The sequence below is a fragment of the Zingiber officinale genome, chromosome 8A, assembly GCF_018446385.1.
Source record: "Zingiber officinale cultivar Zhangliang chromosome 8A, Zo_v1.1, whole genome shotgun sequence".
In the NCBI taxonomy this organism is placed as follows: domain Eukaryota; kingdom Viridiplantae; phylum Streptophyta; class Magnoliopsida; order Zingiberales; family Zingiberaceae; genus Zingiber; species Zingiber officinale.
Window position 1 is genome coordinate 37,538,759 of NC_056000.1, and position 72,089 is coordinate 37,610,847.

At 39.7% G+C, this 72,089-nt stretch overlaps 2 protein-coding genes and 1 pseudogene across 5 annotated transcripts; 1 reads left to right on the forward strand and 2 right to left on the reverse strand.

Moving 5' to 3' along the window:
* Positions 1-28,569: 28,569 nt before the first annotated feature.
* LOC122008513 (cytochrome b6-f complex iron-sulfur subunit, chloroplastic-like) lies at positions 28,570-31,314 on the forward strand. Of its 3 annotated transcripts, none has more exons than XM_042564266.1 (5): positions 28,570-28,733; positions 28,825-29,066; positions 29,146-29,263; positions 30,376-30,558; positions 31,059-31,314. In XM_042564266.1, the coding sequence occupies exons 1-5, from the start codon at positions 28,692-28,694 to the stop codon at positions 31,158-31,160; spliced, it is 687 nt and encodes a 228-aa protein (XP_042420200.1). In that variant the 5' UTR covers positions 28,570-28,691; the 3' UTR covers positions 31,161-31,314. The 3 variants fall into 3 exon arrangements, with proteins under 3 accessions (XP_042420200.1, XP_042420198.1, XP_042420199.1); XM_042564264.1 differs by having other exon boundaries at positions 28,573-28,733; positions 28,828-29,066; XM_042564265.1 differs by having other exon boundaries at positions 28,579-28,733; positions 28,867-29,066.
* Positions 31,315-31,689: 375 nt separating this feature from the next.
* On the reverse strand, positions 31,690-34,314 carry LOC122011694 (annotated as a pseudogene).
* A 14,259-nt stretch (positions 34,315-48,573) lies between these two features.
* Positions 48,574-53,870, reverse strand: LOC122008515 (equilibrative nucleotide transporter 3-like). 2 transcript variants are annotated; one of them, XM_042564267.1, is made up of 10 exons: positions 53,722-53,870; positions 52,111-52,185; positions 51,906-52,010; positions 50,861-51,016; positions 50,641-50,784; positions 50,458-50,563; positions 49,584-49,759; positions 49,342-49,499; positions 48,955-49,213; positions 48,574-48,888 (listed from the first exon to the last, which is right to left on the reverse strand). In XM_042564267.1, exons 2-10 carry the CDS (start codon positions 52,147-52,149, stop codon positions 48,781-48,783), a joined length of 1,251 nt encoding a protein of 416 aa, XP_042420201.1. In that variant the 5' UTR covers positions 52,150-52,185; positions 53,722-53,870; the 3' UTR covers positions 48,574-48,780. The 2 variants fall into 2 exon arrangements, with proteins under 2 accessions (XP_042420201.1, XP_042420202.1); XM_042564268.1 differs by having other exon boundaries at positions 52,111-52,201; positions 53,722-53,846.
* Between the last annotated feature and the right edge of the window lie 18,219 nt (positions 53,871-72,089).

The window sequence follows — 72,089 nt, forward strand, 5'->3', positions numbered from 1 at the left end:
TTCCCAACTTATCGGGCTTATTGATTCATCGAACTAAATCTCACCCATTGACAAATTAAAGAAATAAATATCAAATATATGTGCTTGTTATTATATTAGGATTAAGAGCACACACTTCCATAATAACTGAGGTCTTTGTTTCTTTATAAAGTCAGTATAAAAGAAATGACCTCTAATGGTCCTACTCAATACACTCTAAGTGTACTAGTGTAATTATATAGTTAAGATAAACTAATACCTAATTACACTACTACCTTCAAATGGTTTGTTCCTTTCCATCTTGGTCGTGAGCTACTGTTTATAATTTATAAGGTACTGATAACATGATCCTCTGTGTGTGACACCACACACCATGTTATCTACAATATAAATTAATTGAACAACTACATTTATCACAAATGTAGACATTTGACCAATGTGATTCTTATTTCTAGATAAATGTTTATACCAAAAGCTAGGCTTTTAGTATACACTCTTACAATAAAGGCATTTGTTTGGTTATTATACTTACTTGTATTGGTGCCAAATAAACTAAGTATAATAACGTCCTTGAGTAGAAGGTTCTTACCTATATCAATCGATTGGTTGAATCGATAGTGAGATGATATAGGGAACACTACTCTTAATCATTCCTAGTCGAGTATTAACATTCAGGGACAATGTTAATACAATAAGACTAGCATGTAGGTCAACTCGATGACTCGATCTCACAAGTCATGGATATAGAGATATCAAGTTAACATATGGGTATGCATTAGAGAATGTATACTGAATGCCCCGCCATGAGAAAGTATCATGGATCGTTATATGAGTATCATATACTTTCTCATGTGGCTATTAGTATGACTACTAGTCCTTAGACCTGAAGTCACCATGGATCCCTACATAAGGAGTTATGTACTTTGGTTTCGTCAAACGTCACCCATAACTGGGTGGACTATAAAGGCGATTACTGGGTATATAATGAATTATGCAGAGGGATGTGAGTGATGTAGATGGGATCTATCCCTCCCATATGACGGGAGCAACATTGGTATTCTTGATAGAGTTAGACCACGAAGTGCATGGCCATGCCCAAATGAGTCGACATGAGATGTTGAGCTCATTTGATCGAGTGAGTCTACTTGGAGTTCAAGATTTAGATTGATTAGAGGATGACACGGTCTATGCCTCACATTGATCAATCTAGATGTCTAGGATAGAAGGACAAAGTCACATATTGTGAGGAGTCACAATTAGTAGTCACAAGGTGATGTTGGATCTCAACATTCTTGTAACTTGGGTAGCAATGATGTATTGCTAGAAGCCGCTCATTGCTTATGTTTCTAAAGGAGTTTAGAAACATTGCCAACGTTACAAGAACCTATTGGGTCACACACAAAGAACAAGTGAATGGAGATTAGGTTCATATGATGGACCAAGAGGATTAGATTCATTTGATGAATCAAATTGGATTAAGAGTAATCCTAATTGGGCTAATTGAGTTGGACTCAAGTTGATTCATGTGTTCAATGAGTCTAATTTAGATTATGACTCATTGAATCAATTTAATTAAATGAATTAGATTCATTATATTAAATTGGCTTGAATTAAATGGTTGGATTAGATCAACCATGAGAGAGATTGAGTCAAGTTTGACTTGACTTGAGAGGAAGAGGAAAAGTCAAGTTTGACTTGACTATATGCCACATCATTTGTGATTTGGCAAGATGTGGACCAATGATGATGTTCCACATCATCATGGTGTGCCACCTCATGGAGGTTACAAGCCTCCATTCCATTTAATGTGGTCGACCACATTAAATGAGTGGGAGTTACTCATGTGGCCGGCCACTCAAGAGGTGGAAAGGGAATGAATTTTTTGATTAATGTGCATTCATTCCATCTTCCTCCTTGGCTCTCTTCTAGCTCTCTCTTCTTCCTTCTTCTCTAAGGTTGCCGTGGGCTTCATGCAAGTGAGAAAAAGGTGAGTGAGCTCCAAGAAAATAGGGTGAAGTGAAGGTCACAAAGGAGGGTACCTAGAGGAGTATATGAGATTCCTTTTTACTATCTCTCCTTTCTCCCTTTTAAATCCTACCCGAGAGCCCTAGAAAGTGTTAGCACACTTGTGGTGCTCTCTTCTCCATCCTTGAGTGTTAGGGAACACTTCTTGTTCGTGTGGATATCACTAGAGAGTTGTCTACGTTGACAACTTCGAGATCCAGCGTACCTTGGACTTGCGGGATTGCGAAGGGCACGCATCAAAGGTATAACCCTTTTTCATGTAGATCTAGGAGTAGATCTCGATAGAAACTCATATTCGTAGTTTTAGAAATTTTTCTTTGCACGGATCCATTGGTTTTGGGGATTTCAGGGTTTCCGCGATGCGAAAACGCAGTTTTCGCGGCCCGAAAAACCCAACAGTGGTATCAGAGCCACGTACGAAGTGAGTACGAGTTTAGATTCATATTTTTATGAAAAATATAGATCTGTAAACTTTCTATAAATTCATGTTTTTATAGTTTTAATGGGTATTTTTCTCGTAGAAGCGAAGCACAAGTGTTTAGACACTTATAGGCTTCGACTACCGAGAAGAATTTTTCGAAACGGCAATGTTTCGTCCCAAAATTTTTTGGGACAGCGGGCTTAGGCGCTGTTAGATCGTAAAGGAACCCTCGCGATGGTTAGATCGCGGGTAGGGGGGCTGCCCCTGGCCTCGCAAGGGGATTCGTTCCGTGATTGCGCCCGAAAACGCTAAACGGGACCGCCGGAAAAAAGTTACTCATAAAATTGTACAAAATTATGAAAATTACAGAAAATTATGAAAAAATATATAACTTAGAATTATATATTAATTTTGTGATAGTCATGGCCCAAAAGACCCAATGTGATTGGATTTGTGTTGTAATTAATAATACGGCCTGCGTGCCGTTATGTGATGTGCGTGCTGTATTTTTTTTATTTTATTCACGACCTGCGCGTCGTGCCTTTCTCTTATATTCTGGTTGTAAATTAGATTTAGACTCGAATGTAACTCGAGTTTCAAAATTGTAATGAAATTTTGAAGCGGTGGAAGGTCCACACGAGACGGAGTTACGAGGAGGGTGCGAGCAACACAAGGTGGTCAAAGGAAGAAGCTTGAGAAGCTGTTGACCTTTAGGTTGACCATCCGATCTTCTCATTGGCTTGAGAAGATCGTAGTAGGGCCATGACACAATCACAAAATAATTTAATTAATTGCTTATATGTATGTGATGCATGTTTAATTAAGTAGTTAATTAGTGCCTAGCGATTAGATTAGATCTAAATCGTGCACATGATGCACGCCACGATTAGATTAGATCTAAATCAAGTATTTGATACGCATCATCGTTTAGATTAGATCTAAATCAAGTATTTGATACACATCATCGTTTAGATTAGATCTAAATCGCGTCAACTCGTAATGCCTACCATGCCGTGATACCTACCACTACCTCGATCGCATGTTGTTGTTGAATCTGCCAAAGCAGAGCAACACATACTATCTTGGTAGGGTACGGAGGGACAATCTTGGTCCCGTCTATCAACGCATGGGTGAGTACAACTCAATTAGATTGAGTAACTAGTTAACTCAATTGGATCAAGTTTAAACTATAGGCATTATCCAATGGTTGGTAGATAGGTCAAAATCACGTTTATATTAACTCTCGGGCGTATTAGCCAAAGCTAAATCGAGTTTTAATATAAATGCGGATCTTGATCCTATAAACAAGAATTGCATAGAGATGTAATTGGTAATCATTACCTACCGATCATACTAAATCTTGGGTGTATTAGCCAAAGCTAACTCAAGGGTTAGTATGATGTGGATCTTGTCCCACATGAATTATAGAATTCAGTGGGAGCATCATTTAGTTAAAGGCCTAATTAAATGATTAAGAAGAATATGATATTTATTTATGCATTTATTTCTGTTGTAGATTACCATGACGTCGAATACGAACACCTTCTCTCTGCGATCTGTCCTTAAGAAGGACAAGCTCAACGGAGCAAATTTCCTGAACTGGTACAGGAACCTGAGAATAGTTCTCACCCAAGAACGTAAACTGTATGTTCTGGAGCAGCCCATTCCGGAGGCTCCTCCTGCCACTGCCACGCGAGCAGACCGAGATGCTTACAGGAAGCATCAAGATGACGCATTAGATGTGTCATGTCTTATGCTCGCGACCATGAACTCTGAGCTTCAGAAGCAACATGAGTTGATGGGCGCTTACGATATGGATGAACATCTTTGTCACCTATATCAAGGAACTCCAAAGAATACCTGGAAGATCTTAAGAAAAAGAGAAATAAGATTTCTACTTCAGGTATACATGTTATAGAAGTCAACCTCTCTATTTCTTCATCGTGGGTATTAGATACCGGATGTGCTTCGCACATTTGTACTAATGTACAAGCATTGAGAAATAGCAGGGCATTGACGAAGGGTGAGGTAGACCTACGAGTAGGCAATGGAGCACGGGTTACTGCTATTGCTGTAGGAACTTACTATCTATCTCTGCCCTCTGGGCTTGTACTAGAATTAGATGATTGTTGTTATGTGTCTGCCTTGACTAAGAACATAATTTCAGTTTCTTGTTTGGACAAGAAAGGATTTTCGTTTACAATAAAGAACAAATGTTGTTCCGTCTATTTAAACGATATGTTCTATTGTAGTGCACCTCTGATAAACGGACTCTATATTCTAGACCTTGAGAGCCCTATCTATAACATAAATACCAAGAGGTTCAAGTCAAATGACATGAACCAAACCTACCTCTGGCACTGTCGCTTAGGTCATATAAATGACAAGCGCTTATCCCAGCTCCATATAGATGGTTTGTTGGACTCATTTGATTTTGAATCATATGAGATATGCGAGTCATGCCTACGAGGCAAGATGACCAAGACTCCCTTTAGTGGGCATAGCAAGAGAGCAACTGATTTGTTAGGACTCATACATAGTGATGTATGTGACCATTTCAATGTCGCTGCTAGAGGCGGTTATAGATACTTCATCATATTTACTGATGACTTCAGTAGATATAGTTATGTGTACTTGATGACACATAAGTCTGAATCCTTTGAAAAGTTCAAAGAATTCAAGAATGAAGTACAGAACCAGCTTGGCAAGAGTATTAAGATACTTCGATCAGATCGAGGTGGAGAATACCTTAGCCATGAGTTTTGTGACTACCTAGCTGAGTGTGGGATTCTATCCCAACTCACTCCTCCTGGAACACCACAGTGGAATGATGTATCCGAAAGGAGGAATCGTACCCTATTAGATATGGTGCGATCTATGATGAGTCACACAGATCTTCCGACATACCTTTGGGATTATGCTCTAGACACGGTAGACACGGTAGCTTTTATACTCAATCGAGTTCCATCCAAGGCCGTGATAAAGACACCATATAGGATATGGACTAGGAGAGATGCCCAGGTGTCTTTCATGAGGATTTGAGGTTGTGAGGATTACGTTAGACGTCAAGTCTCAGACAAATTAGGACCCAAATCTGACAAGTGCTACTTTATTGGATATCCCAAGGAAACTAAGGGATATTACTTCTACATTCCCAGTCAGCACAAGGTAGTTGTGGCAAAGACTGGGGTCTTTCTAGAAAGGGACTTTGTTTCTAGAAAGACTAGTGGGAGCGCGTTCGATCTTGAAGAAGTTCAAGATACGAACAATAGCACTGATGCCTCGATGGAAATTAAACTGGAACCACAAAGTGTTGTGGATGATGATGTTCCACAAAGAGTTGAGGAACAACAACCATTTCAAGTAGACATACCTCTTCGCAGGTCTGATAGGGTACGTCGTCAACCTGAGAGATACTCATTTCTCTTGTCTGACCATGATGACGTTATGCTCATAGAGGATGAGCCTACCACCTATCAAGAAGCTGTGATGAGACTAGATTCCGAGAAATGGCTAGAGACCATGAGATCTGAAATGGAATCCATGTACACCAACCAAGTATGGACTTTGGTTGATCCACCTGAAGGGGTAAAACCCATTGGGTGTAAGTGGGTCTTTAAGAGAAAGACTGACATGGATGGACTTATCTATAAGGGTCGCTTGGTAGCTAAAGGTTTCAAGCAGATTCATGGTATTGACTATGATGAAACATTTTCTCCAGTAGCGATGTTTAAGTCCATTCGGATCATGCTTGCTATTGCAGCATACCATGACTATGAGATATGGCAGATGGATGTCAAAACCGCGTTTCTGAATGGAAACCTACTCGAGGATGTGTACATGACACAACCTGAGGGTTTTGTAGATCCACAGCATACTAGCAGAGTATGCAAGCTGCATAGGTCCATTTATGGACTAAAGCAAGCTTCTCGGAGCTGGAATCTTCGATTCGATGATGCAATCAAACAGTTTGGTTTCATCAAGAACGAAGATGAGCCTTGTGTCTACAAGAAGGTTGTAGGGGACATAGTTGTCTTCCTCATATTGTATGTGGATGACATACTACTCATTGAGAAGGACATCCCTTTGCTTCAGTCTGTCAAGACCTGGCTAGGGAGTTGCTTCTCAATGAAGGACTTAGGTAAGGCATCCCGCATTCTAGGGATACAGATCTATAGAGATAGATCTAAGCGATTGCTTGGCCTAAGTCAGAGTACATACATTGACAAGGTACTCCTTCGGTTTGCCATGCAGAACTCCAAGAAGGGATTTCTGCCGATGTCACATGGCGTGAGTCTTTCGAATACTCAAGGTCCCTCTTCTAGAGAGGAGAGAGACCGCATGGATCAAATTCCTTATGTCTCAGCCATAGGATCGATCATGTACGCCATGCTATGTACTCGACCTGATGTCTCGTATGCTTTGAGCATGACGAGCAGATACCAGTCAGATCCAGGTGAAAGTCATTGGATAGCGGTCAAGAATATTCTTAAGTACTTAAGAAGGACTAAAGAATATTTCTTGATATATGGAGGCAATGATGAGCTAGCTGTAAAGGGTTACAGTGATGCTAGCTTCTAGACCGACCAAGATGACTATAGATCATAGTCGGGGTTCGTATTTTGCATTAATGGTGGTGATGTCAGCTGGAAGAGTTCGAAGCAGGACACAGTAGCTGATTCTACAATAGAAGCCGAGTACATTGTTGCATCAGAGGCAGCAAAGGAGGCAGTTTGGATCTGCAAGTTCATCACTGAACTTGGGGTGGGGTGGTTCCTAGCATTGCTGACCCCATTGAGCTCTATTGTGACAACAATAGAGCTATAGCACAGCCGAAGGAACCTCGCTCACACCAGCGGACCAAACACATACTACGGCGCTTCCATCTCATTCGAGAGATCATCAAGAGAGGATATGTGAAGATTTGCAGAGTACCTACAGAGGCTAACATCGCAGATCCCTTGACCAAGGCTTTGGCACAGAGGAAGCATGATGGTCACACTAGGTCATTGGGGCTTAGAGCCTACACTGATTGGCACTAGTGCTAGTGGGAGATTGTTAGCTAGAGCCCTAGAGTCAATCATTTGATGATTGTATTATGGACTTATTGTATCATATTCTTATATTAATAAAGGCATTTGTTTGGTTATTATACTTACTTGTATTGGTGCCAAATAAACTAAGTATAATAATGTCCTTGAGTAGAAGGTTCTTACCTATATCAATCGATTGGTTGAATCGATAGTGAGATGATATAGGGAACACTACTCTTAATTATTCCTAGTTGAGTATTAACATTCAGGGACAATGTTAATGCAATAAGACTAGCATGTAGTTCAACTCGATGACTTGATCTCACAAGTCATGGATATAGAGATATCAAGTTGACACATGGGTATGCATTAGAGAATGTATACTGAATGACCCGCCATGAGAAAGTATCATGGATCATTATATGAGTGTCATATACTTTCTCATGTGGCTATTAGTATGACTACTAATCCTTAGAACTTAAGTCACCATGGATCCCTACATAAGGAGTTATGTACTTTAGTTTCGTCAAACGTCACCCGTAACTGGGTGGACTATAAAGGCAATTACTGGGTATATAACGAATTATGCAGAAGGATGTGAGTGATGTAGATGAGATATATCCCTCCCATATGACGGGAGCGACATCGGTATTCTTGATAGAGTTAGACCACGAAGTGCATGGCCATGCCCAAATGAGTCAATATGAGATGTTGAGCTCATTTGATCGAGTGAGTCTACTTGGAGTTCAAGATTTAGATTGATTAGAGGATGACACGGTCTATGCCTCACATTGATCAATCTAGATGTCTAGGATAGAAGGACAAAGTCACATATTGTGAGGAGTCACAATTAGTAGTCATAAGGTGATGTTGGATCTCAACATTCTTATAACTTGGATAGCAATGATGTATTGCTAGATGCCGCTCATTGTTTATGTTTCTAAAGGAGTTTAGAAACATTGCCAACGTTACAAGAACCTATTGGGTCACACACAAAGAACAAGTGAATGGAGATTAGGTTCATATGATGAACTAAGAGGATTAGATTCATTTGATGAATCAAATTGGATTAAGAGTAATCCTAATTGGGCTAATTGAGTTGGACTCAAGTTGATTCATGTGTTCAATGAGTCTAATTTAGATTATGACTCATTGAATCAATTTAATTAAATGAATTAGATTCATTATATTAAATTGACTTGAATTAAATGGTTGGATTAGATCAACCATGAGAGAGATTGAGTCAAGTTTGACTTGACTTGAGAGGAAGAGGAAAAGTCAAGTTTGACTTGACTATATGCCACATCATTTGTGATTTGGCAAGATGTGGACCAATGATGATGTTCCACATCATCATGGTGTGCCACCTCATGGAGGTTACAAGCCTCCATTCCATTTAATGTGGCCGTCCACATTAAATGAGTGGGAGTTACTCATGTGGCCGACCACTCAAGAGGTGGAAAGGGAATGAATTTTTGATTAATGTGCATTCATTCCATCTTCCTCCTTGGCTCTCTTCTAGCTCTCTCTTCTTCCTTCTTCTCTAAGGTTGCCGTGGGCTTCATGCAAGTGAGAAAAAGGTGAGTGAGCTCCAAGAAAATAGGGTGAAGTGAAGGTCACAAAGGAGGGTACCTAGAAGAGTATATGAGATTCCTTTTTACTATCTCTCCTTTCTCCCTTTTAAATCCTACCCGAGAGCCCTAGAAAGTGCTAGCACACTTGTGGTGCTCTCTTCTCCATCCTTGAGTGTTAGTGAACACTTCTTGTTCGTGTGGATATCACTAAAGAGTTGTCTACATTGACAACTTCGAGATCCGGCGTACCTTGGACTTGCGGGATTGCGAAGGGCACGCATCAAAGGTATAACCCTTTTTCATGTAGATCTAGGAGTAGATCTCGATAGAAACTCATATTCGTAGTTTTAGAAATTTTTCTTTGCACGGATCCGTTGGCTTTGGGGATTTCGGGGTTTCCGCGATGCGAAAACGCGGTTTTTGCGGCCCGAAAAACCCAACACGTCCGAGATTAGAAGAGGAATACGGTAGAAGATCAAGAGGTTATTTGATTACAAAGAAAGGTATAACTAGTAATTGTTTTACGCATCATACTAGTTTTCTTTGTATAGTTATTTTTGGAAATACCAAACACAGGAGGCATATGATTCTAGAGTTTTTGGATTTGTTTCAAATTTGTGTTTCTTTTGTTTTATTTTTCAAATTTGTGATTCGATTGTTCTTTTTGGTTAAACCTAGAGTTATATAAAGAAATTAAATACTAGCTTTCCTTAAAAGGCTTTGTCTAGGCAGTGGTGGATGCTCTCATACCTAAGAAGGTCATGTGCCTCGCCATGCAGTCTTGGAAGTCAATTTTGGAAATTAATATTTAATTAAATTTATAACATAGGTGGATTTGGATCAATAGTGTTAAGTTCCGCTTGCGATCCAAGTCTAAACCATTAAGAACAGATAAGTTAAATTTGGAATCAATAATGTTAAGTTCTATTTGCGATTCCTAATTTAACTTCTAAAGAACACAATAGGTTGTTTAGGAAAGGTTCGACATTTGTACAAAATTTTTGTACAGTGGAACCGGTACGATCTTCTTAGGACTAACCAACAGCTTATTGTTCCCTTAAATGGGGAACACGTCCTCACCAAGTCATTCCCTCTAGCGAGTTACCTTAACTTACCATTTTGCTAGACATCCGATCAGTCTGTCGACCTATTTGGACTTTGTGCCAGCTATCCGGTCGGTCCGTTGACCTAGCTGGACTTTGTACCAGCTATCCGGTCAACCCGTCAACCTAGTTAGACTTTGTGACAGATATCCGGTCAGCTCGTTGATCTATCTGGACTTCGTACCAGCTATTCGGTCAGCCCGTCGACTTAGCTGGATTTCTTGCCAGATATCCGATCAGTTCGTCGACCTATCTGGACTTCTTCTGCACACTTAGTTATATCGTTAGATCATAACAAACCTAACTTAACTTACTTTGTCATTCATCAAAACCCGAGTACGACCATTAGTGCAACTTGCACCAACAATCTCCCCCTTTTTGATGCAATGACAACCTGGATTAAGTTAGGAAAAAAATAATATGAAAAATGATATGATTTTTAAGTTAGTTTTGTTTTAATGTTATATCTTTGGTATTTTGCTAACTTAAACCACCTAACCCTCCCCCTTTGACATTCATAAAAAAAAAATTAGAAATAGACAAGTCATGAAAAATTTGCTAAGTAAAGTTAGTAAAAAAAATTGATAATAGAAAAATTTTCAGGATTACTTGGGGAGTTTAACTTAGAAAATAAGTCAATTAACTTTAAGAGAATATTTAAAGACATCTTAGAACATGATTTTCAAGAGTAAAAATCTTTATGTCAGGATTTCCAATAATGTGAATTTGAAATTATTTTTAAAATCTACATAGTTTTCAAAATATAAGATTTCCAAGAGATACAAGAATTTGATAAGTCTAAATTTGTAAAAGTAACTTAAAAGATTTGAAAAAATTTTTCTCAAAAACTACTAATTTTTCATAAGGGGTGCAACAGAAAAGTTTTTGTAAAAAGAATTTTAAGGTTAGAAAATTCAAAATTAATTTTCAAGAAAAATTATTTTGAAAATAGCTAGGTTTTTAAGAAAACTTTTTCAAGAGATGGAATTTTGAAGAAGATATAAGAGATAAATAAAATGGTAAAACTGAGGTAAGCTTGTGAAACTCTTTGAAAACTGGGCCAAGTTGGTTTCAAAAATATTTTTTAATTACTTGGACAGTTGTCAAGTTGTTTCCAAAAAAAATCTTTTAAAGATTAAATAGTTGTTAAACTGATTTTTGAAGGTTATCTTTTTAAAACACTTTTGGAATTTGTAAGGCCAAAAGTTTGAAAACTCTTTAAAAATATTTAAAGTTATTAATCCTCCCCCTGAACCTGACATTCCTTCAAAATAAATAACTAAAAATTGTCCTTAACTGTCTAACCATTAGTTACTTACTAACTATTAGAAGATAGCAGTTTTCACTTTGTTAGTCAAGTTAGGTTAATTTATCTAGTTAGTATTTGATTAAGCTGAAAACTTAACCTGATTACTGTAAGTTTGAATTTTAAGGCCCAGACTTGTATTGATACACTGATATCAGCATCTTAAGTCTGTTGGTGCGGAAAATATCCGACAGTCGAACCTGTGTTTTAATTATATCAAAGGGTTCAAAGTTAGGTTGTCTTGTTATCTAACAAGTTTGATGAGATTGCAGGAAAGTCCTAAGTATACTTAGGTAAAAGTCCTAGCTGCGATTAAGCATGTGGAAAACCCTAGGGGGTGGTAACCCTAGGTCTTAGGGGGTGGTAACCCTAGGTGAGGAAAAGTCCCAGCTGTGGTTAGGCAAAGGAAAAACCCTAGGGGGAGGTAACCCTAGGTCCTACGGGATGGTAACCCTAGGCGAAAAGTCTTAGCAGGTCGAGGGCTTCGGACAAAAGTCCTAGAGTCAGGGACTCTAGGTGGAAAGTCCTAGTGTCGCGAACTAGGTGGAAGACTAGACGGGTCGTGAAGCGGACGCCCAGCAAAAAGTCCTGGAACCTCGGGCACTGAGCAAAAGTCCAGTCGGTCTGGAGGACCGGTCTAGCAATTGGTATATTTGTTGGTTGGTCCTAGGAAGATCGTAACGGCTCCACTGTACAAAAATTTTGTACAAGTGTCGAACCTTTCCTAAACAACCTATCGTGTTCTTTAGAAATTAAATTAGGAATCGCAAACGGAACTTAACATTATTGATTGCAAATTTAACTTATCTGTTCTTAATGGTTTAGATTTGGATCGCAAATAATGCTTAACATTATTGATACAAATCTACCTATGTTATAAATTAAATTAAATATTAATTTCTAAAATTAGCTTCCAGGACTGCGTGGCGAGGCACTAGTCCTTCTTGGGTATGAGATCATCCACCGCCGCCTAGACAAAGCCTTCTAAGGAAAGCTAATATTTAATTTTCTTATATAACTCTAGGTTTAACCAAAAAGAACATTCGAATCACAAATTCGAAAAACAAAAAAAAAACACAAATTCAAAACTCTAGAATCATATGTCTCTTGTGTTTGGAATTCATACAAAGAAAAATTAGTATGATGCGGAAAACAATTACTAGTTATATCTTTTCTTTGTATGCTAATAACGTCGAGATCTTCTGCTGTATTCCTCGCCTCCTCTTGGACGTCGTGTGGGCGACGATCCTCCAAGATGAACACCACTCAAAAGCTTCTTCCTCCTTCTCTAAAATCCGACCACCGCCACCACAAAGAAATAAAAGAGAGCAAGGGGAAAGGAAAGGGGAGAGGGTCGGCCACAAGAGGGAGCACAAGCAAGAGAATAAGAATTGATATATCATGAGGCCTCTCCTCCCCTTCTTTTATAATACTTGTCCAAGGCAAACAAGGAAAGATTTTACAAAAAATTAAAATCTTCCTCTTGTTTTTCCTTTCCTCCTTTTTATTTCCTTTTTCTTCCTCTTGATTGATTTAATTGGATTGGCCGACCCCTTGCTTGGGCACCAAGCAAGGGTGGCCGACCCTAAGAGGAAAGAAAAGAAACAAAAAAAAACTTTGTAAAAATTTTCTAAGCAAAGAAGGAAATCTCTTATAAAATTTTACAAGCTCTCTTTTAATTTCCTAATGTGGATGTTTAAAAAAGGAAAGTTTTCTTTACTTTAAAACAAGTTTTAAAATTTAAAACTTCTCATTTAAAATTTTCTTTTTTAACATGGTTACAAAAAGGGAAAGTTTTAAATTTAAAACTCCCTTTTAAAAAACCATGAGGATGGTTAAAAAAGGAAAGTTTTAAAACTTTTAAACGTTCTTTTAAACTATGTGACCTAATTCAAATAAGGAAAGTTTTATAATTTAAAATCCCTCTTTTAAAACTTGTAGATATCTACAAAGAGAAGATTTTAAAAATTCAAAACACCCCTCATACTTTGAATTATGTGGCCGACCCCCTTCAAACTTCTTATGGCCGACCCCCTTTGAGAAAATAGTGGTCGGCCCTTGGCTTGGTCACCAAGCCTTGGGTCGGCCCCCTCTTGGACACCAAGATGAGCTTTTCATGGGTGGATATGAGGCATTAATGAGGCTACAACAGGGACCTAGAGGAGAAATTGGTTTTGGCCTCCCGACGAGCTTGAGTATCCCGTATTCGCCCTGAACACACAACTCAAGTTCATCAATAATAACTCATTCCACTAGAGAGTTATTATTGCACTACCGCACCAATCCCAAATTACATTATGGGCTCCTTCTTATCATAAGTGTGTTAATCTCCCCGTGTTTAAGATATCGGATGTCCACTAATTAATTGAGTTACTGACAACTCATTCTAATTAATATCTTAGTCCAAGAGTAGTACCACTCAACCTTATCGTCGTGTCGGACTAAGTCCACATGCAGGATTTAACATGACAATCCTTATGAGCTCCTCTTGGGGACATTATCAACTTAGATTACTAGGACACAGATTCCTTCTATAATCAACAACACACACTATAAATAATATCATTTCCCAACTTATCGGGCTTATTGATTTATCGAGCTAAATCACACCCTTTGATAAATCAAAGAAATAAATATTAAGTATACGTGCTTATTATTATATTAGGATTAAGAGCACACACTTCCATAATAACAGAGGTATTGTTCTTTTATTTAGTCAGTATAAAATGAAACTACCTCAAATGGTCCTGCTCAATGCACTCAGAGTGTACTAGTGTAATTTTATAGTCAAGATAAACTAATACCAATTACACTACGACTATTCCAATGGTTTGTTTCTTTCCATCTCAGTCATGAGCTACTATTTATAATTTATAAAGAATTGATAACATTATCTTCTGTGTGTGACACCACACACCATGTTATCTACAATATAAATTAATTGAACAACTACACTTAGCATATAAATATAGACATTTTTGACCAATATGATTATTTATTTTAAAATAAATATTTACAAAAGCTAGGCTTTTAGTATACACTCTAATAATATTCTTCTGAGTGGAGTAGGTGAGGACGTGTTCCCCTATGAGAGAATAGTAGGTGTCGATTCGACCTAGGATTTCCGATTGGAAATCCGAAGTCAGAACCAGACAGTTCGATGACTGTCAGATATTTATCTTAACCTTATTGTTTTATGCCTAACTCTATTTTACAGGATATATTTTATATTTTGACCTAACACATCTTGTAGGAAGCAAAAAAGATGTAAAGCTTCAGATGAACAGTACCTGAGGCGCCCTCCATGGAGCTTGGAGGCGCCTCGGGTGCACTAGCCGAACACCTCTGTGTAGTAGGGCAGAGGGAGCCTGGACGCTGAGTAGATGGCACCCTCTATCGAGCTAAGGGCGCCCTGGACGTTGGTGGAGGGTGCCCTCCATGCGGTTAGAGGCGCCCTCAGGCGGATTAGCGACGAAGAAATTAAGGCTTATCCACACTGTGGAATCTGTGGGGTTGAGGGCGCCCTCCATGATGTTGGAGGCGCCGTCCACAGGCTTTATAAGTAGGTTCCAAGCAACAGCTTGAGGACAACAAGAACTCACAACCATTCTTCTGTGTGCTGCTCAAAGGACGACCCGTTAAAGCTGTAACAAGACACCGACGAGAAGAAGCTTCAAATTCTTTATTCTTAAATTGCCAATATAAGTTTTCTATACTGTTTTTATATTGTACTTCCAAGTGTAATTTTCTAGACTTATAGTGATTACCCACCGAAAGCGATCAACGATCGCGGGCCTTGGAGTAGGAGTCGCCATAGGCTCCAAATTAAGTAAAAGAAACTTGTTAGCGATTGTGTTGGTTTCTTGACTTTATTCTGCTGTATTATTTTGAGTTTTTCAAAACGAACGAAATAGCCACGAGCGCTATTCACCCCCCTCTAGCGCTTTCGATCCAAAAAAAGTCTAGGCAATCTGCCTATGCATCTCACCCCTTTCTAGGTTTAGCAATACATAAATAAGGTAGTCCTAGTGTGTTGGTGAGATACTCAAGTTCTAGACCTATAGGAGCATGCTTTCTAAGGGTTTGATTTAGACTAAGGCTAAAAGTAATTTTGAAAATTTTAAAAATAAGGAAAGTTTTGAGAAAAATAAATAAGGAATTTTATCCTAGAATTTAAAAAAAAATTGAAATCAATTTTGAAAGTAAGAGTCCTAATCTATTAAGTACATTCCTAATTATCGATGCAAGTTACTAAGTTCACTTTCAGGGAGGGGTTTAGTGAATATGTTGGCTAGGTTTGACTTAGACTCAATGTATTTGAGTTCAATGTCGCCTTTAGTGACATGATCCCTGATAAAGTGATGTTAATTTTGATGTGTTTAGTTCTTGAATGATGCACAAGATTTTTAGTTAAATTAATTGAACTGACATTATCAATTAGTATTTTTGTATTTGTAAAATTTAAATTGAAGAGTGAGAACTAGGGAAGAGGTCCCTGGCGCAGACCCTCCGATGCTCAAGTCATAAAGAGCCTGAGTGGAAAAAGTATGAAAAAAAGTATAGTTATAGTACATGAGTGTGTATGAGTGAGCACATGTACCTGACCAACGGAGAGGACCTCTCATTTTATACTGCCTTTTGTAAACTCTGCAATCATCAGACATCAAAAATGTTGAGTATCAGGGTATGTTGGGTAATAGAAGATGTACGATGAACTCCCATTGAGTGGAGGAAGGGTCCACTTCATGTTGAAAAATAATAGCTAAGAGGAAAGAAATAACATAAAACTTTTTGATCATCTTATTACTAAAGCCAATAGGTACAAGTTATCCAAAACAATAATGGAAAGATTAAATAAGGCATACAATCGTAATAATTATAAACATAGTAATATAATAGACTTGGAAATATTATTTTTCCTATTTGATTCATGTCGATCTTGATTGTGATGCCAAATATAATAAATCTCAATTGATTGAAATCAATTAGAGATTATTTCCATTATTGTCATTACCCCCCGACAAACTCAACGGGAGTGCCTGAACGTTGAGTTTGAGTGCTAACTTTGTGAAATGTTGTCTAGATAATGACTTAGTAAATATATCAGCAATTTGATCTTCCGTAGAAATGTAAGAAACTAAAAGTTGTCGAGTCACTAAATGCTCGCGAAAAAAATGAAAATCAATCTCTACATGCTTCGTACGAGCATGAAAAATAAGATTTGTTGTAAGATAAGTTGCTCCAATATTATTACACTAGATTTTAGGCGTAGCAGTTGGGAAAAAGTGAAATTCTGAAAGAAGAGATTGTAGCCAAATAATTTTTGACGTTGCGTTAGTGATATCTTTATATTCAGCTTCAGTACCTGAGCAAGAGACTGTACGTTGCTTCTTAGAAAGCCAGGAAATAAGATTTCGCCCAAGAAATATAGCATATCTGCTAGTAGAATGTCTATCTTCGGGAGATCCAGCTCAATTTGCATCACTGTAGGCAATCAACTCTCATGAAAACTGATGATATAAAAAAAGATCATATAGAATAGTGTCTTTGAGATATCGAAGAATTCTCTTAACACCTTCCCAATGATGTTTAGTAGGAGCATGCATAAATTGACAAGCATGATTCACAGTGAAAGCAATATCGGGTCGTGTAATTGTGACATATTGTAGGGCATCAACAATGTTACGGTAGATCTGGCGGTCAAAAATTGAAGAAGAGGATAAAGGTGTAGTGAAACCACCCTCGATGATTGATGTGGAGATAGGACGTGCACCATCCATTTTAGCTCGTTGTAGGAGTCCAGTAATGTATTTGCTATGAGAGAGAAGACAACCTTCAGAATGTGAGAGAAACTTTATGCCAAGAAAAAAATGAGCATTGCCAAGATCCAAATAGGAAACTCTTGACGGAGAAGATGTAGTAAAGTAGTAATGTCGTTTTGATCACTACCAGTTATAAATATATCATCCACATAAATCAGAATAAATATTAAAAATTCTGCATTACATTTGTAGAATAGGGAAGAGTCTATTTTTGAGCCAGAAAATCCATGAGTATGAGTCAGGTAGATAGATGATGAAACCATGCACGAGGTGCTTGTCGAAGACCATATATATATATAGACTTCTGAAGTTGACAGATATGTGTTGAAAGTTGCGGAGTGGATGAATCCAGGAGATTGTTCCATATACACAGTTTCTTCAAGGTGTCCATAAAGGAAAGCATTGAAAACATCTAATTGGTGTATTAGCCAATTGGAGCTAACAACTATAGATAGTAGCAATCTGATAGTTGTAATTTGACAACTAGACTAAAAGTATCATTGAAGTCAATACCTGGCTGTTAATTAAAGTCTTTAGCAACAAGGTGAGTTTTGTAACGTTCAATAGAACCATCTACACTATACTTAATTCGGTAAACCCGTTTAGATCCCACAATATTCATGGATGGGGTACGAGTGACTAAGCTCCAAGTTGCATTACGAAGAAGAGCATCAAATTTTGTAGCCATAGCAGCATGCCAATTTAGATCTTTGACTGCCTGTGTAAAACTAGAATGTTCAACAAAATTTGAAGAAGCAATGAGAGCACATGGAAGAGGATAACGAGTGGAAACTGGTTGACATCATGCATTAATATCACTTAGAGGAAGCATTTGCTGAGGAATATCATCATCAACCCACCTATACTAATGCTTTTGTTGGAAAATGCACTGATAAATTCTCTTGACACGCACGTCTTGGTCATTCGTCTTGATCCGGTGGTAAGGACGGGGGACCCTCATGGGCGGAGGGTCAAAGACACGTGGAGGCCAACCCCAAGTTCGCGCCGAACGGAAGGATACCGGGCCGAACGGAAGGATACTGGGCCGAACGGAAGGATGCCGGGCCGAATGGAAGCATGCCGCGCTGAACGGAAGCATGCGGGGCTGAACGGAAGGATGTCGGGCCGAATGGAAGCATGCCGCGCTGAACGGAAGCATGCCGGGCCGAACGGAAGGATGCTGGGCCGAACGGAAGCATGCCGGGCCGAACAGAAGCATGCCGCACCGAACGGAAGGATGCGGCGCCGAGCGGAAGGATGCCGGGCCGACCTGACATTCGGCCAGGAGCTTCCCAGGCCGGACAGAAGACAACCCGACCATGGGCGGGTTTCCGACGCTTATAGTGGAAAGGGTCACCTGGCCGAGCGGATAGCCCGCTCAGCCGAAGCATAAAGCATCGTTGCTGTGGAACACTCTCAGCCGAGCACCCGGTCGGACCGATACCTACGCCCGGTCGGACCTATGCCTGCCGAGCGGCTGGCCGCTCGACGCGGGAGTAAAAGGAGAAAAGGACAAGGGAACATCTTCTGACAGCGGGTATGTTCGACGATCAGGCCATACGCAGGATCTTATGACAGGGTTCCGCTGTCCCATCAGAGGTGTACTCGGCCTGTAGCAGTATGATGTCAGGTAAGCTTTTCTGACAAGCCCATACTGAGGTTTGGGCTGAGGACACGTATTCGCCTCAGTATGCGTGCATGAACCCCTTCATAGCTTTATTTAAGGAGCCTCACACTTTGTCGGAGGTACGCGTTCTTGGATATTCGGAGCCATCTTTTGCTGTCCACTTGCCTGACTTGAGCGTCGAAGGGTCGTCGCCGGGAACCCCTTCCCGGCCCGACTTCCTTGCAGGTTCGCCGGAGGTTTGTACGACCGGTCAGAGATCTACGTCAACGACTCGGAGAGCGCAACGTGCCCAGCGTCCGTTGATTCAGCTTTCGGACAGGATCAATTTGGCGCCGTCTGTGGGAACGCACATGCATCCGAGCGGAAGCAATGGACGAAGCTGGAAGACCGCACACGGTGATGCTCTCCACGGAGGAGCTCGACGCTCTAATCAAGGCAAGAGCAGCTAAGCTCGTGGAGCAACAGAGAGAGAATGCGCAAGCCAAGCGGCTAGAGCAACAAACAACGTCAGCATCAGGTGGCCGAGCGGACGCCTCCCCCGGGACAAAGATCCAACCGGCATTCAAGGGGGAGCACCGCCGAGCGGATAAAGATGGATTGGGACTTGGATCAACCATGAAGCACAAATTGTCTCCAGCCTTTCCGGGGCAGGGTGAAAGGTGCGCCAATGTAATGTATGCTGTATATTTTCTGTTTGGCTATATATTTGAAATGCAGGAAGCAAAATGTTAAAAAACACAATTGGCATTATACGCCGAGCGGCCTATCATCATGGTGTATAAGATCCGAGCCACCAACTCGAAGGCGAAGACCCCGTGCCGATCGGCCGGGCGTATAATTACATGAGTCAAAAGCTCGATGGCGAAGAACCCGTGCCGTTCGGGCGGGCATAAAAATGATCCGAGCCAAGTGATTGAAGACGAAGACCCCTCGCCGCTCGGCAAGGTGTATATCGGCCGTGTTAAAATTAGCCTTAAAGGCCGTCGAACTCCGACGTTAAAAATCGAGAGACGAACCGGCGTCTATAAACTCCCCGGCCGGAAGACCGTCGAGCTCCGACGTTAAAACTCAAGAGACGAGCCGGCGTCTATAAATCATCCGAGCGGAAGACCGTCGAGCTCTGACGTTAAAAATCGAGAGACGAGCCGGTGTCTATAAACCCTCCGAGCGAAAGACCGTCGAGCTCCGACGTTAAAAATCGAGAGACGAGCCGGCGTCTATAAACCCCCCGACCGGAAGATCGTCGAGCTCCGACGTTAAAAATCGAGTCGTGCCAGCGACTATAAACCCTCCGAGTGGAAGATCGTTGAGCTCCAACGTTAAAAATCGAGAGACGAGCCGGCGTCTATAAATCATCCGAGCGGAAGACCGTCGAGCTCCGACGTTAAAAATCAAGAGACAAACCGGCGTCTATAAACCCCCTGGCCGGAAGACCGTCGAGCTCCGACGTTAAAAATCAAGAGACGAGCCGGCGTCTATAAATCATCCGAGTGGAAGACTGTCAAGCTCCGACGTTAAAAATCGAGAGACGAGCCGGCGTCTATAAACCCTCCTAGCGGAAGACCGTCGAGCTCCGACGTTAAAAATCGAGAGACGAGCCAGCGTCTATAAACCCCCCCGGCCGGAAGACCGTCGAGCTCCGACGTTAAAAATCGAGAGACGAGCCGGCGTCTCTAAACCCTCCGAGCGGAAGACCGTCGTGCTCTGACGTTAAAAATCGAGAGACGAGCCGGCGTCTATAAATTTTCCGAGTGGAAGACCGTCGAGCTCCGACGTTAAAAATCGAGAGACGAGCCGGCGTCTATAAATCATCCGAGCGGAAGACCGTCGAGCTCCGACGTTAAAAATCGAGAGACGAGCTGGCGTCTATAAACCCTCCGAGCGGAAGACTGTCGAGCTCCGACGTTAAAAATCGAGAGACGAGTCGGCGTCTATAAATCTTCCGAGCGGAAGACCGTCGAGCTCCAACGTTAAAAATCGAGAGACAAGCCGGCGTCTATAAATCTTCCGAGCGGAAGACCGTCGAGATCCGACGTTAAAAATCGAGAGACGAGCCGGCGTCTATAAACCCCCCGACCGAAAGACAGTCAAGCTCCGACGTTAAAAATCGAGAGATGAGCCGGCGTTTATAAACCCTCCGAGCGAAAGATCGTCGAGCTCCGACGTTAAAAATTGAGAGACGAGTCGGCGTCTATAAATCTTCCGAGTGGAAGACCGTCGAGCTCCGACGTTAAAAATTGAGAGACGAGCCGGCGTTTATAAATCATCCGAGCGGAAGACCGTCGAGCTCCGACGTTAAAAATCGAGAGACGAGCCGGCGTCTATAAATCTTCCGAGCGGAAGACCGTCGAGCTCCGACGTTAAAAATCGAGAGACGAGCTGGCGTCTATAAATCTTCCGAGCGGAAGACCGTCGAGCTCCGACATTAAAAATCGAGAGAAGAGCCGGCGTCTATAAATCTTCCGAGCGGAAGACCGTCGAGCTCCGACGTTAAAAATCGAGAGATGAGCCGACGTCTATAAACCCTCCGAGCGGAAGACCGTCGAGCTCCGACGTTAAAAATCGAGAGACAAGCCGACGTCTATAAACCCTCTGAGCGGAAGACCGTCGAGCTCCGACGTTAAAAATCGAAAGACGAGCCGGCGTCTATAAATCATCCGAGCGGAAGATCGTCGAGCTCCGACGTTAAAAATCGAGAGACAATCCTGCGTCTATAAACCCTCCGAGCGAAAGACCGTCGAGCTCCGACGTTAAAAATCAAGTCGTGCCGGCGACTATAAACCCTCCGAGCGAAAGACCGTCGAGCTCCGACGTTAAAAATTGAGAGACGAGCCGGCGTCTATAAATCATCCGAGCGGAAGACCGTCGAGCTCCGACGTTAAAAATCGAAAGACGAACCGGCATCTATAAACCCCCTGGCCGGAAGACCGTCGAGCTCCGACGTTAAAAATCGAGAGACGAGCCGGCGCCTATTAATCATCCGAGCGGAAGACCGTCGAGCTCCGACGTTAAAAATCGAGAGACGAGCCGGCGTCTATAAACCCTCCGAGCGGAAGACCGTCGAGCTCTGACGTTAAAAATCGAGAGACGAGCCGGCGTCTATAAATTTTCCGAGCGGAAGACCGTCGAGCTCCGACGTTAAAAATCAAGAGATGAGCCGGCGTCTATAAACCCTCCGAGCGGAAGACCGTCGAGCTCCGACGTTAAAAATCGAGAGACGAGCCGGCGAAACCCTCCGAGCGGAAGACCGTCGAGCTCCGACGTTAAAAATCGAGAGACGAGCCGGCATCTATAAATCTTTCGAGCGGAAGATCGTCGAGCTCCGACGTTAAAAACCGAGAGACGAGCCGGCGTCTATAAATCTTCTGAGCGGAAGACCGTCGAGCTCCAACGTTAAATATCGAGAGACGAGCCGGCGTCTATAAATCATCCGAGTGGAAGACCGTCGAGCTCTGACGTTAAAAATCGAGAGACGAACCGACGTCTATAAATCATCCAAGCGGAAGACCGTCGAGCTCCGACGTTAAAAATCGAGAGACGAGCTGGCGTCTATAAACCCCCCGAGTGGAAGACCGTCGAGCTCCGACGTTAAAAATCGAGAGATGAGCCAGCGTCTATAAATCATCCGAGCGGAAGACCGTCGAGCTCCGACGTTAAAAATCGAGAGACGAGCCGGCGACTATAAATCATCCGAGAGTACCCCGTAAACATCTTACGAAAATCCCATTTGCGAAACGAGATATATTCAGCCGAGCGGACTAGCTATACAAAATACTTCGTGAGAAATCCTTTGCAAAACGCAAGAGAGGTGGGATGAGAGGCGATTAACGAGGAGAAGCGGAGGATGGTTTCTTGGATGCGCCGCTCGGCATTACGGACGTTCAGTCAGTCGGACTATGCGCCTCATTCGACTAGACTTGAAGGGGAGGCATGTGATCTGGTGGTAAGGACGGGGGACCCTCATGGGCGGAGGGTCAAAGACACGTGGAGGTCAACCCCAAGTTCGCGCCGAACGGAAGGATACCGGGCCGAACGGAAGGATGCCGGGCCGAACGGAAGCATGCCGCGCCGAACGGAAGGATGCGGGGCTGAACGGAAGGATGCCGGGCCGAACGAAAGCATGCCGGGCCGAACGGAAGGATGCCGGGCTGAACGGAAGGATGCCGGCCGAACGGAAGGATGCCGGGCCGAACGGAAGCATGTCACGCCGAACGGAAGGATGCGGCGCCGAGCGGAAGGATGCCAGGCCGAACGGAAGGATGCTGGGCCGACCTGACATTCGGCCAGGAGCTTCTCGGACCGGACAGAAGACAACCCGACCATGGGCGGGTTTCCGACGCTCATAGTGAAAAGGGTCACCTGGCCGAGCGGATAGCCCGCTCAGCCGAAGCATAAAGCATCGTTGCTGTGGAACACTCTCAACCGAGCACCCGGTCGGACTGATACCTACGCCCGGTCGGACCTATGCCTGCCGAGCGGCTGGTCGCTCGGCGCGGGAACAAAAGGAGAAAAGGATAAGGGAACATCTTCTGACAGCGGGTATGTTCGACGATCAGGCCATAGACAGGATCTTATGACAGGGTTCCGCTGTCCCATCAGAGGTGTGCTCGGACTGTAGCAGTATGGTGTCAGGTAAGCTTTTCTGACAAGCCCATACCAAGGTATGGGCTGAGGATACGTATTCGCCTCGGTATGCGTGCATGAGCCCCTTCACAGCTCTATATAAGGAGCCTCACACTTCGCCGGAGGTACGCGTTCTTGGATATTCGGAGCCATCTTTTGCTGTCCACTTGCCTGACTTGAGCGTCGGAGGGTCGTCGCCGGGAACCCCTTCCCGGCCCGACTTCCTTGCAGGTTCGCCGGAGGTTCGTACGACCGGTCGGAGATCTACGTCAACGACTCGGAGAGCGCCACGTGCCCAGCATCCGTTGATTCAGCTTTCAAACAGGATCACGTCTCTACGTGTTGTTCAAAATATTATTAACCATTATGGTTTACCAATTTCTTTAGCCTCCTCTTCTCATTTATGTGAAGCTTACGTGAAAGCAAAATCTCGTAAATTACCTTTTGCGTCTTCTTCTTGCACTTCTAGTTTTCCTTTAGAAATTATTTACTCTTATGTGTGGGGTCCTGCTCTATCTCCACAAGTTCCTGTAGACTCAGCAGGTAGTGGTGATCCACTCTCTAGTTCTAATTCTCGTCCGTCTGACCACTCATCTCCGAGTAGCTCTGATACCATGTTGAAAAACAATTGATAGAGGAAAAAAATAATATAAAGCTTTTTGATCATCTTATTACTAAAACCAATAGGCTTATTAACAATAGATTGAAATCAATTAAGATTTATTATATTTGACATCACAATCAAGATCGACATGAATCATATAGGAAAAATAATATTTTCAAGTTTATTATATTACTATGTTTATAATTATTATGATTGTGTGCCTTATTTAATCTTTCCATTATTATTTTGGACAACTTGTATAAATAAGCCTATTGGCTTTAGTAATAAGATGATCAAAAAGCTTTATGTTATTTCTTTCCTCTATCTATTATTTTTCAACATGATATCAGAGTCCTGATTCTCCACCAATCCACTCTTTTTTTTCTACCATTCTCTTATTCTTTGTTTTCTTAATTAATTTCTCTTAATTATTCTCTTTTTTTTAAACTGTTACTTTCTCTTTTCTTTCTCTCCTTTCTCACGAATAGTACTAGTTTTATTTTTCTCTCATTTCTCTGCCTTTTCTCCTAGTATTACTCTCCTATTAATTAGTCTTGTTATTCTCTATTGTTGTTCATCTCCATCGTAGCAAGTGCTTCTATTCACCACCGTTAGCTACCTAAGCCAACACAGAAAAGCCCTCTGCTTTCTTATCACCGTCGAAAAGTTACTCTGTCACCCACAACAAGTGGTTGCCACCGTCCACTAAGTTTTTGATTTGCCACTTCTGCTGAATAGTAAGGTTTCAATGCCAAGTATTATTTCCAGCCATCGAAAATTCTTCCAGCAAGGTCTATTGGACAAGTTATTTATTTTCGATGTCAGATACTCAAGCACATCAAGGTGGCCAAAAGCAAAGTTTAGACCGATGTCAAATTTATCACATCATTGGTCATACTGGTATTCATTTCTCTAGAAGATTTGAGTGGTCTTATAGTCAGAGAAGATGTCAAATTTGTCTCAGAGTTGGACATATTGATATTCAATGTCCTAAAAGATTTGACTCAAATTTTGCTTATGATCCTGCAACATTGGGACAACCAACTATTTCACAAGGAGAGATGCATCTTCAAATCAACCACCACATTCTTGGCATTTTACAGTCCAGTCATCTCATTCTGGAGCATTCTCACATTCTATCTTTCCTAATATAGTTTCATTGACTTTTGAGAACCCAGGATGACATCTGGATTCTGGAATAACTCATCATGTTACACCGGAGTATAATATTCTCACAAAAGTTTCGCCTTGTGATGGACCCGAGATGATACAAATAGGTAATGGCTCAGGTTTGCAAATTACTCACATTGGAAACACATTTTTTTACTCATGTGGTCAAACTTTTCGTATGTGCAACACTCTTCATGTTCCTTCTATCACCAAAAATTTACTTTCCATGCGTCAATTTGCTCTTGATAATAATGTGTTCTTTGAATTTCATCCTCATCATTGTCTTGTTAAGGATCCTACAACAGGAAATATTCTACTCCAAGGAAGCATTAAAGACGACCTTTATCATCTTCAACTCACCTATACTAATACTTTTGTTGGAGAATGCACTGATAAATTCTCTTAACACGCACGTCTTGGTCATCTATCTCTACATGTTGTTCAGAATATCATTAACTATTATGGTTTACCAATTTCTTTAGCCTCCTCTTCTCATTTATGTGAAGCTTGCATGAAAGTAAAATCTCATAAATTATCTTTTGTGTCTTCTTCTCGTACTTCTAGTTTTCCTTTAGAAATTATTCACTCTAATGTGTGGGGTCCTGCCCCATCTCCACAAGTTCTTGTAGACTCAGTGGCTAATGGTGATCCATTCTCTAGTTCTGATTCTCGTCCGTCTAACCACTCAATAGAGCTTCAGAATATTCCTTGACGAACAACCGTTACTCTTTCACAAGTGGTTATGATTCCCTGGTAACATTGTCTCCTAGCAATAATCCATCTGGCATTGTTTCAGTCAGGTGTAGACTGGGAGCTATGCAAAGTAGAATAGAGTCCACCCAGCAGGGAGCCGAGTGGGCATAAATTGGGAGTTATGCCCAGGAGAAGTAGGGTTCGATCGACATGGAGTTGACTGGGCATAGACTGAGAGCTATGCCCAAGAGAAGTAGGGTCCGATTGACATGGAGCTCACCAGGCGTGGACTGGGAGCAATGCCCAGGAGAAGTAGGGTCCAATTGGCATGGAGCCGGTCGGGCGTAGACTTGGAGCTATGCCCAGGAGAAGTAGGGTTCGATCAGCATGGAACCAGGCAAGCGTAGACTCGGAGCTATGCCTAGGAGAAGTAGGATCCGATCGGCATGGGGCCGATTGGGCATAGAGTGGGAGATATGCCTAGGAGAAGTAGGGTCTGATCGACATGGAGGTGGTCAGATGTATGGGGGTGCCCTGTTTGAACACGTAGTCCTTGACCTTGACCGTCACCTTTTCCTGATTTTTGACTGCCACGTCATCTCAACGGTCGTCTATGTCTTATCCCCACCCACTATTCCCCGAATTAGATACCATGGAGACTAATAGACATTGAGAGAACACCTTAACTTTTAAGGCACTAGTTGTCAGGTTATGTCTATTAATTTTGGGGGAAATTGGTCTAGCTCTACGGAAATTTCTCACAAGCCATCAGGATCGAAAAGCGCTCACACTGGGCGATCCACTGACATAACATTCTTAGGTCAACATTCCATTGAGAAAAATATATCCGTTAATGCGTCGATGAGGAACCGCTTGCAATGGATGGTCTATCAACCCAATATTCTTAGGTTAATATTCCATTAAGAAAAATAATCAGTCAATATGCGAAGCTAGAACTACAATATCACATTGTAATCGAAGAGATTATAAATTAAAATTCATCCATGTTTTTTTAATTAAATAACAAATACCTAACTAACTGGTTAATCTTTCAAAGAAATTTCTTTCAGTTTTTTTTTAAATTCAAACCAGGGCAAACATCTTTCAATTCGTGAATAAATTTAATAGAATTTATTTATATTTTCTTTTATCAACATGAGATATCTCATCCATATCATCAATATTTTTAAGTTCACTTTTCACTATGAAAAAAAATATCCTACAATATATTGTAATTAAAATTCAAATATTAAATCTATTGGTCCATTAGAAGGTTTAAGACCAATTTCTTTATAATATTTCTAAAATTTAAAGTAAATCATCAATAGACAATTACTTTTCATCATATATTATATCAGCTACTCTAAAATTTTCAATATCTTAATTTTTTTTTAATCATTTTTTCCCACTTTTTTATTAGTATATTTGTAATAATAGAAGGTTTAAAGGAGAGAGATTAAAAAAAATATTATTTTATTTTTAGGTAAAGAATTTCATTCTCTATAATTAGAGAAGCACTATAGCATAAATCTAAATTTAGAGAATTGAAAGGGAATATGATATAAGTTGTTTTTGACAAAAAAAAAATGTAAAATTTAAGCTAGTAACTGGTTTTATATAAGGGTGTAGATGTTCTAACCATTGCACCATTACTCTGGAGGCAAAAATTTATTTATATTCCTCTAATATATAAAAGATCTAACTAATTTAAACAACTCATAAAAGTAAATAAAAAATCTTAAAAGCAAATAAAAAATCTTAAACATATATACGTTATGTCTATGAAATATCTATAAATAATATTTATTTTTTAGTTGATATTAAATATATCTAACTTATATCGATTAATCTTAGAGATAATCGATCAAGCCTATGAAAAATTTTTAACGACTTAAATCAAAAAGCATATACAATGAACGACCCATCAGTATAATTTTTTTAGGTTAATCATCTATTAAAAAAATCCATTCATTAAGTAGCTATAATTGGGATCGGATTCTTAAACATTTAGTAAATTAAACAAACACTTTATCCTTTATCATTACCTGAGGTAAAAAGAATTATAAATAATATTTATAAATAAGATTCACAGATAAAATTTATAAATTATGTTTATGGAAAAACTAAAGCTAATAAATAAATTTTAATAAATAAATAAACTTATAATATCACATTCCCTTACTAGCCAAATAATTATAAAATATAAATTTTAAACAGTTAGGCTCATAAAACAAATGAAACCAAAATTGAATTATCATTTTAATACTTCGATTTGACTTAATTTAATTATTTTATTAAACAATCTTTAACAATAAAAAGTTTGGCCCATTTTCTTATAGACCTACTTTTCGGCTCATGGGATGTGTTTGGCTCAACTTGGCCTAATTTCATGCTGAGCCCAAACTAGGTTAGGCGCGCGCCATTATAAGTAGGTCTAGTCGACAAGGGTTGTTGGACCAAGGCCCATGGACTGTGGTCAGTGGCTCAGTGTGGCTTCCTCAGCAGATGAGAGCGCCGAGCGGGAGAAGCTTTGAAGACCACCCAAACATGTGGCCGGATGAAGCCAGTTCCTGCCCATCAGCCAATAGCACGAGACCTTATCTCTTTCCTCTTCTTCCTCGCAGATAACAGACGACGCCAACGATATAAACAGCGACCTCGGAGGAATTGCAGGGGAGCCAAGTAGCAGCTGCCGCATTCTACCGCTCGCCATGGCCTCCACCACTCTCTCCACCGCCTCCGCCCCATCTCAGGTAACCTACACCTCGACCCCACAGTCTCCCCTTCTAAAAGTAGCGAATTTGCTGGGGACGAACACTTCAAGCTCACATTTTGGGCTTTTAGCAGCTCTCCTCGGCTAAAAATGGCATCTTTGCGCCGTCGCAGTCGCTCCTGAGCAAGCGGGCGCTCCCCAGTCCGGGGAAGGAGCGGAGGGGGAAGATCACCTGCCAGGCGACCAGCATCTCAGCTGACAGAGTGCCGGACATGGGAAAGAGGCAGCTCATGAACCTTCTTCTCCTCGGCGCCGTGTCGCTGCCCACCGCGACGATGCTGGTTCCCTACGCCGCCTTCTTCGTGCCCCCAGGGTAAGGTCAAGGCTGTACACACTTGAGACCCTAAACTTGTCTATTTCATGCTTAAGCTTTGTGGAATCGTATTCTACAGTTCAGGAGGATCGGGCACTGGAACTGTAGCTAAAGATGCGCTTGGAAACGATGTTCTTGCGTCCGCGTGGGTCAAAACTCATGGCCCTGGTGATAGAACCCTAACTCAGGGTTTAAAGGTTCGTCTTCTCTGCCTTAACTATAATGTCCTGCAAGTGAAATGATTGTTTGTGTTGAAGATATAATGGAGTAACTACTTAGAAAAAGCCGCAGGAGAGTCTTGGTGCAATGGTAAAGTTGTCTCCGTGTAACTTGACAACATTTTTCATGCTTCATGGCGATGATGTGTAGTAGCATGGTTTGATTACCGCATTTTTCGTGCTTCATGGCAGTCTATACACAGTTAATTTCTCAACTAACAAAGGGCAGTCCGGTGTAGGGCTGTAAACGAGCTGAGCTCGAGCCAACCTAGACTCGAGCTCGGCTTGACTCAATTGATACTGGCTTGATTTGAGCTCGAGCTCGAGCTCGCTTGAACCTGTAGAGTTGAGCTCGAGCTCAAACTCGATATTAATTATGGGCTCGAGCTCAATTTTTTAAATTATTTTTAAGAAATAAATTAATATAATATATATTATAAAAATATATATTATTACTGGCTCGTTTGGCTCGACGAGCCATTGAGCTAGTAATAATTAGACTTGAGCTCGGCTCGAGCTCGAGTCGAGTTTTGACCGACTCGCTCGCGAGCGGCTCACAAGCGGCTTAGCTCATTTGCACGCCTAGACTCCGGTGCACAAAACTCCCTCTGATGTAGGGTCCCGAGAAGGGTCAGACCACATTGAGTCTATTGTGTGTAGTCTTACCTTGTATCGCAAAAGACTGTTTTTGCAACTCGAACCCGCGATCACAAAGTCACACAAGAATAACTTTACCATTGCGCTAAGCCTTCAATTTCTCACCTAACAGAAGTAAGCCACTTTTGTTGTTCTTGGGTTAGAACATCTGTTTTTAGGCTCTAATTTCTCTTCTAGTTGCAAATCTACTAGAAACCTTCAATAGTCTGAGACTTTGATTTGTTCGACTAATGGCATATGAAAATGACTAATGACATATAGATATGGTCCAACGACTAATGTCTTTCGTCTAGAGCATCTGTTTGTAGGATCAAGTTACTATTCTAGTTGCAAATCTCCTCTGTAGGAACCTTCAACAATCTGAAACTTTGATTTGTTATTTTGAAAGCAAAAGCCACAAGATTTTCAGCAGTCTTGACTCACTAGTTTTGCAGGGAGACCCTACTTATCTTGTTGTGGAGGATAACAAAACTATTGCAACCTATGGCATTAATGGTGTTTGCACCCATCTTGGTTGTGTTGTTCCATGGAATTCTGCCGAGAAGAAATTCGTTTGCCCTTGCCATGGATCACAGTACAACAGCCAAGGCAGAGTCGTGAGAGGACCCGCGCCTTTGGTGAGTATCCATTCCTCTTATTCTTCACTATGTTCATTTCTTCTGTATACTAAGTAGGTATACAGTGGAGTACACCATTACATATTAGCATAATCTACATAAGAAGATAGCAAATCATTGATGCCCATAATAAACTACATTCCCTACTTTTAGTATTCGAAGGTTAGGTTTTACTTTAACAAACCTGCACTGAGTACTCAGTTTTATTAATAAGTGATCATATAGGGATATGTTGAGCAATCTATCTAATCTTAACTGGCAGAGTAGTAAGTTTGAACCATGATTGTTTTTCATGGTGGTATTTAGCTCCCCTATCAGTGCTTGGTTCTCAAAATTATATGGTTTAGTTGAGGAAGATAGGAGGAATGTAGACACTTTGTCGGTAAATTGGCTAACAACTTTCATCCAACAAGAGTTTGTGCTTTGATTCTCTATTATAAGATGCATCTTTCGATAGCTTTTGCTGCATAGTGAATTCTATTTTCTGGCAAAAATGGCAGTCTTTGGCTTTGGCGCATGTTGATATCGACGATGATAAGGTTATCTTCGTACCGTGGGTGGAAACAGATTTTAGAACAGGGGAAGAGCCATGGTGGGCTTAAGATGTCATTGTCGCTTTCAGCTATGTCTATATGCAACTTAAGGGTATCCAATTTCGCATACTATTTTCAAGATTTATTATGCTTTTCTCACAAGGACTTGTGCCATTAGCACAAATGCTGTAACATCTAATACTAAACATGCCTTTCTGCATTATCTGGGCTTGTTTACTTCAAATGTGTGTTTGGATTTGGAGACCGAGGTGGATTGGACTTGGCCTAGGTGGTTCTAGTGTTTAGGGGACAAGTTTGCCTTGCCTAACAAGAGGACCTGATTTGTTTAGGTGAATGTCGAAAGCTCTTAAAACTTGGATATATAACACATTCAACAGAAAACTTAGTCATATAACATTCAACTGTGTTAAAAATTGTTTATGGTTCTGTGACTCCTTGAGTCACAAAATATATAACACATTCAACAGAAAATTTACAGTCATATAACATTCAACTGTCAAAAAATGATAATGGTTCTGTGACTCCTCGAGTCGCAAACCATCAAACTAATAGCATTCTTAGCACATCTTATTAAACAGCAATGACTATACAGCTTTAATTGGCACCAGAGTAGTCTCCTAAACTCAACAATAATGAATAGAAGTATTGTTACCAACCTTTGCCGATCAACCATAACCAATCAAGCATAACCCCAGCAAAAATACCGGCGAAAAGACATACTACAAGTAAGTTTTCCAAAGCATTCTGTTGTGGTCCCTGTGCATACAAATTCCATTTAGTCTCTTCGAAAGAATGTTTTTGATTATCGAAGGAAAAGAAGAAACAAGGAAATTGACATGTAAACCTTATATCCTTTTGGTGCGGCAGTAAGAACACAGACAGTAAGGTAACCATTGCTTAGTCCTAAGAATGAGGTCAACATGATCGTCCATCCTTGGTCCCCGTACTTGACGGTGAAGTAGAAGGCTGGAATGAGTAGGACTCATGAAAGAATTGCAGCTATGAGACTTTTCCTAGATGATAGCACCAACGGTTTCAGAAGAGGAATGTATCTTCCGATGAGATCCCACACATTATACATGGCGATCAGCACAAGTGCATACCTGAAGCAAATTCAAAGGCAACTGATGCTAAAAACATCTAAATGTATGTCTTCCTATGGATGCTTCACGAAGTTACAATTCCAATGTCGAGATCACTTGCATATTCGAGTTATGAGAATCCTTACCATGAGCCCAAGCTGTGGGAGTCTGTGTCCTCAGACAGGAATCCAGGGAATATTGACAGTGTCAAAACATAGATAAGAAATAAGTCGATCGCATAGTCAATATTCTCTAAGAGCAACTGTTTGTTGCTCAAACGTTCAATAAGTTTTGGATCCTCAACCTGGAAATAAGTTCGGATAGGTTTTTATGAGTATGTTTTGCACTAGTAGACTAGAACTCTGTGACGGAACCTTACCTCTTGGACTTGGTGTTTGTGCATTCCACCAGCAGCAAGGTCGGCAGAAACTGTCATTGAGCATTCAGAGGCAGCCTTTTCACGGTAGTACTTCACGATAGGCACTTTGGGGAAGACGAATGCATAAAGAAGAATGCACACAAGTTCAAAGAAACATGAAATTGAGAAGAACATCACTGCAAGAAGAAGCACAAATGAAACTTCACACATCCTATAAGATCCTCAACTAGAATTTACTAGAATGAGAAGAAATAATCGATCGGAATATGTGGATTCAATGCAGAATTATAATCATAGAAGCAAGTGAAATAAAACTATATAAATGTTAAACTTGACATGATTTAACAATAATTTTACCACAAATTTATGCAAAATTGGCTAATAAAAAAAATTAGTAGTTGATCATGATGATCAAACTTGTACTATAATTCAATGCAGAAGTGCGGGGAAATAGAATAACAAAGCCAACTAGAATTGAAAACCAAGGTTATGAAGATTCAAACTTAAAGTGATTAAAAAACTAACAGTAGTTCATAGATTTCCATTGCATTCCAAGATTACTAATTACTCAATACTTTGGATTGTAATTCTATATTTATATAAAATAAAATTGGTTTATTAGTCAAAATTGAACATCTTACATGCTTGCTCCCTAAAACCATTTTGTGAGTTCTCAAAAGCTGCTTTTGTGATTAACCTCAAAGCAGATGTTAGAGCCCCTGAAGCTGCTAGCCCAGCCAAGAAGGACTCTGCATTCACAAGAAAACTTCGTGTCTGATTGCTTTCGCTAATCTTCAATGAGTTTGATTGGCACTGATATCTTACTTGTATAAGCTCTTGGCTCATTAAAGAAAGATCACCAACCATCCCCCCTTGCACATGTGCATCAGCAATTCCAAATGCCCCACTTACAAAGCATACACCTATAAATATACTCCAATGCCACCTTTTCCAGAAGTTGCAACATCCAACTATAGTGGAGAGACTTGATTTGGAAGTCAAGAACTTGGATGCTAATGAAAATACAAAAAATAAACTTGATACTTACCACAATTAGAGCTACTAAACTCAAGAAAAAGCGAGTGTATCCAGCTATATTGCGATTTCTGGTGTTAATCTTTGCTTCATGATATGCAAGTATAGCAATTGTTCCCAAGGCAAAAGGTTGGTAAACAAGAATAAATGTTCTAGTTGGGTGGTAGTCCTGCAACAATGTGGTGAAATAAGTTAATCAATTGTAAAACTAATTATTTCTTTGTCGCGTTTCATCTACACAACAGCTTGTGAGTCATAAGAACAAGTGAGAACTAAGCCTCTCATAACTCCTGCGAATACTTTGTCTTGCTGATAGTAAATAACACAAAGGAGTACACAAAAAGACAATATATAATTGTTCAGCTGACAGCTCAACATGAACCACTGGTACAGACTAGGAATTTTTGTCTATAAACACTCACTTAAAATTCCATGGCATTCATAGGGACTTTTTCAGTAGTGCACTTCAATAAATTTGAAAGTGAAGAAAAAGGAAAAAAGAATCCTTAATTACTCACTAGCAGAGCTAAGTAGTCTTCTTCATTTCAAAGTTAGGCAAGAGAAGTTGCATATGTAAGTCTAATTCAAGAAGACAAAAAACAAGCAACATTATCAGAGTTGACTAAAAAGAAAAGTAATCTTCAATTGTCAGCAAACTGTTCATTGAGAAAAGGCATCCATTTCCTAGTAGCCAGCAGACTAACATTGTCAAAAACCTTCCCTGTCCATTAACAAAGCAGAATAGGAAGACAAGTAGAAGAGTAAGGATAATTTGGCTAAGTGCAAGTAACTAATTAGTTGAGAACTAAAAAAGAACTAACCTCATTTATAATAGGAGCTCCTTCTTCAGTAGAGGAACTCATTCTTAATGATGTGTCTATTACTTCTACTGATTAACTGTCATTGGCAATACCTATTTGCTGGGTTAACGATGAAAATTTATAGTTCTAAATTAATAAGATATAATATCAAAAGCAAAACTTACCCAACCAGGTTATCATAGTAGGAAAAACAAACAGCATTGAGAGGTGTCTGTCCAAGAGAACAATGCTTGAAGAACATTTTAAGTTCTCGACTATACTTGTTTTAGGAGAAAGTTTTGTTATGAGTTACACAATACGGTAATCAGAAAATGAATCCGCACAAATATCCTCAAGTTATGATGACGAAAATTCAATAAAAGTGTGTTATTTCCAAAAAGCTAGTATATTTTTATCAAAGATATATTGATTGCTGGTGTATTTCAAAAGGAAAATTCATAGTGATGTGGTGATGGAGGGAGGCCTACTTGGTATGAGGTTAATTGTTAGGGTGAAGATCAAAATTAAGGTGGTCAACTCTCGGGTGTTAAAGGGTCGAACGGAGGACAATTGTAATGGTCGGTCGGATGGTCAAGCCTCGACCAGCAGGAGATAGGTCTGAGCCGACCCCCATTCCGGCTCGGGATGATACGCAAGACAGCCGATGCTCAATACGGAGCAATAGGATGCTGAGGGAGACCGCATAACTGGTCTGAACGGGGGAAGATATGTTACTACACGGTCACCGTATAGAAGAACCACGGAGGCCGATGGAGCGGAGGAGTCCCGGCCGAGCGGCTACCCCACTCGATCTAGCAATGGGACCTGACCATGGACGAAGCGGAGTCCTGATCAAGCGGCTACCTCGCTCGGCCAAGCAACGAGACCACTGTAGTATCTCTCGACATCCTTTTGGGAGATAGTGCCGCTGACACGAGGTATGGTCGATAGGTGGATCGTACGGCAGAAGCTTCTACGCGTCAGGGATATGCATGCACAGTTAAGGTATGGTGTCAGAGGTACTTTCTTGATAAGGCCTTTTCATGGGATACATGGGAGAGTGTGCTCATGTGTCGAGAAGCGCGCACACTGCCCACCAGGGCTCTATATAAAGGGGAGTCCATCACCGGCGGAGGGACGTGTTATCTACTATTTGCACATAGTGCTACTATTGCTCTGCTTCTCCACATTTTCCGGTGACTGACTTGAGCGTTGGAGAGCAAACGTCGAGGACCCCTTCCCTAGGCACTGACGTTAATTGTTTTACAGAGCAGAGCGAGGTCCACAGCCAATCAGTGGAGTCGTCACCTCCCCAGCTTTCCAACTTCACGCTTTCGGATAGGATCATTTTGGCGCCGTCTATAGGAACGCAACCTGTATCTGAACGAGAAGATGGAAGACACTGGACGATTCACAACGGTGACGCTGATGTAAGAAGAACTCGATATGCTAATACAAGCTCGGTCAGCCAAGATAGTGGAGTAGCAACAATAACAGACACTGGTCGAACGCCAAGTGCAGGAGCCCATAACATCAGCTGCCGGTCAACCAGCAGAACAGGGTGACCGAGCAGGCCAAGTATCCGCTTGGGTTAATAGTAAGAAGTCGGCTGGCACGTATGGAGAAGTGTCCAATGCGCCTATCCCCTTCCACCGAGCACTGTTTAGGACCCCATCGGAGGAACGGGGTCGAGCAAACAGGAACAAGGGGTCTTCCTCAGACGACGTGCTTGTTCGGGACACAAGGAAAGGGAAGGCACCCAGGGAAGATGATTCACCCAAGCAGATCACTCAACAATTTTTGGATGGGGATTTTGAATGACCCTCTACCAAAACACTACACTCCGTTGACGTTCAGAGAGTACAACGGAACTACCGATCCAGACGACCACTTAGCTAAATTTGACAATGCGGCCACACTTCATCAATATACCGATGGAGTTAAATGTCAGGTCTTCCTCACCACTCTCTCTGGATCATCACAACGCTGGTTCAAGAGATTGTCGGACGGATCAATCCATAGCTTCAAGGACTTCCAGGTTGTATTCCTTCACCACTTTGCCAGTAGTCGCCGCCACCAGAAGACGAGCATGAACTTGTTCTCGCTCAAGCAAGGGCCTAGAGAGGCATTGAGGCCTACATCCAATGCTTCAATCAGGTGGTGATAGACAATCCAACTGTCTCCACAGACATACTGGTGAATGCCTTCATTCAGGGGCTCGCCGAAGGAGAGTTCTTCCGGTCGCTCATCCGAAAGCCGCCAAGGGACTTCGGCCACCTTCAAAAGAAGGTCACTGAATATATCAATGTGGAAGAAGCCCCGGCAGCAAGGAAGAGGGAGAGGCCTATCGAGCCCACAGGAGAGTCTGAACGTCGGCCACCGAGCAGCCATCAACCTCCTAAGGGGTCTTGATCGAGAGAAACCCAGCCACACCATGAACCCCGGATACATGCCGTGAAGCATGTGGCAGCCGATCGCCCAAAGACTGCAAAGGGAAAAATATGGACGTCGATGTTTTGTTCCTTCCACTAATCGGTGACACACTACATCTGAGACTGTTACGACCTAGCAGCTAGCATGCCGGCCCCGCGGGGGTATCGCTGTTGATCCTCATCTCCCGATCGATGATACAAGCGTCGATCAGCCGGTCGAAGGGAAGGAGAAAGGATGACAACCGAGCCACGCCATCAGCCCTAGTGAAGGAGCAATCCAAGTCCTTCCCGAGCCTCTGCTAAGCGGAACTGGCCTTCAGCTAGAGATCGAGGAGGAGAATAGAAGCAATACCGTTTGGGGTGAAATAAGAATGATCGGTGAAGGGCCAACCGGTGGTGATTCCAACCGAGCGAAAAAGTCGTATGCTCGATGACTCGAGATTCACGCCATGGGCTGCAGCAAAGAGAGGGTCGAGGGACCCGAGATCAACTTCGGCCTGAGAGACTTGGAGGGAGTGGAGATCCCTCACGACAATGCGCTAATCATCCGAGCAGTAATCATCAATTACACTATTTACTGAACCTTTATTGACATAGATAGCTCAGTGAATATCATATTCAAGAAGGCATTCGATCAGTTGCAAATGGACCGGAGCGAGTTGCTGCCCATGATGACCTCGCTCTATGATTTCACGGGCAACGAAGTATTACCTCTTGGCCAAGCCAGGTTGGCCATCTTGCTCGGGGAGGAGCCACTGAAGAGAACAAGGATCACAAATTTCATTGTGGTAGACACATTGTCAGCCTATAACGTCATATTTGGCCGACCGGCCCTCAACGAGTTCCGAGTGGTGGTGTCCACCTATTGCTAGAAAATCAAATTCCCAGTGGACGATAAGGTGGGCGAGGTTAAAGGCGACTAATTGGCCACTCGGCGTTGCTACGACGAGATGATCAAATTAGAAGCAAGGACCACTCAGAAAAATTCGCGCTTGGAGGTGAACGCTATTATAAAGAAACCTCCTACGCTGGTCTATAAAGAAAAGGAGGATGTTCAAATCTACCCCAGCCTGTCGGAGGCAACCACCTTTATCGCCGTCAATCTGGAGAGCACGAAAAAGGCAGAGCTGGTCACCTGCCTTAGACAAAACTACGATGTGTTCGCTTGGTTGACACATGAGCTTCCCGGTATCTCGCCGAGCGTGGCTTAGCACAAGCTTTACGTTCGACCGGACGCTCGGCCGATGAAGCAAAAGAAAAAAGACTTCAGTGCTGAGCAAAACCTGATCATCCAGGCGGAGATAGAGAAATTGTTGGAGGCCGACTATATACGGAAAGTCCAATTCCTGAGCTGGCTCGCTAATGTTGTGCTAGTCTCCAAGCTACGTAACAAATGGCAGGTCTGCATCGACTTTCGTGACTTGAAGAAGGCGTGCCCGAAGGATTTCTATTTGTTGCCCTAAATAGATCAGATGGTGGACTCCACAGTGGGATGCGAGCTGATCTGCTATTCGACGCGTATCAGGGTTGCCATCAAGTCCCGCTCACTTGAGAGGATCAAGAAATTGTCAACTTCATCATGGCCAACGGAACGTACTGCTATAACGTCATGTTGTTCGGACTAAAGAACGTCAGTGCCACCTACCAGAGGCTCATGAGTAAGGTGTTCCGATGGTAGATCGACCGCAATATGGAGGTATATGTCGATGACATATTAATAAAATCTCTCCGAGCTGTTGACCTTTATGCAGATGTCGAGGAGACTTGCCAAATTCTGAGTGCCTATGGAATAAAGATGAACCCGAACAAGTGCATGTTCGGCATGAAGAGTGGCCGCTTCCTAGGATATATTGTCACTGAGCGAGGGATCGAGGTGAATCTGAGTAAAGTAAAGTCCTTACAAGACATGTCACCTCCACGTAACTTGAAGGAGGCCTAGCGGTTGACTGGACAGATTACCGCGCTGTTAAGGTTCATCTCCAAGTCATCTGACCGGAGTCATCCATTCTTCAAGGTGTTGTGTCAAGCTACAAAATTTCATTGGGACACGGAGTGTAACTGGGCGTTAGAAGAGCTCAAGGAGTACCTTAAATCTTTGTCTGTGTTAGCTAAGTCGAGTGCTGGTGAGCCGCTTTGGATCTACCTGTCGTCCACCAAGTATGCGTTTGGCTCGGAATTAGTTAGGTAGGACAGCCATGAGCAACAGCCTGTGTACTTTTTAAGCTATATATTGAAAGATGCAGAATCCCGCTACACCTGTTTTGAAAAGTTATCTTATGCGTTAGTGTTAGCCGCTCGGAGACTCCGTCTGTACTTCCTGGCGCATTCAATCGTCGTAATGACCAACAATGTCCTAGGAAGAGTCCTTCTCAACTAAGAGGCATCCGGACGGTTGATCAAGTGGTCAACCAAGTTATGTGAGTTTGACATACAATATCAGCCACGAATGACAATCAAAGTTCAGGCCTTGGCAGATTTCATCATAGAGGTTCAGAATGTCGAGCCGGAAGCAACTTGAAAAATATATGACGACAGTTCCTCCACTCGGCAAGGCAGTGGGATCGGCATACTGCTAATTTCACCACAGGAAGATCGAATGCAGCTTTCTGTTCGGTTGGGCTATCGGACGATAAATAACGAAGCTGAATATGAAGTCTTGATAGCCGACTTACAGGCGGCTCGGCATGTAGGAGCAACAAAAGTCCTTATTAACTCGAACTCTTAGTTGGTCGCTCAGCAGCTATTAGGGACGTTCGAGATAAGCAGCTCTAGACTCAAGCTGTACGTAGAAGCCTTTGAGAAGATGAAAGCGATTTTCTAAGAAGTCCTTATACAGAAGATTCCCCGGGTAAAGAATTATGTTGCGAATGAGTTGGCGAAGTTAGCTAGTTCATTGTTGCTGATCATGATATAGTCGATCGAGTAAGTCTCATTGGTGGCGCATATCGATAGGATGGAAGGGATAACTTTCTCGAGCGACTGGAGGATGACATTGATAGAGTTCCTCCAATCGAGTGTCACACCTTCCGATCAGGAAGAGACCCGCTTATTGAAAAAGAGGGTTGGATGGTTCACCTTGGTCGGGGATGGCCCAAGCCCCTGCTAAAGTACGTTGGACTAGAGGATGTAGAATATATCCTTCAGGAAATACACCAAGGCTCCTGTGAAGGCCATCCGGGTGGTTGTTCACTGGCTCAAAAGATTCTCCTCGTTAGATATTTTTGGCCCACTCTCCAAGAGGATGCTGCTCGGATAGTAGCTATCTGCTTGTCCTGCTAAAAGTATCACAACATCCCGCACCGGCGGACCGAGGAGATAAAGGCGCCCACGGTGTCTTGCCCATTCGACTAATGGGGCATGAACATCGTTGGATTGTTCCCCATGGCGATCGCTTAGCGAAGATTCCTGCTCATTGCGGTGGATTACTTCTCAAAGTAGGTGGAGGACGAGCCACTGGCCAAAATAAGTGAACAGATAGTTATCAAATTCATCTAGCAGAACATCATATGTCAGTTCGGCATGCCCCGTCGACTCGTATCAGACAACAGGAGGTAGTTCGTTGGTCGGAGGCTCAGGGAGTGGTGTGAAGGCTATGACATCCAGCAGGCCTTCACCTCTGTGGCCTACCCCCGAAGAAACAGCCAGTCGGAAGTCACCAACCGGAAGATCCTCAGAGGCATGCGAGCTCGACTCGACCACGTAGGAGGCAGTTGGGTTGACGAGCTCCCCAGTGTTTTGTGGGCCCTCCCACAACTCCAAAGGAGGTGACTGGCGTAACACCATTTCATCTGGTGTACGGCGGTGAAGCGGTGATCCCCGTGGAGGTCGAAGTAGAATCTGACCGGTTGTAGCTCTACGACAAGGGGAACGCTGAGCGGACACTCATGGAGCTCAATTTGGTGGATGAGGTGAGGGATAAGGCTACTGTTCGGTTGATGGCGTATCGGCAGCGGATGAAGCAAAACTACAATCGAAGGGTGATCTGGAGGTCCTTCCAAGTCGACGACATGGTGTGGAAGAGAATAAAGTCGGTCAACGATGTCACCAAGCTTGAGGCGCCATGGGTGGGACCTTACAAGATCATGCAGAAGCTCCGCTCGGGAGCCTACTACCTAGAGGACGAAGATGGAAGACAGCTCGAGAAGTCGTGGGGTGTGAACCACCTCCAACCCTACAAGGTTGGGTGAGAGGTGTGCTAGTGAATATCGATGTATTTGTATAAGTGTGTGTCTTTTGAGTGCAAGACAAATATGAATAAAAAGCACAAGTATTCTAAACTCTTGAGTCGATCAGCCAAGTTAAAAGTCAAGCGGCGACTATAAATTCTTGTCTACGCATATCAACTATCAAGCAGCGACGTTAAACCCTAGTCTTCACCGACCGTCGAGCAATGACGTTAAACTCTGATCTTCGTCAATCGTCGAGCGGCGATGTTAAACCCTAGTCTTCGTTAATCATCGAGCGGCGACGTTAAACCCTAGTCTTCGTCAACCATCGAGTGACGACGTTAAACCTTGGTCTTTGTCAATCGTCGAGCAGCGAAGTTAAACTCTGGTCTTCGTCAACCGTCAAGCAGTGACGTTAAATCCTAGTCTTCACCAACCGTCGAGTGACGACGTTAAATCCCTGTCATCATTAGCGGTTAAGCTGTGACCTTAAACCCCTATCGTCATCAGCAGTCGAGTGGTGGCCTTAAACCCTCGTCAACATCAACGGTCGAGCAACAACGTTAAACCCTAGTCTTCGTCAACCATCGAGCGGCGACGTTAAATCTTGGTCTTCGTCAACGGTCGAGCGGCGACCTTAAATCCTTATCTACACATGTCAACGGTCTTACAATGACCTTGAATCCAAGTCTGCGACTTCAATAGCCGAGCGGCGGTTATAAACTCGAGACCAACGAAAAATGGCTTATCCAAACGAGTAGTATGATGTTGACCGATGGACCCCGTAGCCACACTTCGAAGTTTTTGGCTACGCAAAATGGTAAGCGGATCGTAGTCGCACTCGATCCTGAGCGACAATGCAGGGACAAATAAAGAAAAATAAAGCAAGGAAGCGCCAAATGACGTAGCACAAATGAGTGACATCAAATAAAAAGGTTCGTCGAACGGGTGACCATTCATTAACACTTACATAGTTTTTACAAGGTCAGAAAGGCAATACAAAAACTAAGATACGCAGGAGCAGGCACACTCGAGGTAGTCGCTTATTCCTTCGTGTAGTTCAATCAACTTGTCCCACAACTCTTTCACGTTTTGGTGCGGTCCCACTCGGTTCAGCTCTTCTTTTGTCAGCCCGCATTGTAGCATGTTGAGAGCTTTGTAGTCCGTCGAGGACTTCTTTCTCATGTCCGGAGTCCACTGTTCCGGGTCTAGTGGGTTTCCGGAGTTGTCTATCAGCACCTTGTAGCCTCTGGTGACACTGAACCATTAATTGAAATCGGTCTTCAAGTAGACCTCAATCCACTTCTTCCAGTACGAAAAATCATCCCCGTTGAATAGGGGGGGCGTACTGTGCTGAAGCCTTCAATTTGAGACATATATGTCCTGCACATAATTAAACAAAGAGAAAAAAAATCCCAAGACTTGATCTTGGATTAGCAGTGCGGAATAAAGTTAAAGAACCAATCGAATTGGTGTTGCACCAATTTAGCTTAATTACTACAAAAAAATTTTTCCAAAACTGCCAATAATACCATTTTGGATTTATAGTGCAAAATTGAAAACTGAAAAAAATCAAAACAAATTTCACCCCTGTTTGATTGGTGGTTGCACCAAATCAGAATGGTACATGTTCTGATACCACTTGTTGGATCATGAATTCGCTAGATGGGGGGGGGGGGGTGAATAGCGATTAAAAAATTTAGTGAGAGTACGCGGTGGAATAAATACGAAAACAACAACGCTAACACAAGTAATTTTTACTTGGTTCGGAGTCTTCGGCGACTCCTACTCCAAGGTCCGCACTTGTTGAGTGCTTTCGTTGGGCAATCCATTAGTAATTCGAAAAGTTGATTACAATAGTAAAGTACATAAATGCTAGTAAAAATAATACTGACAATAATTTAGAAGAAAGAAAAAACAACACTTGTCGGAGAGCCTTAGCAGCGTCGCAGGAGCACAGCAGAGCAATCGATGGGAGATCTTGTCGTTTGTTGTTCTTTGCTCCAGGCCTCACCCTCCTTATATAGGAGGCTCGGGGCGCCCTGATCCCTTCCGGGCGCCTAGAGTGTGACGTAACTCGTCCACACATGAAGCTCCATGTGGCGACATGGCTAGGGATAATTTTTTGCATCCCGGGTGTCCGGATCCCTTCCAGGCACCTGGACCTTTATTTTTTCAGCAACCTATAAAAAACATTGGTCCGAGGCAAAATACAAAACTATCCTGTAAAACAAAGTGTTAGCACAGTTAAGTTATAAGAGTAATAAAAGTAGTAGTTAGATTCCATCTCCTCGAGACCGGAATCTAGTCACGATCTCAACTTAGAGTTTCCGAAATGGATCTAAGTTGGACCGACGTCTAATGTTCCCTTCCCGGGAACGCGTCCTCATAGTCACTCCCCTCCAGTGACTTACCTTAACTTACTTGCCAGACATCCGGTCAACCCTTCGACCCATCTGGACTTCGTGCTAGCCATCCGGTCGGCCCTTTGACCTAGCTGGACTTCGTGTCAAACGTTTGATCAGCCCCTCGATTCGTCTGAACTTCGTGCCAGCTATCCGATCGGCCCGTCGACCTAGCTAGACTTCGTGCCAGATGTCAGGTCAGTCTGTCGACCCATCTGGGCTTCTCCTGTATACTTCGTAGAAGTGTTAGATCAATATGAAACTAACTTAACCTACGTTGTCGTTCATCAAAATTGAGTTAGACCGTTAGTGCTAACCGCACCAACAATTGTTGGTGCAATCGACCTCTAGGTTTTCGATGTTTGATAATATGACCAAGGGTTGACCTAAACAGGACTTGATGTTTGGGAGAGAGAAGTCTAATCAGCACTAGATGACTAGCAAAGGTAAGTCCTAACCAAAGGTTAGGCAAAGTGGAAGTCCCGGTGAGTGAAGCCGGGCCCTAGTGAGTGAAGCTAGGTGGTGGAAGTCTCGGTGAGTGAAGTCGGGCCCTAGTGAGTGAAGCTAGGTGGTGGAAGTCCCGGTGAGTGAAACCGGGCCCTAGTGAGTGAAGCTAGGTGGAGGAAGTCCGAGTGAGTGAAGCCAAGCAATGGAAGTTCTAATGAGTGAAGCTAGACAACCCTAGGAGGTACCCCTAGGCTATACTTGAATTTTGTTAACACTGGTTTTATCTATTATGCTAACTCAGTGTTGTAGGGAAGTTCAGCTAGGTCAACGGGCTGATCAGGTAGCTGACACGAAGTCCAGACCAGTCGACGAGCTGACCGGACGTCTGACGGGGAAAGAAGACACTTATCCACCAAAGGAACCTAATCCTTCTTCTTATCTTCAGGATCCTTATCTGGATAAAGGAAAAAGTCCTCTTATTCCCGAATCACCACCAAACCTAGAGTTTGTTTTTATTCAAACTCCCAGTTATTGTAATCAAGGACTCACTATTGATATCCGGGTCTAATGTACCCTAAACATCCAAGGCCATGAATTAACTTTACATGCATTCTTAGATAGTGGAGCCACAACCTCTACTATTGATGAAGCTCCGCTTCTTTTTTCTTCCTCCTACCCTTATTAAAACCACCAATACTCCTCTTCTGAGCATCCAATTTGATGGGCAACAATTAAGTTGTACCAAATTTGTTAAAAATGTTCATCTTAGGTTTGACACTAATTGCGGTGTTTTTAGTCCTCCGTTAACTTTACCTCAACTGTGGACACGCCCTATGCCTCATAAATCTATTCCTTTAATCCTTGGTCTTAATTTCCTTATTTCTCCGGACCATGCTCTTTTACTTACTAAGGATTATGCTATCTTTCTCACTACACCCATCATTTCTCCTATTCTCTTTGCTTATCCCTCAGAGGTCAGCGTTGGGTCGCGTGGTGGTACCCCCCCTGCTAAATGTTATAATCCTACTTCCTCTTCTTCACCATGTACCTGTAAACCTAGTTTCTCACTACCTAAGGCTCCTAAGGTAACGCTTTCCCTACAGGAAAACTAGATATACTTGGCTCTTGGAGCCCTGAAGAAGATTTTAGCAAAGACATAGAAGATCTTGCTTTTACCCATGAACCAGAGACTTACTATCAGGATTGTTTTAAACCCTCTTATTTAAATTCGCTACTTAGTAAGAAAGATACATTAGATGTTATCATTTCTAGACTAGAAAAAATAGAAATACTTGGTGAAAATCTCATTAAATATTGAGAAAAAAATAAAGTGTATTGTAAACTAAATATCATTAATCCAGACTTAACTATTAAATCACAAGACTTAAAATACTCAAATTGAGAAATAGAAGAATGTAAAATGCATATTACTCAACTTCTGGCATTAAAAGCTATACAGAGATCAAAGTCTAGACATAGGAGTCCTATTTTTATAGTCAATAAAGGAGCTGAGTAAAAAAGAGGACAGTTTAGAATGATGTTTAATTACAAAAGACTAAATGATAATTGCCATGAAGACGGGCATAAAATATCAGATAAAGAGCAATTAATTAACAAAATCCAAAAATCTAAATGGTACTTTAAATTTGATATGAAATTAGAATTTTGACAAGTTAAAATGCATCCAGACTCAATCCCCTAGACAGCCTTTTCTTGTCCTGAAGGTCATTTTGAATGGTTAGTAATGCCTTTCGGACTAAAAGTAGCATCTTTAGACCTGTTACAAACTTCACCTATGTATATATTGATGATGTTCTGGTATTTTTTAAAATAAAAGAAGAACATTATACACATTTACACATGATATTTAACCTGTTTGAAAAACATGGTTTAATTGTCTCTCATAGAAAAATGAAACTAATTGTTCCTTACATTGAATTCTTAGGCAGTCTTATCGGTCAAGGAAAGATAACACTCCAATCTCATATCACCAGTAAAATCTTAGACTTTCCAAATAAAATGGAAGACATCAAAATACTTAGGTTACGTTTGGTAGGGTGTAATCTGCTTTGTAATGTAATCAGGATTACATTACAAGGTTGATTATTTTATTTAATTTAATTTAAAACTTGTAATATAATGTAATCTGGATTACAAAGGTAGTGAAGTTTTGTAATTGGATTACAAAGTAAATACTATGTAATCCGATTATATTACGAGGTCACCGTTTAACCAAAATTTAAATGTCGAATATACCCCTAGTCCATCGCAACCGCGGCCTACTGTCGTCGGCCGCCACCACCGGTGGCCACCGGCCGCCGCCGTCGACGCCCACCGTTGTCCGCCGCCTCCACCGGCGACCACCGCCGGCGGTTGTCTCCGTCGCCGATTGTCGATTAGCGGCGGCCGGCGGCGGCCGATGGAGTAGGCCAACATCGACGGCCGCTGGTTGCCGCAAGCTCCGACAGAGGTGCGGTGGCCATCGGTAGAGGTCACAGGATATTTTTGTCATTTTATAATAATACGAATTACATTGCTTATAAAAAATAATAGATACCAAACAAAAGAATGTAATCACCCTTGTAATCAAATATTACATACATTATATTACCAAACTTAGTAATGTAATCAAGATTATATTACATTACATTACAAATTTGATTACATTACAAACTAGATTACATTACACCCAACCAAACGTAGCCTTAGATCATTCTTAGGATTACTCAATTATGCAAGACCCTATTTAAAAGATATTGAAAAAATTAGTGGCCCTTTGTATAATAAACTTCTCAAACAGGACAAAGATATTTTAACCAACAAGATATTGAAACATATAGATGTAAAACAGGATGGGGAGGAGTTTTATTTAGTAACAGATCTAAGTATGACCTAAAAATTTCAGAACAATTGTGCAGATATGCATCAGGAAAATATAAAGAAAATGGGAGACTTACGTCTTTAGATTTTGAATTACTAACAGTAATTTACTGTTTAGAAGCTTTCCTATTGTTTATTTGTAATAAGTCTGAAATTACTATAAGAACTGATTGTGAGGCTATAGTCAAATATAGTCAACAGACAAAAGAAGTAAGAAAAGGATTAGACTCTAAACGCTAGATAAAATTTATGGATGTCTTTCTTAATAAAGGACTTAGAATTCAATGAGAACATATTAAAGGCAATGCTAATTCCCTAGTTATTATTAACTTAGTAAATTTTGCGGTATACAAAATATGACTATCAAAAGATAATGAAATTTGTGTTCTTTAATTTAAAGTCTAACAATAAATTTTTCTATGTTTACCTCTTAAAATTCCTCAATACATATGCAATAATATAACGTAACCATATTATAGTAAAATTTTTAATATGGGACTAAATCCATATATAAAGGATTCTTCTTCCTCTTTTTCCATTCAAATGTACGCAACACTCCTGCCACTCGATTAGAAGTGAAAAAAACAGACTTGCCATGCAAGAAAAGATGGACCGTAATAAAGTGCTCGACCGTAAGGAGGAACCCAGAGCAGAAGGCAAGAGGGGCAACCCCGTTGACGCCCTTTGCGTGGAGGCCGAAGGCGCCAAAGAACCTAGGTCCTCACGCACCGAAACCATAAATTGCCCAATCCTTATATAACTCGACTATCAACCCTGGTCATTATAGTACATTTGTGTGGTCTTCTCCCGGAGCAGAAGGCAAGAGGGACAGACCCGTCGACGCCCTTTGCGTGGAGGCCGAAGGCGCCAAAACGCCTATGTCCTCATGCACCAAAACCATAAATTGCTCAATTGATCGATTCTCATATAACTCGGCCATCAACCATGGCCAATCTAGTACATCTGTGTGGATCTCTGCTACACCAGTGTTGCATGGCTCAATCGACCTAAGGCTAATGGCCATCTTTATACATTCTATATAACCGAGAGATGCAATAGCAATAAAGTCTACCAAAAGTGCTTCCGAAAAATGATCATCGAGCTATTGGCGTAACTAGTAGGCGTGGAATCTGTGAATTCCTTGTTCGGACCGCTCGCAAGACAGTCAATTATCCTTTAGGTTTCATTCCCCACTTGAGGTAGCGAGAGGCCTATATAACGAACAATGGATGGGCGGTTCGAACAAGAGCCTCATAGTCAGTCAGACGCTATAGTTCCAACGGAAGCGTCTAGGATCCAATAGGTGCTCGGGGGAGGACCATTACAGTAGTTGTAAGGATTGACTAGAGCAAGGGCATCCGTGGACAAATTCAAAGTACAATTTGTACATGTTTATAAGTCGATCTCTAGATTATTCATCCTACTACTTAGATTTGAACTCTTATCTTTTTATTTTTCCCTTAATATTTTACGCACCACACCCGTAAGAACTATTTAATTAAATCTTTAATTTGTCGCGCCTTATATTTTTATTATCATATTTCTATATAAAAAAAATATAAAAGGTATTCATCTTAATTTTTATTTTAAAAATATCATTTTTTATTAGACTAGTTAGACATTAAAAAAAAGAGTAGTTTTGGTCAAACTCTTCAATTTTAATTAAGATTACTTTATATTGATCAAAACTATTTCAGTATTAACTAAAATTACTCATCTTTAACACTGTTATAATAACGGTTGATCAAAATTATACAATGTGAAACAGTGTTAATTAAAAATATTCAACTTTGGCCAAACTGTTTTAATATTGTTATAACAATATTGATCAAAACTAGCCAAATATGAGTCATTGGACTGCTTCGATTTTAATCAAAACATTCGACTGTGTTAACAAATGATAATCGTCCTGCGACTCCTCGAGTCGCAAACCATCAAACTAATAACATTCTTACTACATCTTATTAAACAGCACGAACTATACAGCTTAAACTGGCACCAGAGTAGTCTCCTAAACTTGGAAATGAAGAATAGAAGCATTGTTACCAACCTTTGCCAATCAGCCATAACCAATCAAGCGTAACCCCAGCAAAAATACCGGCGAGAAGAAATACTACAAGCAAGTTTCCCAAAGCATTCTGCTCTGGTCCCTGTACAAACAAATTTCATTTAGTCTCTTCGAAAGAAAGGAAGAAACAAGAAAATTGGGATGTAACCTTGTATCCTTTTGGTGCGGCAGTAAGAACACAGACTGTAAGGTAACCATTGCTTAGTCCTAAGAATGAGGTCAACATGATCATCCATCCTTGGTCCCCGTACTTGGAGGTGAAGTAGAAGGCTGGAATGAGTAGGAATCGCAAAAGAATTGCAGCCATAAGACCTTTCCTAGATGATAGCTCCAATGGCTTCAGAAGAGGAATGTATCTTCCGATGAGATCCCAAACATTATACATGGCGATCAACACAAGTGCATACCTGAAGCAAATTCAAAGGCAACTGCTGCTGAAAACATCTAAAATGTATTTGTCTTGCTATGGATGCTTCACAAAGTTACAATTGCAATGTCGAGATCATTTGCATATTCGACTTATGAGAATCCTTACCATGAACCCAAGCTGTGGGAGCCTGTGTCCTCAGCCAAGAATCCAGGGAATATTGACAATGTCAAAACATAGATAAGAAATAAGTCGATTGCATAGTCAACATTCTCTAAGAGTAACTGTTTGTTGCTCAAACGTTCTTTAAGATTTGGATCCTCAACCTACAAAGGCCAATAAGTTCGAAGGATAGGTTTTTATGAGTATGTTTTGCACTAGTAGACTAGAACTCTGCGACGGAACCTTACCTCTTGGACTTGGTGTTTCTGCATTCCACCAGCAGCAAGGTCAGCAGAAACTGTCATTGAGCCTTCAGAGGCAGCCTTTTCACGGTAGTACTTCACGATTGGCAGTTTGGGGAAGACGAATGCATAAAGAAGAACACACACAAGCTCAAAGAAACATGAAATTGAGAAGAACATCACTGCAAGAAGCACAAATGAAACTTCAGCACATCCTATAAGATCCTCAACTTCTTACTTACTAGAATAAGGAGATAAATCGACCATAATATGTGGATTCAATGCTTCAGGTATAGTGGAAGAAACTAGGAATTTTTCATTGTCCTTATTATATCGAATGATGATAAGCAGAACTATAATCAGAGAAGAAAGCAAAATAAAATGATATTGCTGTTAAATTTGACATGATCTAACATTAATTTTACTATAAATTTATGCAAACTTAGCTAATAAAAAAATTTAGTAGTTGATCATGATGACCAAACCTGTACTACTACTATAATTCAGTACAGTAGTCAATAGATCCAATAAGCACATATTTGGAGCCTTGGAGGAAAACAATCAAGAAATGAAATATTTCAGCCAGATGAAATTGGAAAGGCAATAATAAAGATCAACAAAGTGTATTATATGTTAGAAGATATAGAAAGACTAGATGTGTCCTTACACAAGTTGATGCAGAAGTGAGGGGGGAAATAGAATAACAAAGCCAACTAGAGTGGAATATGAAGGTTCAAACTTCAGGAGATTAAAAACTAACAGTAGTCCATAGATTTCCATTGCATTCAAATATTACTAATTACTCAATACTTTGGATCGTAATTCCATATTTATATAAAATAAAAATGGTTTATTAGTCAAAATTGAACATCTTACATACTTGCTCCCTTCCGAAAACCATTTTGGGAGTTCTCAAAAGCTGCTTTTGTGATTAACCTCAAAGCAGATGTTAGAGCCCCTGAAGCTGCTAGCCCAGCCAAGAAGGACTGCATTCACAAGAAAACTTCGTGTCTGATTGCTTTTGCTAATCTTAAATGAGTTTGATTGAGACTAAATATCTTACTTGTATAAGCTCTGGGCTCATTAAAGAAAGATCACCAACCATCCCCCCTTGCACATGTGCATCAGCAATTCCAAATGCCCCACTTACAGCACATACACCTATAAATTCTCCAATGCCACCTTTTCCAGAAGTTGCAACATCCAACTATAGTGGAGAAACTTGCATTGGAAATCAAGAACTTGGGTGCCAATGAAAACACAAAAAATAATTTGATACTTGCCACAATTAGAGCTAATGAACTCAAGAAAAAGAGAGTGTATCCAGCTATGTTGCGATTTCTGGTGTTAATCTTTGCTTCATGATATGCAAGAATAGCAATTGTTCCCAGGGCAAAAGGTTGGTAAACAAGAGTAAGTATTCTAGTTGGGTGGTAGTCCTGCAACATTGTGGTAAAATAAGTTAATCAATTGTAAAACCAATTATTTCTTTGTGAAGGTTCATCTACACAACAATAGCATGAGTCAAAAGAACAAGTGAGAACCAAGTCTCTCATACATTCAGCTGTGAATATTTTGTATTGCTGATAGTAAATAATGTTGGAAAGAGATCACGGAAAATAAGGAATCAAAATAATGTTGAAAAGAGATGATAAGGATTACTGAAAATAAGGAATAAAAATCATAATATTTCAAATTAGTTATGATGTATTATTTGGCTTACTTATAGGGATTTTTTTTCCTAATTAGAGATCATAGAGTTGTTGCTTTGTAACCAAAAGGTAACGGGTTCGAATCCTGGAAACAGCCTCTTGCAAAAAAGCAAGGTAAAGTTGCATACAATGGATCCTTCCCCGGGACCCCGCATAGCGGGAGCTTCGTGCACCGGGCTATCCTTTTTTTTTTTTAGAGATCATAGAGTTGTATATATATTTGTATCATTTTTCAATGAAGTGAATGCAGATGTCTTCATAATTCTTTTCTAATTTTATTAATTTCAAATAACAAGGAGTGCACAAAAAGACAATATATAATGTTCAATTGACAACTCAACATGAACCATAAACAACAACAAAAATCAAGCCTTATCCCACTAGGTAGGGTGGGCTAAATTTCATGCCATTCATAGGGACTTCTTCAGTAGTGCACTTCAATAAATTTGATAGTGGAGATAAAGGAAAAAAGGAACCCTTAATTAGTCACTAGCAGAACTGAGTAGTCTTCTTCATTTCAAAGTTAGGCAAGAGAAATAGCATATGTAAAACTAATTCAAGAAAAAAACAAACAAACAACAATATCAGAATTGAGTAAAAGAAAAAAAATACATACCGGAAAAAGGTAACTATAGTAATCTTGAATTGTCAGCATACTGTTCCATGAGAAAAGACATCCATTTCCTAGTAGCCAGCAGACTAAAATTGCCAAATACCTTCCCTGTCCATTAACAAAACAAAATACAAAGACAAGTAGAAGAGTAAGGGTCATTTGGCTAAGTGCAAGGAACTAATTAGTCGAGAACTAAAAAAGAACTAACCTTATTTATAATAGGTGCTCCTTCAGTAGAGGAACTCATTCTTAATTCTGTGTCTATTACTTTTCTCCCGATTAACTGTCATTAGCAATACCTATTTACTTGGTTAATGATAATACTTTATAGATCTAAATTAATAAGATATAATATCAAAAACAAAACTTACCCAACCAGGTAATCATAGTAGGAAAAACAAACAGCAATGAAAAGTGTCCATCCAAGAGAAATATACTTGAAGAACCTACTAAGCTCTAGACTATATTTGTTTTAAGAGAAAATTTTGTTATATGCTACACAATAGGTAATCAGAAAATGAATCCACACAAATGTCCACAAGTTTTGAAAATGAAAACTCAATAAAAGTGTGTTATTTCCAAAAAGCTAGTATATTTTTATCAAAGATATTAATTGCTGCTGTATTTCAAAAGGAAAATTCATAGCATACTAAATAAGATATAAACTCATTCTAGACAAGTTGAAGTCTTTTCTTCTGGGAATAATCAGAAGCCACCAAGGTATTTAAATTGAGAGAGATTATTTTCCCAAAGGATCAGCACACCAAACATTGGCAGAAAGGAAAAGGCCATCACATGACCAGACTTGAGTTTGCACTACAATTATGATGAGGGGTGCTCGGGGTGAGTGAAATCACCATTTTGGTTCATTGAGTTTGCACTACAATAGTAAGAGAAAAAAGACATTACTGATGGTAAGAAGCTCGAAGGAGGCACTGTGGTGTATATGTCAGAGGAACGGAGCTATCGACGTGCTATGCAGGCTGATAAGATGAGTAGGGAAGTTGAGAACTATAAAATGTGATGAGGGAGCGACATTCCTTTGCAAGGTTGTGCAGGGGATGCCCCTTTGTAAGAGTTGTAGAGGCAACAGTTATCCAAAAAACTTTCTACTGGAATTTTACGCAGGTTAGAGAATTTCCAGAACTTTGGCCAATCGACTTCCCTACACCATTTCTTTCATGTTCTCAACCAGCTCTCAGTTAGGTTCCTGACATAAATCTATAAGTCTATTTGCACGCTTACAGTTTCAATACCGTATAACAGAGGCCGTGGCAATCTTTAGCTTATCGGACACGAGATATGCTGAATAACAGGATTGGAACACCAAGGTTTCAGCTAAACAAACAAAACAATCTTTCAAAAATTTCCATTTTTTTCTCGTTATGAAATTAAAAAGCCTATATGACAAAATATCATATCGCGCTCACCCCTCAGAGCATCAAAATTGCTTAGCTTAATCATCAGAAAGGCAGGAAGTAAAGAGAAATGTTCTCAATGTGGTCATTACCCAATAACATCACAGATTTTATTCCATACGCGGTGCAGTATCACGACCAGTTGAAGCTATGACAAAAAAAAAAAAAAAATGGAACCATGATCATACTTAAAACGGTTCCGTTCCCAATCTCAGCGAAACTCAAAATCGATTCCTTTGCCGAAAATTCCAAGGGGGAAAGACAAAAATATCCGAGTTCCCCACAAAAACCGAAAACACCAACATTGAATCGCGAAAGGACAAAAGGGGGGAAAAGGAGATTAAAACGATCATCACATCGCTAGTTAAAGTGGTTCTACGTCACTGAGTGAAGACACTTACACGGGCGACGAGATCTTCCGACAGCCGAGGCGAAGAAGATTCCCAGGCGACCGTGGATGGATTAATGGCCGATTCCAAGCTCTCATTAATATAACGAGCGATCGGGAGCAAGAGGAGAAAAGCACGGCAACGGCTGGCGTTTCCATTTCAAGTTTCATAGAAGATTGGTCAATGCCGTTAGTCAGACGCCCAAGAGAATTACGCCCGTCCGTACCCGCTGTGTGAGTGGACGAAGAGTTGGAGAGTCGATGTGCGATACGAATGGGTTGGATTGTGACCTGCGAGTAGGTCTGCCGAAAATTTTTCCTTTGCGTCCAAGTTGCGTCCCCACTGTAATACGAAGCTATTTAGGGAGACTCCATTCGGAATAAGAATAGGAATAAAAATAAAAGACAAAATAGGATAAATCCGAAAAGGAATTAGTTCAATACTTTCCGAATTAGTTCAAACGAGTAATTCGATACATACACTATGTAAAAAATAAATTCTCATTATTTAAAAAACTCGTCTGTCTGTTTTGTTTACTACCAAGCACCGAGAGCACGGACACTCCATCCATTGAGAGTTTTATGAGGGGGAGTTTTGAATCAGACTAAGTTTCATCATAATTAAATATTACTTAATCAAATCTTTTAGATCATGCTTTTGTTATGTAATTTTCTATTGAAAAAAACATTTTAAAAATATTTAACTTATTATTTTTATAAAAAAATTATTGTTTATTAGACAAGTTGAATAATTTTGGTGTTACTTCATAGTGATTAAAGATATTTTAAAATTGATCAAAATTACTAAAATATTAATTAAAACTGCTTTAATATTATTATAATAATGGTAGATCAAAATTATATAATGAGAAATAATTTTAGTCAAAATTATTCTAATAGTCGTCAAAACTACTTCAATTTTAATAAAAATTATTTAATTTTATTATAATAATTTTAACTAAAATTATTTCAATGTCCATTTGATCCAATATGAGTCATTGACAAATCCAATGTGAGTCATTGACCGCTCTAATTTTGATCAAAATTACTCTAATATATACTAAGTAGGACATTGTTTAAGATATTTTTTTTACTTAGAGTGGGATAATAATAAAATAAGGGGCAATTTGAATGTTTGCCTTTTTAAAATTCAAAATAAAAATTCAAATTTGTATAATATTACTATTAGAAGTAGAGTCTTGTTAAGTGTTCAACATAAAGAAATACCTCTGTGAGATCAAGATAAAAAAAATTAAAAGCGCCCGGGACAACAGTCCTTTTCTCCGTTTGCAACGAATTTTAATTTCAATAAATTAAAAGATATATTTTTTAATAAATAATTGACTTAAAAATGTTAATTAATGAGTCGTCTATTTTCTGATTTATCTTAAATAAAAAATTTTCATGAAACTAAATTAATCATTCTAAAATTAATCAACATAAATTAAATTTAAACCTAAACAAAATCACAATACCAATTTTAAAATTTAATAAAGAATTACCTCGTGAGAGATCATAATAATAAAAAAAATCACAAAACCAATTTTTAGAATCTGATCCCAAGGAATCATCACCAGTCAACTTTAGAGATTTTTTTTAAAAGAAAATGTTATTCAAAGTAAAAGAGAATGATGAATGGCAAATTGGATGGTGTAAAAAAATTGTTAAATGAATTAAGTAGGCAGAAAAGAAATGTCTTTTTATTAATTTTATCGGTGGATAACCTTTTTTAAAAAAAATATTAAAATAATATTTTACAGATAATTTTCTATCTAAAATATTCTTATGTTCTTCTCTGTTTTAATAAAAAAGCATCAAAGTATTTTTGATAAAATAAATAAAAAAATACTTTTAAAAATTTTATGCTAAAAATTTTACTTTTTTAAAAAATGTCAAAATAACATTTTAAATATTTTCTATCTAAATATTCGTGTATTATTTTCTTTAAATGTGATTTAACCAAACCGCCCCACTTAACGTAGCTTTCATTTATATTTCTACCATAGCTCTAGGAGTACAAATTAGTCAAAAACACTCAGTGAGCCCCTAGTGAGTCGCTCGTGGGTCGTTCATGAGCTACTCATGAGCCGCTTAATTAAAACTTGACTCGAGCCGAGCTTAAGTTGACTTGATTAGAAATCGAGCAAAGTTCAAGTCTAATTATTACTAGCTCAATAACTCATTAAACCTAACGAGTCAAAATATATATATATATATATATATATATATATATATATATATATATATATATATATATATATATATATAACTCGAGCTCAACTCTACCGGCTCGAACGAGCTTGAGATCAAGTTAGTATAAATAGAATCAAATTGAGCTTGAGCCGAAGTTGGCTCGAGTTCTTGGCACATCTCGTTCATCGCCCTAAATAGATCAGCTAAGAGCAAAAAGTGTAGTCTTTGATAGCATGAAACAAACACAAAATAAAAATGATACCAACTCACAGTGATCTCCTAAGACGAACTTAGTCACCGGTCACTGCTTGCCGTCGAAACAGCGATCACGAAACTGAATCAAAAAACTCTTCTCAAGGTTCACGAAACAAAACCTCTACTGCTTGAATATTCTTCTCTTTGCCCGTGATCACCTCAATCGATTCCTCTTGAGATTTCTTGGATACCTATTTATAAGATGAAAGCATCGATACGTAACCGATGCTTTGATGACTCTATTAATCACAGTATACGTTGAGGAAGATGAACCAATCATCTCCTCAACGTAAACGTTGCAAATCTTTTACAATGTAGCGATCTCCAACATCTCTCACTCATCCAAGTCAATCCATAAAGGTTATCTGGTCATATAGACCATGTCAGTCACATACACTACAGGATGATCATGTCACAAAGACCAGAGCAAATCCTTTATTAGTCACAAAGACCAAATTAGAACATTCAATCAATACTTTAGGATAAATGGTTCGTGCGACAGTATGCACACTGAGCAATAATTGCTAAGAAAGATTGTTACACCTTATATAGCTGCTCATAGAACGAATCAGAGACATCATTACTTGCCTTTACCCCAAATTAAATTAATTACATCAATGTGAACATCTCTAATCTCTCGTAATTACTATTATGTCAAGAGCATGTTCAACATCTCCAATCAAAACAATTATTTACAATTACATTTTATGTACTAAACTAAAAAATATAATTGGTACCAGTGAATAAATATTACAAATATAAATCAATCTTAATCTTCATTTTTAGCGAAAATCTATTCATTCTAATCAGTCATTTTCTTAGTTATGCTCTATAGACCAAATCATCCATAGCCAATAGGAAACATGCTAAAGTAGCAGACACTGATCAGAACTTCAAGTAGACAGCTGAATAGCACCACTTAGAATAAGATTGAGATTAACTTATAATCTCAAGGGTCTCACATAGTGGAAAAGCATAGATTCATTCTCCTACTATCCTTCTTGTCGTCATAGCACATGTGGTATGAATCACATACTATGATGATATTCTCTTTACTAAAAAGAGCACATGTTTTCCCTAAAATTTAACATCGTACAGATTTTGATCTAGACATACCTAATGTCTAATCCTGAATTTAACATATGAATTCTAATCTGGCCTTAAATAGATTTAGTAAATGGTGGGTACATTTAATTTAATCATTAATAAATGATCTCATCTTGACACAATTACCAAAGCGACCTTAACTTATGAGTATGTCTCTATTCACAACTACATAAGTTGTCTCATAAGTAACGGTCTTACCTCTATTTGTACTTAACAAATAGAAATGTTTGTCCATGTGAGTGGACTAATCTTAATTTTTCAATATGCTTATCGAGACTTTTATTTGAATTTAACAAAGACATATACACTGAATAGATCATGACATTTTCATTTATCAAAATGTCTTTACAATAAGTTACATTCTTCAAAGTCCCAAAAACTTCACATGTCCTTGAAATGACTCTTTAGTCAATAGCTTAGTAAAAGGATTGACAAACATATCACGTGTAAGGATGTACTCAAGAATTATTTTTTTCTTATCAACAATATCCCTTACAAAATTATACTTAATTTCTATATGTTTGCCTTTGTTGTGATATTTGAGATCTTTGGAAAAAGGTATTGCAGCTTGACTATCATAGTACACTGTAACATGACTCCCACTATCCTCAGCAATCTTCAGATGCTTTAGAAACCTTCTTAGCAGACAACCTCTTGCACAATCATTACGCAAGCCACATACTCAGCTTCCAGTGTTGACAAGGCTACACAAGCTTGTTTCTTGCTGTTCTATGAGACGACGCCACCATTCGGCAAGAAAGTATAGCTAGATGTGGATTTTTTGTCATCAAGGTCTCCTGCCCAATCTGCATCTATATAGCCACTCAGGCTCATATTCGATCCTTGGAAACAGAGGCAATAATCTGCTATTCCTTTGAGTTATCTGAATATCCTCTTTACCGCTTTCCAGTGTCTCAATCCTAGGTTTGACTGGAAACAACTAACTAAGCCAACAACATAGCTTATATCAGGACGAGTACACAACATAATGTATATTAAACTACCAATAGCATTGGCATATGATTTTTATTTCATTTTGGCTATTTCCTCAAGAGTCTTAGGATACATACTTTTGCTCAAAACAGTACCTCTCGCTATATAGGCGTCTGCTCAATATTACAATCTAACATATTGAAGTGGTGTAGCATCTTAGTGATATAAGCTTCTTGAGACAAACCCAAAAGTCTTTTTGATCGATCTCTAATGATCTTCACTCCTAAGATGTACTCTGCTTCTCCCATATCTATTATATCAAATTGTGATGAAAGCTAGGATTTGACTTCTATCACACACTTTATGTCACTTCCAGCTATTAGCATATTATCAACATATAATAATAAAATGGCAAACTTTCTTTTTTCCTTTATTAGGTAAACACAATAATCCTCATTGATCCTTTCGAAATCATAAAACAAAATGACTTCATTAAATCTTATGTTCTATTGTCTTGACGCTTACTTTAGCCCATATATAGACCTCCCAAGTCTACATACTCTTTGCTCTTGACTTTTAGCAACGTAACCTTCTAGTTATACCATATAGATTTCTTTATCGAGATTACCATTAAGGAAAGTTATTTTTACATCCATCTGATGTAATTCCATGTTGAATTGTGCTACTATAGTTAGAATGACATGTATTGACACAAACTTCATAACTGGGGAGAATGTTTCTTCAAAATCAATACCCTCCATTTGGGTATATCCTTTTGTATACTAATCGAGCTTTGTATCTATTAACCGATCCATCTACTTTTCTCTTTACTTTAAGAATCCACTTATTCCCAATAGTCCTTTAACCTGGAGGAAGATCGACTAAATCTCAAACTTTATTCTTTTTCATTGACTCCATCTCCTCATCCATTGCAATTTTTCATTTTTCTCTTACTGACTTCTCAAAGCTTCCTCAACTGTTCGAGGTTCCTCATCGTCAACTGGGAGAATCATTAATGTCTCATTCTCAATGTCAAACCTTCTCTGAGGAATAATCTGACGACTACTTCTTCATAGGTTAAACTGTTGAGAAATTGACTCATTCAGTGGCAAAAAACTCCCACTAGGTTGATTAGATTAAGACATCTCTTGATTTGTTGATAAAGGAGCATTATCCTCCTCTATCTCATATAAAGGAATTGTCTTATCAACTTCACCTCGTGTTGGGAACTTAGTTTCTAGAAAAGTAGCATCTTTTGACTTTATTTCAGAGATGATTCCATCTTGTCGCTCACCAATGAAGACATAACATTTAGAAATCTCAGAATACCTTATAAAGATACACTTCTTATCTCTGCGCCCTAATTTTCCATATTCATGAGTCTTATCATGAACGTAGGCAGCTGATCCCAAGGTCTCAGATTACTCAAATCTGACTTTTTGCCTGTCCAATATTCATGTGGGGTAGATGGAACTGACTTTGAAGACACTTTGTTAAGTATATAAGCTACAACTAATAATGCATCTTCCCAATAGGAGATTGACAAATTAGCCTGTGTCATCATAAACCTACCTATTTCAAGAAGAGTCCTATTTCTTCTTTCAGCAACCCCATTTTGTTGTAGAGTTCCAAGGATAGTTAGCTGTTTAATAATCTCTTTCTCATTACACATTGTCTTGAACTGATCAGACAAATATTCACCTCCACGGTCAGTGCACAAGGTTTTAACCTTACGTTCTAATTGATTCTCAACTTCGTTCAAGTAATGAATAAAGCAATCCAATGCTTCAAATTTGTGAGAAATCAAATACACATGACCAAAACGCGTGAAGTCATCAATAAATGTAATGAAATAAGAACTTCCATTTCTAGCCTTCATATTCATTGGACCACAAATATCCGAATGAATTAATTGCAATGATGATTCATCCCTAATAGCCTTGCCAAATGGTTTCCTAAATTGTCTTTCCAGCAAGACAATGCTCACATATAGACAAGTTAATCTTAGCATAAGTGTCTAAAAGGTCCTCCTTAGCTAATCTATTCATTCGTTCTTGTCTTATATGTCCTAGTCTAGCATGTCAAATTTCATCATTAACATCAGCATTACTAGTAAGAGCAATGTTTGAAAAACAATCATTATCATTATTTAGTTTTACATCAAGAACCATAAAACCATTTGTTACATAACCATGCCCAATTAACACAGAGTTAATTCAAAGTTTCACATAACGGTTACAAAAATTTACATAATAACCTAAATCAAGAAGACAAGTGACGGAAACTAGATTCCGTTGAATCTCAAGAGCATACAGGACATCATGTAGAAACAAGATACACCCACCATGTAAGTTGAGCTTACAAGTGACAATTCCTTTAACTTCAATTCTTACATTGTTTCCTACATATATCCATTTGTTGCCAGCTGGTACCCGACGGTACTCCACATATGTAGCTTGATGAGGAGCTACATGGTTCGTTGCTCCTGAATCTACAATCCACAAATAATAAGAATTAGCTAACAACACTGTATTTGCAACATAATGCTCATGGAAAGAAGTTAAAGATGGATCTACCTTTTGAGGCTCAGTACAATCTTGAGCAAAATGACCCTTCTTGCCACAGTTGAAGCAAGTCAGCTTATTTTTAGTTTTTGTCCATATTTCTTTCCTTTCTTCTTGATTTGGTTTTAAACAGCAACAACACTAGACTCCTTTCCCTTTCCTTTCTAAAACAATTTTTTCTTATTCTTGGAACCATAACCTTTAGCTACAAAAGCTTGACCAGAAATCCTTATGGATTCAATCCTCTTCGCCTCAAGTTCTACATGATGTGAGACATCAGTGAAAGTCTTGATACTCTCACTGTGGGTCAGATTCTGTTTCATTGTTTTCCAAGAATCAGGAAGGAAATGGATAACTATCTGAATCTGCTGTTCATCAGTCAACGCATAACCAGCAGTCTTAAGCTCTCGAATCATGTTACCCATCTCCCTGAGATGTTGGGCCATGATAACATTTGAGCATTTTTTACAACTATCAAACATGATTGTTAGCTGACGGAGCTTACTCAGACTTACTCCACTATACTTCTCTCTAAGGGTTGCCCAGACAGCATGAGCCGATAGTAATAGCTCATACTCAAATATCAGGTCATCAACCATTGAACTAATCAATATTCCCTTAACAATGGAGTCCTTCCTTTTCCATGCCTTATAGGCATCAAGGTCACGTCTGTGCTGTGATGTAGAACGATCAGTTGGTTCATCCATGAATTGATTTACAACCTCTAGAACTTCTTGTTCCTCAAGAACGTATTATATTTTGAGGTGTCATATTTTATAGTTATCCTCATAGAATTTTTTTTCCTTTATTGAGTTTAGCTATGATTATTTTAGTTGTCATAATCTATATAAATAAACACATTATTTATTATTTCAATGTAATTCATATGCATGCAATTAATCATTGATTCACTGTAAATTAGAATTGATTTACAAAATCAAGTGATAACTATGTTTCCACTCATCATTTATATATTCCAATCTAATCAACATTGATCAACTATATTACACACATCTCATCAAATGAACTAATCATATAGATATATGAACTAATCATAATTAAACATAAACTAATATGAAATGAACTAATTATTTTCAAGTTTGTTAACAGATAACATAACTTTGTTCGTACATAACGACAGAAATTATTACACGACTAAAAAATTGAATAGGCTAAAATTGTTCGTACATAATGACAGTGAATAGAACACTAGTAACATAGATAAGCTAGCACCACTCCCACTAGGATAAATACTAGTGTAGTGGACAAATCTATCATGTTCATCCCAGACTCGATGATGGGTGGATCTACCTCAGATATATCCATCAGATCCATTTCTAGATCTTCTACACACTCTTTCGGATCCTCCTCTGATTCTTTGGGATTTATCTCTAGATCCATTTCTGGATCCTCTTCAAATTCTTCGAGGTTCATTTCCGGATCCTCTTTAAATTCCTCAAGGTCAATTTCTATATCATCTTCAAATTCTTCGAGGTTCATTTCTGGATCCTCTTCAAATTCTTCAATATCCATTTTCGGATCCTCTTCAGATTCTGTGGGATTTGGATCCTCAGATTCTGGAGGATCCATTTCTTCGGGATCTGGATCCTCTTAAGATTCTTCAAACCCATTCCAATTGAAGTAAATGTCTGCATATCTCTAAATATGAGATGTGCCCTTTAGAATCTTCTCAAAGTTGGAGTGTGATAAACCCTAATTTTGTCGTGAAATGGGTATCAAAAGAATTAAGTGACCAAATTCATTCTACACTAATATAGCATAGAGATGACTCGGGTCGTCTCCCAATGAATGTAAACGGTAAAATGATAATCTTAGGATCAATTATTGCTGGCTTGGGGTTTTCTGGATAAATTGGGAATTTCATAATTGACTTTTGAACAAAGAAAAGAAGTAAGGATCTAAAACTATGCTACATTTGTAAATTCAACTCATGGAAATTAACAAACAAAGAAGCTAACTAATCTAAACTACTGCATTGAAAGAAATAACAAACAAGAATAACCTAATGCAACAATTATGCAAAATCTAAATTGATCAGACATCAAGAACAATGACCTTAACCGAAGGTTTCAAAGCAATAGCAAGGGAATTTGAATCAATTATGCATTGATCAACTACAACAAAACTAAAATTCAAACAAAGATGAAGAAACTAGCATTCAGAGGATTCACACTAATCAAACTGGAGAAACCCTAGCTTGGATTTGGTGTGCATCGGATGAAGAACTCGACGATGAAGACAAACAGAGTAACTCAACGTTGTTGATGATCGGCAAAGCTTCAATTAGAGATGGGTGCGGAGCTTCAAGAAAGGAAGATAACCGGCCAGAAGACAAAGGAATCGGCTCAAACCACTGAATTGCTTCTCCTTCTTTGCTTCTTCTTCCTCGCACGAAGTCGCGGTAGAAATTGCAGTCAGATCTGGAACAGAAGGATGAAGTGGCGTCGCCGGTTGCTAATGGATGGATTTCAGCCAAAGGAAGGGATGCCCTTGACCTCACAAGCTCGCCGACGGTGAATGGAATCAAGATCACCGAAGCAGATCGTGCTCCTCTGTTCTTGACGCGAGAAGTTGACATTGTAGCAATTGACGATCCCCCTGTAGCTTCTCATTTCCCATTTAAATCAGATCTGAAATATATGATGGACGGCTATGATTTCTCCGGATCGATCCAACGGTGGAAATTGCTCCAAATCTGTTCCAAATCTTCATATCTTGATCAATGGTCGTGATCTACTCCCCCGTGGCTCGGATGGACTTGATCATGATAGATGGCTCAGATCTCCTCATGTCTTGAATGAACGATCCATATTATTCCAAAGCTTGATCTCTTCATTTAAGCCCTAGATTTGAACCCAAATCTGATCTGATCTGATCCGATCGAGCCCTTGCCCTTTTGATACCTACAAAGAATATATCAAAACATTAGCATCAAATACTGCAATTATAAAATAATTTAATATTAAGTCCACAAATGAATACAACTCATGAAATATGATATAAATGTGGAATTAACACATGAGAAGATCAAATGGCATGCTTATATGAATCAAAATATCAATACAAAATGATGGTTATCAAATCCCCCCACACTTATTCTTGCACGTCCCGAGCAAGCAAACAAAACAAAGAAACAACTAGATTCATCTCCATAATAATTTCCTAGTAATACCTAGAAGATGATAAAAAGAATTTAACTAAGATCATCTAAAGATCAGAAACAATCATGAATACAATCCAAACAATAATCAGTAGGTATGGTAGTTTCAATCTAATTGAAAAATTAAGAAAGTTGCAATCTCACAAGGAATTTACCTATTCTATCTCTCACACTCAAACATGTAGAAGTGCAGCTCACTCAATGTCACTCACAACATTTCACTACCATAAGCTTGCTTATTTTTTAATTCTCCACCACTATAAACATAGCATACATGAATCAAAAGGATTAAATCATCAAGAATTGAAATGAAAGTAAAAAAGAACAATGAAAGTGAATGAAATAGGCAAAAGAAAAGAATTTAGTGAAAAATTGAGGAGATGAGAGAATTGGAGGAATATACTTGATGAGTTGACCAATTTTGATGTGTAAAAGATGAATATCATTTGTCATTATCAATACAAAAGATCAAGCTAAACTCCCCTTCAATTTGATGGATATCCAAAAATTTTGATACTCTATCTCCACACTTGATATTCTTTTGTTTTGCCACTGTTCCAAAAAAAAATTTTCACTGTTTTTGCTCTTCAATTTCAGCATTTTGAAACTAATCTCACATTATGTATCCAACACCCTACCCTCCCCCACACTTAAAACATTGGTCGTCTCGGGCAATGAAACACCTCATGGAAACCAAATGCTGTATATTCTTCTAGCCACTGTTTCCTTTTCTACATATTTTCCTTTTTTCTGTTTTCTTGAGGTTTTCTTCAGTTACAACTTTCTCACAATTGGGTGCTATTATCACATATACAAGGCACTTAAATAACATTCCAAGACTTAATCAGTCATAACATACAAAGATCAGTAGTTCATTTCATGCAGCAATCTGTTTGCAGATCAGCATCAATCAATTCTGCAATAACATCCTGATTTCAATTTTTCCCATGATTGTATGGCTTTAAACTCCATTTCATGCAGCAAAGTGCAGATTTAGCAAAAATTCAGAAACTGTGGACTCAGTTTTCTGCTTTAGAAATTCACTTTCAGCATAATGCTTTCCAGATTAAGTATCAGCATTTTCATTTCTTACAGACTCAATGTTTTGCAAATTCTGTTTCAAGTTAAAAAGATTCCATATAGCTCTGAAATGATAAAAACTTATCTTGCAGTTATCTTTGTTCAGAAAATCAGAATTATCTCAGTTGAGAAGTTGACTGCAATTGCTTCTCCCAATTCTCATTTCAAAACTTCCTCACAGCAACCATAAGAAGTTACAAACATAATTCAGCATTTGAGCAATTAACCTTGCATTGATCGCCTTGCATGACTCTTCAGTTAATTAAATTCTCTGAACACAGAGCTTAAACACAATAGCATTCTTTTTGCAAAGTTGGGTTAGTGATGTGTTCAGAGAAATCTCTAGGTCAAGAATCAGACGCTTGGATGGCTTGATCCCAAAACTATTTGTTACTAAGCAACAGTTTAAACTCTTATCACAACAGATTTAACCTTTCCAGATAGATTTCAGCAATTTGACTCCAAGGCTGCAAATTCAGGGACCAAATTCAACCCAGCAAGAGCACTTTCATCCACAACAGATACAAATCACTGATTTCTGAGAATAATTCCATTCCTAATCAGAAAGATATCATTTCTTGGCTTCTTGTGATCTATTCCTATTTGCAACAATACTTCCTTAGATTAGAACTCATGTAACCCTTTAAAAGCATAACTTAATTCCTCTTCAGACTTTATCCAATCACAATTTCAGAAACTCCTTTCAGAACTGTTAAGTTCAGAGAATCATGTTTATATAACTTCAGATTCCTCAATGATTTTAGTAATATCAACTTCACCTTTAAAACCTCCTAAGCTTGATGCACATCTCTAGTAACTCACCAAATTCAACACTTGCCCATCTTGCACTGTAATTCAAAACTCAAATTCTGGCATCTTTAGCAAGTTTCTAGTTTTGGTTCTTTGACCTCCTAACAATCTCTGACATTAAATCTAGCAGGAGCTCACAACATTCAGGCTCCACAGGTTCCAGAATTCCAGAAATCAGGTTTAAAGTCTCAGAACCCACAGCTTAATTCTTCTTAGCTTCTTTTCCTCGTTTACTTTCCTTGGAATTTAATTCATGTAAACTTGTTTCAGAAATTTACAATTTATTCTTCTTCTCTCAGTCTACCATTTATTTTGTTGTTGTCGAGAAAATTTCCAAGGGAATTTGGCACGCAATAGGCTGGAGTTGATACTCCAGTTTCAGAAATCATCTTTGCTGTAAATGATTTGTAATTTCTGCAGAAATTCTTATTCATTTCAAACTATCACATTCAACAATTCAACATCTGATTATGTTGAAGAACTCAACTAGCTGATACTCTCATTAAACACTCATGTCTTTGGTGTCACAGCAACAGCAATATCAAAAATTCAGATTCATGAATAGGAAATCATATCAACAAGATTTCAAAGAACTTAAACATTGACACTAAATGCAATTTCATAGCAACAGAAGCCCCTTTTTTTTCTTTTTTTTCCTCTGCTGCAGGTTTCCTTTCCCTTTCCTCTGTTCTGTAGTGTCCCTGCACATTTCTGCCTTCCAATTTTCTGAATTTCAACTTCTGAACATTCCAAGACTTTTGAGTTGATAAGTAGTTTCATGAAACAAATGGAACATCACATGACATTGAAAAATCAATACTTAACTTGGACAGAAACAACTATCAAAATCTCATAATCGATTTCTTACTTTTACCAAATCTTACTGCTTCAATGATAAGAGAATGATACCAGAACTTGGCACAAAACATCTTGAAGTTCGCACACTGGTTTCTATTTATTTTTTTTCAAGCTTAAATTCCAGAATTCATTGGCTGCTAGTACTCTTTTGATTTGTGATTCAACCTCAAAGCATAACTACTATTCCAACTCTATTCTCTTGGAAAATCCTCTGAATTGCTAAAGATCCGAAGCATAATCAAAAACTTCAGAATTTACTACTCTCTCAATTTTAAATTCCTGAACTTCTTTTGTTTCAGTTTCTCTGATTTTCTTCACTGATTTCTGGCACAACATCTGCAGATTCTCAATTCCAGCACATGTAAATTAAAGCTGCAATTTTTTATCTTTCTGCAGACTCACATTGTTAGATCCCGTGGTAGTTTTGATGTGATCAACCAAGTTGGTTAGGTCCTACATTGTGTTTGATCCCTGTGTTTGAGTGTGCAGGAGCTTAGGAGCACAGGAAGTCGAGCGGAAGACGCAGCTAGCGAGAAGAACGGCACGGGAAGGGAGCCGATGGGCTCGGTGCGTCCGAAGGACGAGAGAGCTACGGAAGAGTACTCCAGTGGGCGTGAAGAGCGTGCGCGGCATTCGAGGGACGTTAAGCTAGGATGGAAGGCTGCTCGAGGAGAAGGCCAGAAATTGGGTTTGGGTGAGCCCGATTTCGGTTAGCCGAAATCACCCAAAAGAACGGAGCGTCGGAAGCTGAAGAAAGCCAACGCAAAAGAAGCTGAGCTGGGTAAAACAGCTCAAGGCGCCTTCAAGCTGCCTTGAAGGTGCCTTCAGCTTGAAGGCGCCTTCAAGGCTGATGAAGGCGCCTTAAGCCTGGTCAAACAGACCGTTTGCGCAGCGGATAAAGTTTTATCGGCTGAACCCTTGGAGGCGCCTTGGACCTTCGAGATCAGATTTCCAGAGGCTATTTAAAGGCCCCTGGAGCTAGGAATTCACAACAACTTCCACATTCAACTCTGTAAGCATTTCCTAGCAGTAGTTCTGAGCCATTAGAGTGTAAAAGGTTTCTCCGCCTTCAGCAAAGGAGAATTTTCTTAGTGTGCTTTCTTACTGCCCTAGATTAACAACCCACTTGGTTGTAACCAGGTTAAATTCTGTTTCTGCTTTTATTTCAGCCTTTATTTTATTTACTATTGCATTAATTAAGTTGAAATCCGAGGAGGGTAGTTTTATTTTTGTTTACAGCAATTCACCCCCCTCTTGGCGGCCTCCGCTGCACCTACGATTGGTATCAAAGCCTGATCGCCTCAGAAGGACTAACCGCCAACTGAAGCACTACGATCAAGACGATGGCCGGAGCGAACATCCATCCCCCGAAGTTCGACGGAGATTTCGCTACATGGAAACAAAAAATGGAGGTATTCTTTAAAACAGACTTTGATATTTTAATTACTATGAAATATGATTTTGCAGCTCCTAAAGACAAAGAAGAAAACACGTGGAGCAAGAAGGAGCAAGCCGATTTCGTCACCAACGGAAAAGCTGAATTCCACCTCCTCAGTGTTCTGCCACCTCAGGAGGTAAGTCGGATCGGAAGCTACCACTTAGCGAAAGATCTCTGGGAGAAATTCTTGGAGCTTCACGAAGGTACCTCTGAAGCGAAGCTGGCGCAACTCGACATCCTCCAAACACAACTAACAAACCTCCGGATGAACAACGGCGAGAAGGTAGCGCAACTCTAAGCGAGAATCAAGGAGCTGATAACACAACTAACGAACCTTGGAGAAGAAGTAACCAACCGGGATTCCATCCGATACGCGCTCAATGCCTTCCCGAGAACTCTAGAGTGGGCCTCCTTAGTAGATGCGTACTACATCTCTAAGGACCTCGAGGTAAGTACTTTAGAGCAATTGTTTTTCACTTTTGAACTTCACGAATCTCGAGTTTCAGAGCCCAATGGAGTAGAGAAGACTAGTCAGAACATTGCCTTAAAGGCAAAAATGAACAGTTCTGACTCCGAAACCTCAGTCGACGAATCCGAAGCGGCACTACTGGTAAGACGCTTCAATAAGTTTTTCAGTACTAATAAATTTAAATCGCAGAGGCAGCATCGAAAGAAGAGGACGGTTCGTTGCTACAACTGCAACGAAGAGGGGCACATCAAAGATGACTGCCCAAAGCTAAAGAGAAAGGAGAAAGAAAGAGAAAAGTCAAAATACAAGAAACCAGAACCCTCCAAGCACAAGAACCTGAAGGCTACCTGGTAAGATTCGTCATCCTCCGAGTTAGAAGTCGAAGAATTCTCAGGATTAGCTCTACTAGCTAACCATCAGCTAGAAGAAACGTCTAGCTCAGAGATGAGCATCGATGAAGGGGGAGGAACATCAGAAGAAGAAAGCAGCAGTGAAGGGGGAGCGTCACCAGATCAGGTAAGTAAGGTATGCAATCTAACCCCGTCTCAGTCTTTTCGATTTATTAAATCGCTTTCTAAATACTTATTCGAATTAGAAAAAGAAAATAAAGAATTGAAAATGAAATTAGCAAAAGCATGTCCATTTGAGATGTACGATAGTATAAAATCAGAAAATGATAAATTAAAATTAGAAATTGAAAAATTAAAATCTGATGCATGCTTAAATAAATTTCCTAAATCAAAATTAAGAACTTATGGAAAATTAAATTGGTACATTAGAAAACACCAGGCTCAACTTAGAAATGTGCCCAAAAATCATGTACCCCCTAAGTTTTTGACCAACCCTATAGGAAGGAACCTTTATTGGGTTCCAAAATCACTGCTAGTTTAAATTTCTCTTTTAGTTAAAAGCTTATAGTGAGAAAATTAAACATTGAAATTCTTTATGAAAGCTTTGTCTAAGGAAGTGGTTGTTGCTCCAATAACCAAGAAGGCCTAGTGCCTCGCCACGACCTGGAAGCTAAAATATTGAAAGAAAATATTTAATTAACTTTCTGAAAAAGCATTAAAACAAGAATTAAATAATGCTTTGAAAGTTTATCAACCATTTTTTTTCTTAGAAACTTTTCTTGCAAATTCTGACTTAGAAATTTTTTTGGGAACATTCAAAAAAGTTTACTTAGGATTTTTTTTTAATTAATTGACTTAGAATTTTTTTTGGGAAAATTTAGTTTAACTTAGAAATATTTTTTTGTAAAATTCTAAAAATTCATTTTTGCTTAGAAAGTTTAACTTAGAAATTTTTTCTAAAAAAAATTCATTTTTGCTCATAATTTTTCTACCTTAATATTCTTTTGTTGGAACCCCATTTTTGCTGTGATCAAAGGGGGAGAGAAAGGTACAAGTTTAGGGGGAGTACGAAAAATTAAAAAATTTAATATTTTTTCAAAACTGTGTTGTAATTTTATTTATTGCAAATTTATGCTTAAATATGTTAGTTTAGTAATTTCCTTTAAAATTACTATTTATGTCGATTTTAACCCTAACTTGAACTTGGGTTGATGCACATCAAAAAGGGGGAGATTGTTAGACCCCGTGGTAGTTTTGATATGATCAACCAAGTTGGTTAGGTCCTGCTTTGTGTTTGATCCCTGTGTCTGAGTGTGCAGGAGCTTAGGAGCACAGGAAGTCAAGCGGAAGACGCAGCTAGCGAGAAGGACGGCATGGGAAGGGAGCCGACGAGCTCGGTGCGTCCGAAGGACGAGAGAGCTGCGGAAGATTACTCCGGTGGACGTGAAGAGCGTGCACGACTTTCGAGGGGCGTTAAGACGGGACGGAAGGCTGCTCGAGGAGAAGGCCGGAAATTGGGTTCGGGTGAGTCCTATTTCGGTTGGCCGAAATCACCCAAAAGAACGGAGCGTCGGAAGCTGAAGAAAGTCAACGCAAAAGAAGCTGAGCTGGGTAAAATAGCTCAACGTGCCTTCAAGCTGCCTTGAAGGTGCCTTCAAGGCTGATGAAGGCGCCTTAAGCCTGGTCAAACAGACCGTTTACGCAGCGGATAAAGTTCTATCCGCTGAACTCTTGGAGGCGCCTTGGACCACTATTGGAGGCGCCTTGGACCTTCGAGATCACATTTCCAGAGGCTATTTAAAGGCCCCTGTAGCTAGGAATTCACAACAACTTCCACATTCAACTTTGTAAGCATTTCTTAGCAGTAGTTCTGAGTCATTAGAGTGTAAAAGGCTTCTCCGCCTTCAGCAAAGGAGAATTTTCTTAGTGTGCTTTCTTACTGCCCTGGATTAACAACCCTCTTGGTTGTAACCAGGTTAAATTCTATTTCTGCTTTTATTTCAGCCTTTATTTTATTTACTATTGCATTAATTGAGTTGAAATCCGAGGAGGGTAGTTTTATTTTTGTTTACAGCAATTCACCTCCCTCTTGCCGGCCTCCGCTGCACCTACACACATTTCCTAATCTAAACAAATCTTCTCATTGACACCAGCAATGTTCAAATGCAATCCTTCATTAGCATTCATTCAGCTTCCATTACTGATAACCATATTCTCTAAATAGCAAAACTCGTGGTCAACATCAGATTTCAGCATTTACAAAACCGTCTTCCAACATATGACTTCTAGAATTTTGAATGTATCAACTAAGTATCAAATATCAAAATTCAAAACAATTAGATCTTGCTCTTGACATGATCAAACTCTGATAATAGTTAAGTTAAGCACAAAATTCTAAGAGTCATTCATTCAAAACAAAATTTTCCTGAATTTATACCTTAAACACCTCCTCAAATCAACCATTGCTCAACCATTTTCCAAACCTTGATCCATTTCTAGATTATAAAGAATACATACACCTCCCCCACACTTAAATCTTTGTCCATCATCGAACAATCTAACTCATCAAGATAATCAACTAAAACCCTCAATGAAATAGAGCAAAGAAAAGGTAATCAAAGGTTAAAATGCTAGAGGAAAATGCTTAAAGAAAATTGTGAGGAAAGAAATTGGAAAGTATGAAGGGGAACAAAATTGACAAAATCCTCAATTTCCATGCATACCAATGTTATTGTGACTTTGAAAAGAAACTAAGCAAGTTCTAGAGTTTCAATTGCTATGAGTGCATGTCACATAAAGAAAATAATAGAGTATAGGCTTGAGGTGGTCCTCTCTAGGTATTTTTTTTTTATGCAATCAAGCTCAATTGATCAAATTGGAATCCACCACCAAATTAACCAATATCATGCAAGAAAAGCATCCAATCATGTCACATGACCTAAATTGATGATCAAATTTAAGGAACTTTTACCATCTTAAAAATATTACTAAAACAATTCATGGAGAATTTATTCAAAATGAAATGCTATGTATACTAAGTAAAATGCAATGTATGAAAATAAAATACAAAGTGTAAAGTATGAAAGTAAAAGAAACGTAATAAGCAAAAAGAAAAATAAGGAACGAACTCCCCTTTATTCTGG

Coding starts and splice junctions, on each gene's coding strand:
- LOC122008513 (XM_042564266.1), top strand. CDS start 28,692: ATGGCCTCCACCACTCTCTCCACCGCCTCCGCCCCATCTCAG. Junction 29,067..29,145: donor GCCTTCTTCGTGCCCCCAGG/GTAAGGTCAAGG, acceptor CGTATTCTACAG/TTCAGGAGGATCGGGCACTG. Junction 29,264..30,375: donor CCCTAACTCAGGGTTTAAAG/GTTCGTCTTCTC, acceptor CTAGTTTTGCAG/GGAGACCCTACTTATCTTGT.
- LOC122008515 (XM_042564267.1), bottom strand. CDS start 52,149: ATGAGTTCCTCTACTGAAGGAGCACCTATTATAAATAAG. Junction 51,017..51,905: donor ACTATAGTTACCTTTTTCCG/GTATGTATTTTT, acceptor ACAATGTTGCAG/GACTACCACCCAACTAGAAT. Junction 49,500..49,583: donor AGAAACACCAAGTCCAAGAG/GTAAGGTTCCGT, acceptor TGGCCTTTGTAG/GTTGAGGATCCAAATCTTAA.